This window comes from Odocoileus virginianus, chromosome 1, assembly GCF_023699985.2.
Source record: "Odocoileus virginianus isolate 20LAN1187 ecotype Illinois chromosome 1, Ovbor_1.2, whole genome shotgun sequence".
NCBI lineage: Eukaryota > Metazoa > Chordata > Mammalia > Artiodactyla > Cervidae > Odocoileus > Odocoileus virginianus.
This window is the reverse complement of record NC_069674.1, coordinates 2,762,400-2,831,754: the sequence shown is the minus strand read 5'-3', so window position 1 is coordinate 2,831,754 and position 69,355 is coordinate 2,762,400. Positions and strand designations below refer to the sequence as shown.

At 48.6% G+C, this 69,355-nt stretch overlaps 1 protein-coding gene across 2 annotated transcripts; it reads left to right on the top strand.

The window, feature by feature from the left end:
* Window positions 1–11,911: 11,911 nt before the first annotated feature.
* Window positions 11,912–38,488, top strand: HTR5A (5-hydroxytryptamine receptor 5A). Of its 2 annotated transcripts, none has more exons than XM_070450201.1 (2): window positions 11,912–13,400; window positions 37,179–38,488. In XM_070450201.1, exons 1-2 carry the CDS (start codon window positions 12,657–12,659, stop codon window positions 37,317–37,319), a joined length of 885 nt encoding a protein of 294 aa, XP_070306302.1. In that variant the 5' UTR covers window positions 11,912–12,656; the 3' UTR covers window positions 37,320–38,488. The 2 variants fall into 2 exon arrangements, with proteins under 2 accessions (XP_070306302.1, XP_020756402.2); XM_020900743.2 differs by lacking the exon at window positions 37,179–38,488 and adding an exon at window positions 25,426–32,740.
* Window positions 38,489–69,355: the final 30,867 nt, after the last annotated feature.

Genomic DNA, 69,355 nt, shown 5'->3' with positions numbered 1-69,355 from the left:
CTCCCAGGACTCAGGACTCACAGAGCCACAGTGAACGGCTCCCGGTCTTGGATCCCTCAGCCAGCATCAATGGGGTGGAGATACTGGACATTCCCTGTCTTACCCCGACACTGAGATGTTCAACTGAAATAGTATGTGAGCACCAATGTAAGCCACTATGGAATTAAAATTTTTTTCTAGTAGCTACATTTTTTAGAAAAGTACAAAGAAAGAAGTAAAATTAAATTAATATATCCAAAATACTATTTAACTTCTAATCAGCATAAAAAATCAATAATGGGATATTTTGCATTCATTTCTCACTGTAAGTCTGAAATCTGGTGTGAATTTTATACTTGGTAGCACATCCTAATTAGGGCTAGCCACACTTCAAGTGTTCAACAGCCAGAAATAAAGAGGAAGAATACATCACTTTTTCTACCTATGTCAACTATACTTCAAGGCATTCAATAAATAAATCGTTTATAAAAAATTTTTATACAAAAATTCCAGCTACTAATTGAAGAAATGACAGAATATCACCACATGGCAACCTAAGGTGAGATAAATGGAAAAAACTGATAAGTGAAAAGCTGAAGGGGACCATTAAAATGGATTGATCTGCTTGACGTCACCTTAACCCTGATTAATCTTATCACAGTTTATTATATGTCTCTTATAACACAATCCAGAAAGTACTCTCACCAAAAAACCCACAAATACATGTAGGCTAAACAATATGCTACTATACAACCAATGAATCACTGATGATATCAACAAATAAATTAGAAAAATATTTGGAGATAAACGAAGATAAAAACACATTGATCCAAAATCTATGAGACACAGCAAAAACAGTCCCAAGAGGGAAGTTTATAGCAATACAAGCCTACCTCTGGAAACGAAAAGAATCTCACACAAACAACCTAAACTTACACCTAAAGGAAGTAGAAAAAGAACAAGCAAAACCCCAAATTATTAATAGTAAAAGGAAACAAATAATAAAGATCAGAGCAGAAATAAAGAGAGGCTTAAAAAAAAACAGAAGAGATCAATGAAACTAAGAGCTGCTTTTTCAAAAGTATATAAAAAAATTGATAAACTCTGAGCCAGCCTCATCAAGAAAAAAAGAGACTGATCAAATAGGATTTATCCCAGGAATGCAAGGATGGTTCAATATCAACAAATCAATGGATGTGATATACCACATTAACAAATCTAAGAGTAAAGAGCTTACACTCATCTCAGTAGATGCAGAGAAGGGTTGTGACAAAATTTAACATCCATTTATGAGAAATTCTCAACAAAGTGGGTACAGAGGAAATATACCTCAACATAATAAAGGTGATATACAACCAGTCCACAGCTAACATCATTTTCAACAGTGAAAAGATGAAAGCTTAGATGTTAGATGTTAGAAAGCTTAGATGTTCCTCTAAGATTAGGAACAAGTGAATGCCCACTCTTTCCACTTTTATTCAACATAGTATTGGCAGTCTTAGTTACAGCAATCAGACAGGAAAAAGAAGTAAAAGGAGCTCAAACTGGAAAGAAAGAAGTAAAACTGTCACTATTTGTAGATGACATGATGCATAAAAAACCCTCAGTATGCCACCAAAAAAACTATTGGAGCTCATCAATGAATTCAGTAAAGTTCAGAATACAAAATCAATATGCAGAAATCTGTTGCATTTTTATACATGACAATGAACTATCAGAAAGAGAAATTAAGAAAAACAACTCCATTTATAATTGCATCGAAAAGAACAAAATACCTAGGAATAAATCTAACTAAGAATGTAAAAGGCCTGCACTCAGTAAAATAGCAGACAGTGATGAAAGAAACTGAAGATGACACAGAGGAAAAGATACAGCTAGTACATGGATGGGAAGAATTAATATTGTTAAAATGAGCATACCACCTAAGACAATCTACAGACTCTATACAATCTCTATCAAAAGATCAGTGAGAGTTTTCAAAGAACTAGAACAAATAATCCTAAAGTCTGTAAGGAAGCACAAAAGATGCTGAATAGCCAAAACAACCTTAAGAAAGAAGAAAAATGCTGGAGGTATCATGTTCTCTGATTTCAAATCTACAGTAATTGAAACAGTATGGTACTAACTCAAAAACAGAATCATAGGCCAATGAAACAGAATAGAGGCCCCAAAATGAACCTACGTTTATGTGGGCAATTAACCTGTGACAAAAGAAGCAAGAATATAGGAGGAAAAGACAGTCTCTTCAATAAACGGTGGTGGGAAAACCGGACAGCAACGTGCAAAAGAACCAAACTGGACTACTTCTCACACCATGAACAAAAACAAATTCAAAATGGATTAAAGACTGAAACATAAGACTCATAAAACTTCTAGAAGAAAGCATAGGCCATATGTTCTTTTTTTAATTTATTTGGCTGTGCAGGGTCTTAGTTGCGACACACAAGATTTTTGGTCTTCACTGTGGCATGCACATTGTTTAGCTGCAGCATGTGGGATCTAGTTCCCTGGCCAGGAACTGAACCCGGGCTGCCTGCATTGGGAGTGCAGAGTCTTAGTCACTGGACCACAAAGGAAGTCCCAGGCAGTATGCCCTTTGACATTGATCTTAGTAAATGTTTCGGGTATGTCTCATCAGGCAAGGGAAACAAGAGCAAAAATAACAAATTGTTCTACATCAAACTGAAAAGCTTCTGTACACTGAAGGAAACTATGGACAAAACAAAAAGGCTGCCTGCTGAATGGGAGAAGGTATTTGTAAATAAATGTCCAGTTCAGGTTAATACACAAAGAATATACTTGTATATATCATACTCATACAACTCAACACCAAAAAATAAACAACACGGTTTAAAAAACTGGGCAGAGGGCCTGAACACACAGTTTTCAAAGACAAACAGACTGCCAAACAAGCACGTGGAAAGGTAAACATCACGCACCATCAGAGAGAGGCAATTCAAAACCACAGCACGACAGTGCCTCACACAAGCCAGAATAGGTGTCATCAGAAAGCCAGCAAATAACAAGTGTTACTGAGGATGTGGAGAAAAGCAGACCCTCATGCTGATGGGAAGGTGAATTAGTGCAGCCACTGTGGGAAACAGTGTGGAGGAGCCTTAAAAAGGTAACAGTGGAACTACCATATGGTCCAGCAACTCCACTCCTCGGTATTTATTTGAAGAAAATGAAAATACTAATTCAAAAAGATATATGCACTCCAACGTTCATTGCAGCATTCTTTACAATAGCCAGGATGTGGACGTACCCATTGATAGACAAATGGATAAGGAAGATGTGCTGTATAAATATACATATTTACATGGTGATAGATGGTAGCTTGACTTACTGTGGTGGTCACTCTGAAATGTATGAAAGCCCTGAGTCTCTGTGTTATACACCAGGAACTAACATAGTGTTGTAGGCCAGTAATACTTCAATAACAAGCTCATAGAAAAAGAGATTAGGGAATTCCCTAGCAGTTCAATGGTTAGAACTAGACACCTTCAATGCTGTGGGCCTGGGGTTCAATACCTGGTTGGGGAACTAAGATCTCACACACCTCATGGTGCAGCAAAGAGAAAAAAAAGAAAGAAGGAAAGAAAAAGAGATCATATTTGCGGTTATGAGAGGTGGGCGTAGGGGGAAGGGAACTGGACGAAAGAGGTCAAAAAGTATAAACTTCCATTACAAAGTATGAACATACTAGGAATGTAATGTACAACGTGATAAATGCAACTAGCTCTGCTGTGTGTTATGTATCAAAGTCCTTAAGGTTGTAAATCCTAAGAGTTCTCATCACCAGGAAAGAAGTTTTTTCTTTTTCTTCTCTTTGGTACCTATATGAGATGATGGATGCTCGCTAAACTTATTGAGGACACAATTCCATGACATACGTTAAGTCAAATCATTATGCCATACATTTTAAACCTGTTAACTACATGTCAGTGAAACTGGAGGGAAAAAGAGTAGTTAAGTTTGATCAGTGGACTAGTAGTCAGGATGTCCCAAGGGAGCTTGCTAGAAATGCTAATGTTTAGGTCCACCCCCAGACCTACTCCATCAGAAACTGCATTTTTTAAACTGTGCTTATGTACTTGTGGCTGTGCTGGGTCTCCGTTGCTGCATGGGCTTTTCTCTAGTTGTGGTGTGTGGGCTTCTGCTTGTGGAGGCTTTTCCCGTTGGCGAGCTCAGGCTCCAGGGTGTGTGGGCTTCTGCTTGTGGAGGCTTTTCCCGCTGGCGAGCTCAGGCTCCAGGGTGTGTGGGCTTCTGCTTGTGGAGGCTTTTCCCATTGGCGAGCTCAGGCTCCAGGGTGTGTGGGCTTCTGCTTGTGGAGGCTTTTCCCATTGGCGAGCTCAGGCTCCAGGGTGTGTGGGCTTCGGTAGGTGCAGCTCGAGGGCCCGTTGGCTGTGGCACCCAGGCTCCAGAGCACAGGCTCCATGGTTCTGGCCCAGCACACGTGCCTAGCTGCTCTGCGGCACGTGGGATCTTCTGGATCAGCCACTGAACCCGCATCTCCTGCGTTGGCAGGCGGATTCTTTATCACCGAGCCACCAAGGAAGGCCAGAAATTGTGCTTTCGAAAGATCCCTAGGTGATTTGCCTAAACTTTAAATTTTGAGATGCACCGATGTACAGAACAAATGATCAAGCCTTTTCAATAAATGTGTCGTTTTTAAAAAGGTGATACGTTTAAAGAGATATAAGTTTAAAAGATTTCAGACATGTACACCAAATATAAAGTGTGGACTCTGTTTGGATCCTGATTCCAACAACTTTAAAAAGTTTCCAAATTTGAACACCACCTGGAGATTTGATACTAAGGAACTGGTATTAATCTTTTTATGTGTGATAATGCATGTGATTATATTGTTTAACATGGTCTTTGTCGTAGAGATAGATGCTCATGTAATTACAGATGTAATAATATGATGAGGTTTGCTTCAAAACAACTAGGGAGAGAACGCACCCTGGGTAGAGCAGGACAGGCCGTGAGCTGTGCGCTGAAGTAGATGAGGGTAAGTGGGAGGTTGTCATTCTAAGTGCTTCAGTCCATTTTATGTATGCTTGAAATTTTCCATGATAGAATACGTTTTCAGAAGTACACTGTTAAAGGAAGCACAGACATCCTTGAGAAGTTCTGTGACAGAGAAGATGAAGGGAAAATGGCATATTGAATTAAACTCCCCTGCTTCAAACTGAAAAATCGGGATCCCAGAATGGAAACACTTGTCAGAGACGTGATTGACAACATTTGTCTAACAGACCTTGAGGACAGAAAGCTCATCAAAGCTTCCTGACCCACGGGATCCCATGCGGTGGTACCCAAGCGTGGGGTCCCTAGAAATAACCACAAGGGCAACCCAGTAAGGGGCTACTTTCATCAGACAAAAGTCCGGGTCTGGTAGGCAGAGATCCGGCTCCAGCTGCCGTGGTGATGCTGCAGACTCCCCGACCCAGTTCCCAGACCTAGGTATGATCACAGACCAGCGCCTGCTGACCGAGGAGCAGGCTGGGCCCCTTTGGGGAATCTCTGCAGCGTGGCCATGCATGTATTCTATAAACTATCTTCAGGCTTTTTCAGAGGGACCTGTGACTTTACAGAAAGTGCTGGTCCTGGCTGGGTCTAGCTCTGATCTCAGCTGTGGACAGGTGGACAAAGCCTGCACACAAGGACGCTGACGGCACGGTCCTTTGGGCTCCCACTCTCCTGTCTGGGGGCGCTTCTCTTTTTTTTCCAAACTTTAAACTTTTTATTTTGTATTGGGGTGTAGCTGATGAACAGTGTTGTTCTGGTAGCTTTTAGGCGAAACATTGAATGGACTCAGCCACACACACACAGGTCTCCATGCTCCCTCAAACCCCCTCCCATCCAGGCTGCCACTCTTGGATGGAGCTCCGAGTGCTGGACAATACTGTCCTGGGGCTTTTTTACTGCTGGGGTACTAAGCTGTCCTGCACACAAAAGCCGGCCCAGAAGGAGGGAGGTGGTGAAGCGGACGGCCCTGGGGGGATTCCAAAAACGCACTGAGAAATCCTGAGAAGTCCGTGGAGGAATGTTTGACTCCTGTCCTAAGGTGAGCCCAGCTTTGAGGGCACGCCTCATCTCCAGGCGAGTGGAAGCTGGATGTCTGGGGTGTCAGCTCTGTAAGGAGCTCTGCGCCACTCTCCCTCCCTCCCATCCCCCTCCCTGCCCCTCCACTCCTGCCCTCTGAGGTCGACTCCCCCCAGATCACTTCTACCCAGGTCTCCATCTCAGCTTTTATGGGGAGCAACTCGGATAAGAAACCATATCCTCGTTGATGTGAATCTCTCGGGCATCTGCGTTCCATTGTGGTCCCCCAGCCAGAGGGTTACAGAGGCCAGATGAGAGAATCTCAGCCCCAGTGAATGGGGGGGTGGGGTGTCTAGTGAGTATGCAGACAGTTCCTGAGTGCTCAGTCAGAACAGAGAAAGCTACAGGCTGCAGAATAAGCACATCAACTCCCTGACCCAGGAAGTAAAACCAGGATGAGAAGCAAGGGAGAAGCCAAGGTCTGTGCAACTGCCCCCCGCCCACGTCAGGGAGGGAGGTGCGGGCAATTCAGAGACAGGCTTGAGAAGGGCCAGTCTGCGAGCTCTGGGCTTCAGGGATTCTCAAGAAGCCATGTCCTTTTCTTCTCTTTTTTTGGCCTTGTTCTTCATCACCTGTGACCTTAGTTCCCTGCCCAGGGATCGAAGCCACACCCCTTGCATTGGGAGTGCAGAGTCTTAACCACTGGACCACCAGGGAAGTCCCCCGACATCCTTTTATGTGCAAAGGAGGCATAGATTTCCCCCAGCAGTGCACTCAGCCGTTCTTCAAAACGCCAGACGGCTCCAGTAACTGAAAACAGACTCGACCTCACCAAATGCCATGGTCACTGCTGCTTGCCCTACTGCCAAGTGGAGAAAATGCCAGCTTCCTGAAATATGCCTGGTCAACCAGGGAAGCAGGAAACCGCCTGTTACAGGCCCGGAGACAGGATGCCACCTGTTCCTCCCGCTTCCTGAGTGGCACTGTTTTCTTTCACTTTCATTCAGACACTTGAGGGAAGAAACAGGGGGCTGGGGGTGGCAAACTAGGAATATCTGTGGTCTCTGCACCTGTTCCAGGAGTAAAATAGACTTGCTCATTTACAGGAGATGAAGTTACTCACCCCATTAGAGACCTCCCCAGGTGGCAATTTAACTTTACCAACATAATGGTAATTTGAGCATTCATCCTCAGTCCCCACAGAACATAAGAAATTTCAAGGCTGAAACACGTAAGAATTGTCCCCTTCTTCTAGCATACACTAGTTCAAAAGCCTCATCACCGTCACTAGTTCATTAGTTTCAGGCTAGTAAGTAACTTCAGCCGGCAGAATAAACAATAGTAAGTACCAAGATTTTTCTTCTCCAGAGAACTGGCTCTCCGGGGCTTCTGTTTGCACTGGCCAAGCCCTGCAGTAGTGGTTAACAGCGTTGTTGCTGTTCACTCACTCAGTCATGTCCGACTCTTTGCGACTCCATGGACTGCAGCACGCCAGGCCTCCCTGTCCATCACCAACTCCTGGAGCTTACTCAAACTCATGTCCATCGAGTCAGTGATGCCATCCAACCATCTCATCCTCTGTTGTCCCCGTCTCCTCCTGCCCTCAATCTTTCCCAGCATTGGGGTCTTTTCCAATGAGTCAGCTCTTTGCATCATGTGGCCAAAGTATTGGAGTTTCAGCTTCAACATCAGTCCTTCCAATGAACATTCAGGACTGATCTCCTTTAGGATGGACTGGTTGGATCTCCTTGCAGTCCAAGGGACTCTCAAGAGTCTTCTCCAACACCACAGTTCAAAAGCATCAATTCTTCAGTGCTCAGCCTTCTTTATGGTCCAACTCTCACATCCATACATGACCACTGGAAAAACCATGGCTTTGACTAGACGGGCCTTTGTTAGTAATGTCTCTGCTTCCGTAGGACACCTGCCAGTGAGCCCTGTAGAGTTCCCCTCTTCCTGTGAGAACATAACAGTGAGGAAGGCCTGTGCCGACTGCTGTGGTTTCACACGGCCACTCTGCGCATGCACTGGGCAGGTCTCTTCCCCTACACCACCCCCCCCATCCATCCAACCCTCGATGAAATGCCAACACCATGAGAAAAGCCAGCGATATCTTTCTCTTATTGTGAAAACAGTTTGGACATTCCAGACCTACTGAAAGGGATTGGGAGCCACACTTTGAAACCCACCGATCTAGATGACCCAGGGCCCTTTGGGGCAGCGAGAAGGAAAGCTCACCTCGTTCTGGTGCAGGAATCTCATCCTGGTTGCCGTTGGCTGTTCCAAGGGAGTCGAAGCCACTCTGATTCTCCAGAGTGATAGGGATGGAGCCAGATCAGTGGCTGCCCACCAGGTACTGAAGGCTGTGCTCACCCACGCCAGCCGAGACGCGATCCAGCAGTCCTGCACAGCCAGCTCGGGTCTGATCCCTGTTCCCCGCCAGGGCCCCACTGGGGCTGCCGGGACCAAGGACTGAGGCACACGTGGACTCCCCTCAGCTGTGTGCCGCTGTTTCTGCTGTCTGCTCTCTTGGCTGCAAGGTCAGAGGAGAAGTTTTGGAGACTTTCTCTTGGCCTTCCTTATTACAACAGCTTCTACCCGCCCAGGTCAAGGAAGCAGTGGCGGGGGGCTGGGGGGGCGGAGTCTGCCCACTGCCATTAAGTGTATTCTAATCATGCACTTGGGAACTGGAGAAATAACCATTGAGGGAATTCCTAATAGAAATTTCTGAGGTATGATCACAGGGGGGTATCATTCAATGTCTGGTATATAATACAGACTTGCTGGAAGAAGGATTATCTGTTAATGAATTGTTGATTTCACAAAATTGTGGTGGTTAGGGTGAGCAGGTAAAAATCTTACCAACCAGATCCTTGCAAGTGGAGCAGAATTAGGTTCTATTCTGCATTTCCAATTTTTTCTTACGTTCAAACTTTCAATTAAGAATCAGCTCCTACTTGAATGAAACAGATGCATACTTTCCCACTAAGAAAATAGGAAAATGTAAAATGAGCAGTCTTCTATATGCTTCTTTGGCTTAATCACAAACTGTAAGTAACTTCAATAGACAACTGAGCCTGCAATCTAATTATTGCTAGAATGGCCACAAATTACATTTTATAAAGACATGTTTTGGTAGCTGTCCTACAATTAGTTAATGTGTCTATAAAACCACCACACAGCCTATCACTCTAGTTAGTTACCTGGTTGCATCTTCTCAGCAAGTAGCTTTTGTTGACGGTGTATTCATTTGCCAGAGGGCCGTATCAAAACAGCACACAGCAACTTAAGAAACAGAAATTTACTTTATGGTTTACAGTTCTGCAGGCTAGAAGCTCAAAAGCAAGGTGTCATTGGGTGTGGCTTCTCCTGAGGCCTCTCCCTGGGCTTTAGATGGCCACCTCTTTGCTGGGTCTTTGCTCTCTTTCCTTGGTGCACCAACATCCCTGGTGTTGGGGGGTGTCCAGTTTCCTCTTCCTATAAGAATACAGGTCAGATTCAATGAGGGCCCACTCTAATAGCCTCACTCTAACTTAATCTTATCTCTCAAGACCCTATTTCCAAATATAGTCACATTCTGAGGTACTAGAGGTCAGAACTTCAAAATGAGGGTTTAGGAGAGAGGGGATATAGACTACAGGCGGTAAACAGAAAATCCTATTTCTCAAAACTGGCATTTCTGAAGTGCTTTATGGCAGATGAGAACTTTACACCTGTTTGCATTTTTTCAAGCTAAACCTGTGGCCATGCTTTAAGATTAAAAAGCTGAAATGTTCTGATCTTTCCTTTGTGTCTATGTAAGAAAATAAAACAGGACTTCTCAACAGAAATTGGCTCTTCTGGAAATATTCCATTGGATCTCCTCTTTCTTAGAGCATTCTCATCAATTCTCAAGTTTATGATGCTCCCATTTGCACAAAATATCCTCAGTTATTCCTGGCTTGGCCCCTTATTGGACAGCTGCTCAATTAACAATCGGTACAGACAGGTGCCAGACAGTGCTTGGGGTGGGATATCATTTCAAGCCCATGATGTCTTCCAAGGTCTTCCCAGGTAGCACTAACGCTAAAGAACCTGCCTGTAAACACAGGAGATATGGGTCATGAAGATCCCCTGGAGGAGGGCATGGCAACCCACCCAGGCATTTCTTACCTCGAGACTCGCATGGACAGAGGAGACTGCCGGGCTACAGTCCATAGGTCACAAAGAGTCAGACGGGACTACAGTGACTGAGCACACACATTGTCTTCCATACCTGTTCTGGCAGATGTCATTGTCCAGGCCTTCCTTACCGTCAGCACGGCTCAGCCATTCCACCCAGCCATGCGCCCCTGAAACAGAAGGCAGAACTGCTCAGAGCACTCCCCCCCACCCCAAAGAAGGAGACTGTCCACATTTCATTCTAATTAGCTCTGTGACTCCAAAAACGTGACATTCTCTAAACAACCACGTCTGCCCTTTGGCTAGAGCCACATGGATTAGCATGCACAAGGCAGCCACCATCAGCTGTTTTTAGGAGATATTTGGGAAAGCAGCTCTGCAAATAACCTTTATTTAATGAACAATGTTCTCATCAACATTCCCTAGCTGTGTCCTCTCCTCTGAGCTCAGGGGTAGGGGGGCTTCTCCCTTCTCAGAGCAGTCTCCTGGGGCTTGTTTCACTCCCTTAGAAGTAGAATCTGGTATGTGTGTGGTCAGTCACTTCAGTCATGTCTGACTCTCTGAGACCTTCTGTCCATGGAATTCTTCAGGCGAGAATCCTGGAGTGGGTTTCCATTTCCTCCTCCAGGGCATCTTCCCCACCCAGGGATCAAACCTGCATCTCTTATGTCTCCTGCATTAGCAGGCATGTTCCTTACCAGTAATGCCACTTGGGAAGCCCATGTTTTTCTCATTTTCATATAGCTAAAAAGTTTCCAACCAAATTTGTGGACAACCACTTGTGAATGAATAGGATTCAATGACACCCATTGTATGCACTTTTAAAAAAGAAAGCTATAACCATCTTACTTTTCTATCATCTCACTTTCCTGATTTTAAGTTATTTTATCTTGCTATATCATGTGCCTATCTGTGAGTGCTTTAAATCATGACTTCCAGGTAGGAACTTTGATATTTTCTCAGTTACTGTGGCTTTGTGTGTGTGGCTATGTGAGTGTGTGGGGGGAAAGAGTTAAATATGCCCTCCTCCTTTTTGTGAGTGAGATGGAGCTTTTATAACAACTTTTATCCTTTTTTTTCCCTTCACAAGAAGCAAATGTGGTAGAGCTCACTGGAGACCGTGCAACTTCTCTATGACTTGGAGAAAATGGTCTAAACCTTCTAGCTCCACTACCTCAGCACCTCTAGGACAGCAGGCAACTGCTATCCTGCCCTTCTTCCTTAAAGGAGGACAGCCCTCTAAGGAAGCAGGTGTGTAAGAAGCCTGCAATCAGGTACTGAAATCTTTCAGAGCAGAAAAGCCAGTGAAATCATATTAGACCCTTAACTTGGAAAGTGAAGTCGCTCAGTTGTGTCTGACTCTTCGCGAGGCCAAGGACTGCAGCCCGCTAGGCTCCCCCATCCATGGAATTTTCCAGACAAGAGTACTGGAGCGGGTTGCCATTTCCTTCTCCAGGGGATCTTCCCGACCCAGGGATTGAACCCGGATCTCCTACATTGCAAGCGGATGCTTTACCATCTGAACCACCAGGGAAGCGTTTTACTCGGAAGCTTAACTTGGAAGACAGGTATTAAACGTAAGACCCGTGGAAAGTGAAGAACCCTCTCAAGATATCGAGACCACCCCTAGAAAGGCCATAGGTGTGGAGTGCTTAGGGGAATGTTTCAAGGAAAGTTCTTTGGTAAATTCGTTCCACGAGGGGCGCTCATTTCGGGGAGAAGCGGCAGCACCATGGACAGCAGCAAGCTCCGCGCGCGCGGGCCGGGGCGGAGACAGCCGGCAGCACCCGGGACAGCGCCAGCGCGGCGCGCTCGGGGCCGAGAGGCGGCCTCATCAGCTGATGCTTTACGTAGGCTGGCTCCCCAGTTTGATAAGGCGGGTCCGGGTGGGCACGCCAGCACTCGCTCTGCGGGGCCGCGGCCCAACACGGGGCGGGAAGGGGCCGGCGCCGAGCAGAAGGCAGGTCCCTGTTGGGCTTCGCTCAGCGCGGAGTTGCGGCTGCAGCCCGCGGCCGCTGCGGGGAGAGAGGGGCGGGCGGGGAGGCCACGCGGCGAGAACAACTGCGCTGACGCACCCAGCCCTCTCGGCGGCAACACGCCCCGGGGCCGCGCAGCTTGTCTCCGACACTTGGGGGACGCTCGACTCTAGGCAAACAGACTGCTATATCTCCGCCGAGGCGAAGCGCCTGACCGTGCGACCCTTAGGCGGGCCCTGGCTGAGAGACGCAGCCCCCTGCCTCTGAGGACTTCAGATCTGCCGCCGGCTTGCAGCCCAGCGCCCGCCCCTCCGCCACACCGTCTCCCACGGATGCAGGAGATCGGCCCGTTTCGTAGGCGCTCCCCAGAAACCCTGCGGCTGGCCAGAGGGGACAAGCCTCCGGACTGGCTTCCGGCACGGTGGCCACCGTGCGTCCTCCTGGGCGCCCCTTTCCTACACACCACGGAGCCGGCCTCCTGACCCAGAGATGGACCCGCCCGCGAACCTCACCTCCTTCACCCTCTCCACCCCCGCCCCTGGGGAGACCAACCGCAGCAGCTTCGACGCAGCAGACCCGCGCCCCAGCCTGCCCTTGCTCTCCGTCTTCGGTGTGCTTGTCCTGACCTTGCTGGGCTTCCTGGTGGCGGCCACGTTCGCCTGGAACCTGCTGGTGCTGGCGACCATCCTCCGCGTCCGCACGTTCCACCGCGTTCCACACAACCTGGTGGCGTCCATGGCCATCTCGGATGTCCTGGTAGCGGCTCTGGTCATGCCGCTCAGCCTGGTGCACGAGCTGTCCGGGCGCCGCTGGCAGCTGGGCCGGCGGCTGTGCCAGCTGTGGATCGCGTGCGACGTGCTGTGCTGCACGGCCAGCATCTGGAACGTGACGGCCATCGCGCTGGACCGCTACTGGTCCATCACCCGTCACCTGGAATACACGCTCCGCGCCCGCAGGCGCGTCTCCAACGTCATGATCGCGCTCACCTGGGCGCTCTCGGCCGTCATCTCCTTGGCCCCGCTGCTCTTCGGCTGGGGGGAGACCTACTCGGAGGGCAGCGAGGAGTGCCAGGTGAGCCGCGAGCCCTCCTACGCCGTCTTCTCCACCGTGGGCGCCTTCTACCTGCCGCTGGGCGTGGTGCTCTTCGTGTACTGGAAAGTCTACAAGGCCGCCAAGTTCCGCGTGGGCCCCCGGAAGACCAACAGCGTCTCACCCGTAGTGGAAAGCGTGCAGGTGGGTGTTGAAGGGAGCCTTAAGAAACCATTTGGCTTGCACTTGCGCAGGCCTCTTCTCCGGCACACCTTCTCCCACGTTTGTGGGAAGTGGAAATTTTTAGTATTTTGGGGCGAGGGAGGGGAGGAAGGGAAGAGGGTCAAGTGGGAGAGAGAAAGCATCAGCCACTCTGCTCTGACTTGCTCTACTCACAGAGCATGCCATGGCTCATGCATTATTAATTTCCTCATATGTATGAGGGTCTGAACTATAGAATTCTACAGGGTTCCACTAGGTTTGAAAATTCTGTGGATCTATAACCGCCTTTAGAACGTCTGACGAAGCTGGTATCCAGGGCCGCACCAGATAAACGTGCAGACTCCTGGGCTTAAGAGGGGGTGTTTGAGGGGTGGGAAGGGGGGTAGTGATCTGACTTGGCAGGAAGACTTGGCAGGAATATACCAGGCAAAGCACATTAGTATTTCAACCCCATCTATTTTTTCCTTTGCAAATTATAGCAATTAATTTTGCAAAAATGTGGTATCTCGTGGATTACTGTCATTCTCGGCGTCCTCCTCTCCCGATGCAAGATCAGAGATGGTGCTTACATGCCCGTCTCAGAGCCTGCATCTGCTCCCGCGGGCCGTGGTGCTGCTTTCTGGGGCTACCCCTGCCCCAACCCCACCCCCAGTCAGACCGCACGTGCAGCTGAGGACCTTTGGCTTGCCTCCTGGCACAGGGGGAAAGCTGCAGGAGGAAATTAAATCCTAAGGCAGACGACACCCCAGCTCCGTGCAAGGAGCATTTAAGGTCCAGCAACAGCTTCAGCACCTGGAGGGCTCAGTCCCCATCTTCTCTCCACCCGCACTCTCTTGCTTTTCGTTTGCTGTTCGTAATCTGACCCTATGATGCAAGATTCAGGAACCTCGAGAGTTCAGCCCCTCCCACTCATTGCCAAGGGTGACCCCTTGAACCCAATTCACATGTGTGAGTTAGATCAGAAATCCACGCAGCACCCACGTCCGTTACCAGCTCTGGGACAAGAAGGTCAATTCAGTGAGCACACTGAGCGAGTACTATGGGCTGGCCGCTGGGGTGAGAGGATGATAAAGACATCACCTTTGCCTGTGAAGAGTCCGACGCAGGGAGAGGTGTGTGTTGTGAGCACTGGGATATGATTGTCTTTTTCGAGAGTCAGCAGCTAATTCCAAGCATAACCAGTCAATCAAGCTTAGAGGAACCAGAGGTGAAGGCAGGGGAGAAGGGGAAGGACATCGTTCTAGAAGAAAGAAGGCAAAGGGGGTGAGAGGCCCTCTGCCCTTTTATCTATAACAACAGTCTCACCCAAATGACCCTCCCCAGCCCCAGGAAACGTTCAGAACGCCTGGCTATCTGATAACGTTTCTGATTAGCCACACGTGGGACAGGGTGCTATTGCACCCAGCGTGTAGGGACTGGGACTGGGATGTTGCTAAGTGCTGTATGGCACACGGGACAGCCTGAACAACAGAGAATTTGTGACAAATTCATGTCAACAGTGATGAATTTGGAAAACCCTGACCCGTGAGATTTCTAAACTGGACAAGGAGTATGGACAAGTAGGAATGCCTCCAAACTGCCCGGAGTGTCCATGTGTGTGCACCCCCACAGTTCCAGGTCAGCAACAAGGGGGCTGGCAGATGGCCCACCACAGCCCTCCTTACACGGATCCTCTTTTGCCAGGGTGCTCACCCAGGTAAACACAACTTGTGATCAACACCAAGCATCTTTAAAAGGGAAAGGCAACTGTCCTTGCGTCCTGGAGGGCTTGGTACAGAAGGAAAAGGGCTTTCACTGCTCAGGTCTGGAGACAGCAGAAGCAAAGCAGTGCTTCATGTTCTTTCTCTGCCAGGTAACTTTCAAAAATGGGTCCCGTGGCTTTGCAAGGTCTCTAAGCGATCCAGGGCTCCACCTAAAATGTGGAGCTGGCCTTGTTCTCATGTTACTGGAGAGGGTGGATTAAACGCCGGGCTTCCTGATTTCTTGGTGGTAGCAGGTGCCAAAGTTTCTAAATACAGTTCTACCGCCAATAAGCCCTGTTGCCTAGGGAAACACAACACTTCTTTCCTGCTTCTTTACCTTCTGAGTTTTACTCAGATACGCACTGAAAACCTAACCTCTGTCAGGCACGGAGTTGAGAGCAGGAAACACATGAGAGAGAGGCCTTGCCTTTGACACAATCTGATGAAACCGCGACTGAAGATCTGATGTGAAGACAAAGCTGGGTTTACCACCTGTAAGGGCCTGGGGGACTTTCCAGGTTCTGAGCAGGTTGACATCAGCTAGATGAGCAGCCCTGCTGGTCGGGTGTTACTGGAGTGAATCCAGGCCTGGCTGCCGAACTTCCAGAAGTGAGGGGCTGACACGGCAGGGGGGCTTGTAAAGCCGAGCCCACCGAGACAAAGTATCCTTGACTGACAGTGCATTGAAGGCTGGTTCTGGGCTGCAGAACACGCGGACTCGCCCTCAGTTTGAGGAACATGTGGTTCTCATCCCCCGGCTCTTGGTCCTCACTCCAGAGAGACCATCAGGACTGCCCAGATCCTCAGCTCTGATGCTGGTTCTCGAAGTTTCATCCGTGGAGAGCTGATGTTCAGAGTGCATCGATCAACGTGCTCAGTCACTTGTCAGGACAGCACTGGGCAGAAGCAGTCAAAGCTCTGGGTAACAGACACTAAACCACGATGAACCAACTAGTTGAAAAACTCTGGGTGGTTTCAGTTAGCAATGGGGATTTACTGCGTGTGGTAACATAAGGTTTAAAGGCTTAATGTAAAAAGAAACTTCTGAAGATGTGTTGACTAGTTTAATTGATGCGAGTAATGTCTCCGAGGCATGGAGGCAAAGCCTTGATCACTGAATTGAGGGGTGGGCTTCAACAGGCAGTAGTTCTTAGACAGGTGTCATGTGTTTGGATTAACCCACCTGGAGCATGGCCCAGCACGTTCGCGTTGGGACAAAACGGCAAATTCATGACAAACTAGAGAGAATCCGTCTGAACTCTCATGCATTCTGCTCTAACCAATCTGTCTGTAGTGTCTTTTGCCCACAAGAACTCTAGGATCACTGCTGTTTCTCCAGTGATGTCTTGAATCACACACAGTGTAGATACTCTCACAAACAGATCGGTATAATCTGATAATGTTGAAGGACAGCAGTACGTTTTATCTGGAAGCAGATGCTACTTACTAAATGTGTAGTCGTGTTACCTAAATGAAAGGATTCTCATAATGATCCTGAAATACCAGCTACAAGTTGGCACACAGGATCATTCAGGATTCTCACTGAATTCTCCCACTAACTTAGGTTTTTTCCCTCGAGCCTTTTCAACAGCCACACCATAAACAAGAAAGCTGAACTGCTGTGCACACACAATTAAAGGCAACTCCCCCTACAAGTTTGGAAGGACAGGAAGCTACTGGGTGATAATATCTCCCTTGGGGGGGCTTCACTGGGCAGATTTTAGATGGTTGTCTTTTTGGTTTTTAGCCAAACGGGATATTGCTGCTTTCAAGGTTACTTCTGCTGTCTACATTTACTGCGGGCCTTGTCTCGGCACCCAAATCTTTGAAAACAGAGGTGCTTCTTGATGTTTTATCTAGAGAGCCATATCTTGTATTGATTATCTGCTTTCTTTTTTAGATTTATTTTTAACTGAGGATAATTGTTCTACAGTCTAGGGTTGGTTTCTACCACGCATCAACATGCATCAGCCGTGGGTTTACACACACCCCTCCATTCTGAGCCTCTCTCCCACCTGCCACTCCCTCCGACCCTTTATCATCTACTTTCTAAGGGTGTCGGGAAATGTCTAGCCCCATACTGGGTATTTTCTAGATTGGCAATTTCACATTTGAATTTATTTTTTTCTTATTAAGTTCTCTAATTCAGGTTTGAGCCCATTTAGAACAAGACTATACGTCAGCTGTTGGGTTTATATCAGAATGCTACTTTAAAATTTTCTATACAGCTTATAATTTTGAAAGCTCATTCAATCTTCTCTTAAAAAATGGCTTCTGAAATTGCTTTAGTTTACATTTTAAATTTTCATAGCCAGGCTATATAGCTCTTCTCTCTTCTATCCCTGGTTTTAAATATTTTTCCTCACCTAAGGGAAATTTTAATTAATTTCACTGGGTGCTGCTGATCTGCGGTCTAGGACAATAAGGGTTTTGTTTGGTACTCTTTAAAAGTCCTGAATTCTGTAACGGCTGTTGCCCTTCTCCCTGAGGTCCAGGGGCTTCACTGGTGGCTCAGGTGGTAAAGAGCCCACCAGCAATGTGCAAGACCTGGGCTCCATCCCTGGGTTGGGAAGACCCCTTGGAAAAGAGAACGGCTACCCACTCCAGTACTCTTGCCTGGAGAATTCCATGGACAGAGGGGCCTGGCGGGCCACAGTCCATGGGATCACAGAGTCACACACCACTGAGTGGCTTTCTTGACCTGCATACAGATTTCTCAGGAGGCAGGTAAAGTGGTCTGGTATTTCCATCTCTTGAAGAATTGTCCATGGTTTATTTTGGTGATGGACAGGGAGGTCTAGCATGCTGCAGTCCATGGGGTTGCAAAGAGTCAGATATGACTGAGCGACTGAACTGAACTGAACTGAATTTTGATCCACACAGTCAAAGGCTTTGGCATAGTCAATTAAGCAGAAGTAGATGTTTTCCTGGAATTCTCTTGCTTTTTCTATGATCCAATGGATGTCAGCAATTTGATCTCTGGTTCCTCTGCCTTTTCTAAATCCAGCTTGTACATCTGGAAGTTCTAGGTTCACATACTGTTGAAGCCTCACTTGGAGAATTTTGAGCATTACTTTGCTAGCATGTGAAATGAGTGCAATTGTGTGGTAGTTTGAATATTCTTTGGCACTGCCTTTCTTTGCGATTGGAATGAAAACTGACCTTTTCCAGTCCTGTGGCCACTGCTGAGTTTTCCAAGTTTGCTGGCATATTGAGTGCAGCACTTTCACAGCATCATCTTTTAGGATTTGAAATAGCTCAGCTGGAATTCCACCACCTCCACTAGCTTTGTTCGTAGTGATGCTTCCTAAGGCCCACTTGACTTTGCACTCCAGGATGTCTGGCTCTAGGTTAGTGATCACACCATCGTGGTTATCTGGGTCGTGAAGATCTTTTTTGTACTGCTCTTCTGTGTATTCTTGTCACCTTTTCTTAATCTCTTCTGCTTCTGTTAGGTCCATACTGTTTCTGACTTTTATTGTGCCCATCTTTGCATGAAATATTCCCTTGGTATCTCTAATTTTCTTGAAGAGATCTCTAGTCTTTCCCATTCCACTGTTTTTCTCTATTTCTTTGCACTGATCACTTAGGAGGGCTTTCTTATCTCTTCTTGCTTTTCTTTGAAACTCTGTATTCAGATGGATGTATATATCTTTCCTTTTCTCCTTTGCCTTTAGCGTCTCTTCTTAGTTATTTGTGAGGCCTCCTCAGACAACCATTTTGCTTTTTTGCATTTCTTCTTCTTAGGGATGGTTTTGATCACCGCCTCCTGTACAGAGTCAGACACAACTGAGCAACTGAACTGACTGGTCATGGGCTTCTCAAGGCAAGAATACCAAAGTGGTTTGCTGTTCCCTTCTCCAGTGGACCACATTTTGTCAGAACTCTCCACCATGACCCCTTTGTCTTGTGTGGCCCTACACAGTATGGCTCATAGTTTCATGAGTTAGACAAGGCTGTTATCCATGTGATCAGTTTTGTTAGTTCTCTGATTATGGTTTTCATTCTGTCTGCCCTCTGATGGAGAAGGATAAGAGGCTTATGGAAGCTTCCTGGTGGGAGGGACTGGCCGTGGGGGAAATCTGGGTCTTGCTTTGATGGGTGGGGCCATGCTCAGCAAATCTTTAACCCTTTTCTGTTTTTGGGCGGGGCTGTGTTCCCTCCCTGTAGTTTGGCCTGAGGCCAAACTATGGTAGGGGTAATGGCATCTCCCTCAAAAGGACTGAAGCCAGGACTGTTGTCTTCAGTGCCCCTGACCCTGCGGCAGGCCACTGTCAACCCATGCCTGCACCAGGGACTCCCAAACGCGCACTGGTAAGTCTAGCGCAGGCTCTTGTGGGGTTACAGCTCCTTTCCCCTGGGTTCTGGTGCACACAAGGTTTCGTCTGTGCCCTCCAAGTGCCTGTTCCTGTGGAAGTTCTCTAGCAAATCCCACTGGACTTCACAGTCAAATTCCCTGGGTTCTCCGTTCCTTTGCCGGATTCCCAGGTTGGGAAATCTGTTGTGGGCCCTAGAACTTTTGCAACAGTGCAAGAACTTCTTTGGTATAATTGTTCTCCAGTTTGTGGGTCGTCCGCTCCGTGGTGGGACTAACGGTGACCTCCTCCAAGAGGCCTTATGCCACACACTGTGCCTCCTAGGTCTGCTGCAGCCGGAGCCCCTGTCCCCGCGGCAGGCCGCTGCTGACCCAGCCTCTGCAGGAGACCCTCAGACACTCAGAGGCAGGCCTGGCTCGGTCTCTGTGGGGCCCCTGGGTCCTGGGGCACACAAGGTTTTGTGTGCGTCCAAGCATCTCTGGTGGGTATGGGGTTGGATTGTAAATGCAATTTCACCCCTCCTACCCATCTTGTTGGGGCTTCTCCTTTGCCCTTGGATATGGGGTATCTTTTTTTGGTGGGATCCAATAGTCTCCTGTCAAGGGGAGGTTTTTGAAAAGTTACAAAATCTTTGAGACCAACTCAGAGTTAGACTTTAAGTCCTTAGCAGAACAACTAAAAAAGCTGACTCTCAACAGCTTAGTGTTTGTCTTATTTTTCTAAAGCTGATCTTAAATATGTTAATTTATTGATTTTGACTTTCAGAGATTATTAAGTGAAAAACTTTTTTCATACTTATCAAGAAAAGAGTGAGAGTTAGTATTATAGTGCAATTTAAAATAGAAGTTCACAAAGAAGAAGGCTGAGACTCTAAGACAAAGCATGACTCACAAGAAAAAGGCCACTAGGGTTGGCCAACAGTCTGGGCTTGTGAATGGTTTCTCAGATCCTTGACCAGAGTCCAAGAAGGGGCCATATGATCACCAACCCAATCATCAGTGAGCTGGAATGCCAACTAGACAAGGTGACATTTATTTCATAAACTGACAAGATAGGGGATGCCCTCACTTAAGGTTTGTGAAAAACTCGAAGCAAAGTTTGATCAATTGCTTTTTCGCAAATTGGTCAATAAGTCTAACAGTCTGCAAATTATTAGTCTTCAGGTCTGGCTTGGAAAAGATTAGAAGTTTATAAAGCCAGTGCCTTATAGCACAATCCTTTTTCATAGTCAACGGAAGAAAAAAAAAGGTATTCCAGGACAAAAAACAAACCAAAAACATCGATGAAAATAAGACCTTGGGTGTTTAGACAAACAACAGTCAAAAGAAAGAAAACAGCAATAAGTAGGTTACGGCGTAACATTTTTGCTATATGGTATACCTCCAGCAAGAGACCTAACAGCTTTATAAGAAGATGTAAGTCGACTTCCAAATGGTGCGCCTTTCTAACAAGGGTCCAGTTATTTGATATGAAGACCTAAGCTGAATGATGTATGCGTGTATTTAGTTACTTGGTCATGTCTCTTTGTGACCCGTGGACTGTAGCCCGCCAGGCTATGGGATTCTCCAGGCAAGAATACTGAAGTGGGTTGCCATTCCCTTCTCCACGGGATCTTCCTGACCCAAGAATCGAACCCACATCACCTGTGTCTCCTGCATCACAGGCAGATTCTTTACACTCTCAGCCATCAGGGAAACACATTCAAAGACACGCTTGGTTGCAAATCCTCAGATGACAAAACACAGAGAGTGAGAAGAGCCCAGTGGAGCGGGCTGGCACTCAGCTCATTGAGACTGATGGGCGTCTGCAGATCCAAAGGCAGCTGGGGTCTGGGGCTCCGTGAATGCACCTGTAGTCCAACTATCCTGTTGAGGGTCCTCAAAATGATTTCCATGGGCCCTCTAGAACTTGCTGAGGATGATACAACCACCACATAGCACCTGAAATAGAAATACTGCTTGCTACAGTGAGAGAAAGCTACACCTGTCTGGCACCATCTCCCCAAGAAGAGCAGGATGCCTGTCATCGATGGGGACAGCGTTGAACTCGGGGACAGGAGGGTGTGGAGAGGAGCAGACATTCCCCCCACCAGGGGCAACTCTGTGAGACCACTGTTGGCTCACTGCTGCTCAGGGATGCATGCGTTGGGGTACACCTTGCCCTAACTGCCTGACGTTCAGAAATGAGGGCTGACCCCAACTGGCTGGTCTGCAGGTGCATATTCACAGGGCTGGACTGTCCTGGATTCACTGGAGGGGTTTAAACAAGCAGCAAGGCTCTGTGTTACCACAACTACAGGACAGATGGTCTTTTCCTTAGCTTGTGGAAATGTTCTTATTCTACCCCTTGTAAAGCCCTCCCTAAATGGGTAGAATCATTCCTAGATTAAACATCCTGACTCACTGGTACATCCTGCATGTGACAATGGTCTGGTCTCACCCACAATCACCTGAAGCCGCACTTCCCAGGTGAGAGCCTTCATCCCTTAATTTCAATACCCACTATTGATTATAATCTATTGATTATCTGTGATATTAATAGGGAGGTGAAGCAGAATAGTTTGAGGAAATAAAAGAACATGCTAGATTTATGATTAACTAGTGAACAGTTATTTAACTAGGCTTCCCAGGTGGCTCAGTGGTAAAGAATCTGCCTGCAATGCAGGAGATGTGGGTTTGATCCCTGGGTCAGAAAGATCCCCTGGAGAAGGAAACGACAACCTACTCTATTATCTGAGCCTGGGAAACCCCGTGGACAGAGGAGCCTGGTGGACTACAGTCCATGGGGTTGCAATAGAGTTGGACACAACTTAGCGACTAAACAAGAAGTTCAGTTCAGTTCAGCCGCTCAGTCGTGTCCGACTCTTTGTGACCCTGTGGACTGCAGCACGCCAGGCCTCCCTGCCCATCACCAACTCCCGGAGTTTACTCAAACTCATGTCCATCGAGTTGGTGATGCCATCCAACCATCTCATCCTCGATCATCCCCTTCTCCTCCTGCCTTCAATCTTTCCCAGTATTGGGGTCTTTTCCAATGAGTCAGTTCTTCGCATCAGGTGGCCAAAGTATTGGAGTTTCAGCCTCAGCATCAGTCCTTCCAGTGAATATTCAGGACTGATTTCCTTTAGGATGGACTCATTTAGATAGCAGCAAGTTATCTAAGACATAACCATCTTCATTTTTTTAAGTCTCACTTTTTTTGTCCTGGGGTATGGTCGGTGAGTGATGTTGTGATGATTCAGGTGAGCAGTGAGGGACTCAGTCACACGTGCACACATGTGTCCATTCTCCCCCAGACTCTCCCCGCCCACACCCACATCCAGGCTGCCACACAACACTGCGCAGAGTCCCGTGTGCTATACAGCAGGTCACTGTGGAACACAGAACCGTCTTGGAAGGATGGAAAGTCTAACTCAGAGGCACAGGTTCCCCAAATAATTCATTTGTCTGGAGATACAAGGACAACTGTTCACTTAGAAAATTTTTTCCGTGGGAGTCTTAATTTGTGAGGCTTCTGCTTTAGAAATGATACAACACTACAAAGATAAATGGGAAAAGTGAAGCTTGGCTTGAATGCTTTCACTTATTTTTATCCCATTACCTCTCTTTTTGTGAATCTACTAACAACCATGCTGAGTAACTGACAGAGTAATCAAGAGAGTCTATACAGCAGACGTGATTTAGTACTTTATTGCGATCGTTGACAAGCAGAGCTAAGGAGTCCTTTAGTCAGAAAGCCACAGGGTAAGCAACCAAGTCAACCATCTGCTAACATTGGGAGCTGAAACTCCCCAACAACAAAGCCCCTCCTCCAGCGGAGACATTCTAAACCAAGGACACTCTCACCAGGTGAGCTGGAGTTGAATGACTCCCAAAATGATCAACATCTCTCATCAAAGTCGTAGAGTGTGCTATTCTGAGAAACCAGGAGTTCTCTAATCTATAGAAGTTCCCAACTCAAAGAAAACCATAAAAACAATGTATTTAGGGGAAAAAAAGTTTAACTTGAATTCAAATTAGAATTCTAAGAGGTGGGAGAAGACCCCATGGAATATGAATTGTTAAAAGTGAATTGAAATCCCCTGCTGGAAAGGGGCCTCAGGAATGTGCTCCCCACCTGCTGTGCTAAGAACTCAGGGAAAGGGACCTTGGACAGACCACATGTGGGTTTCACTGACAAGAGAAATCCTCCTGAAGATAAGCTTAGGAATAAAACCTGGGAAACCTTTAAGAGACAGCTACACATCAGTTCTCACACAGTGGGGAATTCTCACAACTACAGTGAGCACACGCTGTGTGTGGAAACAGGCCAAATTCAGAAGAATCTCGGTTCAGTATATGGGAAGAATCTAGGGTTTCGTAGTTGTTGTTCAGTTGCTCAGTCGTGTCTCTTTGCGACCCCATGGACCGCAGCACGCCAGGCTTCCCTGTCCTTCACCATCTCCCAGAGTTTGCTCAACTCATGTCCATCGAGTCGGTGATGCCGTCCAACCATCTCACCCTCTGTCGTCCCCTTCTCCTCCTGCCCTCAGTCTCTCCCAGCACCAGCGTCTTTTCTAACAAGTTGGCTCTTCACATCAGGTGGCCAAAGCAGTCAGGATTTCCTACTACAACTGCCAAACACCTGCGCAAGCAGGCCCATGTGTAGGGCACTTAATATTTCTCTACGAGGACCATGACCTAAAGGGACGGGTTTCCATAGAACTGTCTATAACACTTGGGCTTCCTTCCCTAATGCTCCACTCTATAGAAATACTCATATCCTATACCTGAATGTATGGCACACACCTGGATAACAAACAGCCCTGTGATCCCTCATCTCTCAGATGAACAGGGGTACAGGACTGGGTCTGAATGTCCCAGCAGAGTCTCAGTCATTAGCAGAGAAAGTGGCCCCTCTGAATGGAAGCCATGTAATTTTTCCCATTATGCAGTAGAAAACTCCTGGAGATAAAAAGCGCAGCACTGGGGGTGTATCTAACCCCTCACGGAGGCAGTCTCACTGTGGGGTTCACAGCATCTCACAACTGGAATCTGAGTGTCTGAAGGGCTAGGACGGTCTTCTGGAGTTGACCTAAAGTGGTACTGATCACCACCAGGCAGGCAGGCAGTGAGTGGGGATGGGTGGGGGTGGGTGGGGTGGAGAGGTTCCCTAGAGGGGCCTAGAGTGGTAAGTTATGAATAGCTCCTCTTGACTTCACTTTGTAGATGCAGCCATGAACTGGTTACATGGCTTAGAGACAGACCTTGGGACCTAGCCCACTGCCTAGAAGGTTGTGCAGTACTGGGGCGTGAGCGGGTACCTCTCCTGGTCAAGTGTCCTGGGATCACAGAGAGCTGGAGTTGCGAGTTTGATGCCAGGGTAGTCTCTCCACTAGTGAGTCATGGATCGACCCAGGAACTGCCCCACGTTGTGATGGGGTCAGCTAATTTGCTCATTTAGCACATCAGCCCATTGTCATTTCCTCCTGTTTCAGGGGCCTTGTCATCAGACACGCCTTAGTCCAGTTCCCCAAAGATCTGGAGGAAAAAAAAAATTAAAAAGCTGGAATGAAGGCAAGAGCCTCTTTTCCTAGGAATTCCGCCTCCTTAGAGAAGGGTCCTGAAGCTGGAGAAACAGCCTTCCAGGGGACTTGGGAGAGCCCAGGTGGAGGGAATCTGAGTTTAGCATCTCTTGTTTTCCATAAAAGTCAGGGTGGGGGTAAACCAGAAGGAGATCCACAAGATGTAAGATGCCAGAATGTGAGCAAACACCCAGGTCTGTCGGCCCCCACCGCAGGGGCGGGGCGGGGTGGGAGGGGACACACAGGGTCCCTGCACCGGACAATTAAGAACTTTCTCTGGAAGCGCACGTGCGGGAAACCGGCCCACCTGTGTCTTGGGTCAGCCCGCCCAGGCCCGCGGGCGTGAGGAGGGGCGGCTCCTCCTGATGCCTGTTTGCCTTCTGCAGGTGAAGGGCGCGGCCCAGCGGCCTGAGATGGTCCCCGCCGCGCGGCGCGCCACGGTCGCCTTCCAGGCCGGCGGGGACGCGTGGCCCGAGCAGAAGGAGCAGCGCGCCGCCCTCATGGTGGGCATCCTCATCGGGGTGTTCGCACTCTGCTGGATCCCGTTCTTCACCGCCGAGCTGCTCAGCCCGCTGTGCGCCTGCGACGTCCCCGCCGCCTGGAAGAGCGTCTTCCTGTGGCTGGGCTACTCCAACTCCTTCTTCAACCCCCTCATCTACACGGCCTTCAACAAGAACTACAACAGCGCCTTCAAAAACCTCTTCTCCAGGCACCGCTGAGCGCGAGGCTGGCAAGGCCGGGGGCACTCGCCCATCTCCCCATCCCCACCCGGCGACAGGCCTTCGAGGGCCCCAGGGAGGCCCCCAGAGCCGACTGGCTCACTGCCGCACTCCCGGCGGGAAGGCGTCTCCCCGGGGGGCTCCGGGACCTCCTTGTATCCGTGTATCGGCTCGTCCTCACTCCCTGGGGAACAGCCACGGACTCGGCCCACCAAGTGCACTTTCCTCTCCAAAGTCGACTGCAGCATGGTTTAGCGTCCTCATCCCAGAAGAGTCAAGCCAGCCAGAGGGGAGGGAGGAGACAGATCAGTCCGGGCAGGATGAGGACAGACAGGAAAGGATGAGTAAGGAGCCACACCGGGACTTCTAGGGGGGAGGAAACCATAACTTCAAGCTTCCTGGAATAGTCCCCACTTCCAGGGCTCCACTCCATGGTTCCAGAAAGTTCACCCTAGTACTTACTATGTCCCAATATTTGCCCTGGAAACATTCTCTCTGAACATAATCAAAGTACACAGCCACATCTGCAAGACCAGTCAATATGGCCCCACACTCATGCACACCGAACCTACGGAGGAGGCAAGTGTTCCCACTGGCCAGTTGATTCTAAAATGCATCCCAAGAGCTTGGAACCGGAACTAAAAGTCAAATCAAATACCACCTTCCGTTTTGAAACAACTGTCCACAGCACTGAGATATCTGCTAGCTCCATAGAATCTGTCAAACTTGCTTATTTGCCATGGGTTCCATTTGTATAGAATTTATTCAAATGTTGCCAAACAAAGATTTCTAGCCTCAGATCATGAGATTAGAATAACACAACTGTCACAAAGTTGTTGACTTCTTAAGTACAGTTTCATCACTAAGGGCTATGAAGGCTCATTCATCAAACAGGGCACTTTCAGGTGATGGCTGATTGATCCGTTAGTTGCTGCTGTTCACTGGTATGTAAATACCCGCTGTGAGACCGATACTGGCAACAATGAAAGCAGAAGAGTGGTAACACTTTAATGAACACTTCAATGTAACTGGTGAGGCAAGACAATTAAGTGATGATATGGTGTTTATGTGATCATACAAAACTTTAAAAAGGTCTTGGACAATAAAACTGCCTGTGGTTTGCTATGTCCCTGAGTCTCTGAATGCATGCATTTAAATATTATGTATTATGTCTTTGAATTATTATAATACAGATATATTGTTATATGTATTATTTTGTACATACTAAATTATATTAATTAACATATCAAAAATAGGAAATCTATGTCCATTTGTTTTAATGCTTGTTCCTTGGAAGGAAAGCTATGATCAACCTAGACAGCATATTAAAAAGCAGACAATACTTTGCCAACAAAGGGATGTATAGTCCAAGCTATGGTTTTTCCAGTAGTCATGTATGGATGTGAGAGTTGGACCATAAAGAAAGCTGAGTGCTTAAGAATTGATGCTTTTGATCTGTGGTGTTGGGGAAGACTCTTGAGAGCCCCTTGGACTACAAGGAGATCCAACCAGTCAATCCTAAGGAAATCAGTCCTGAACATTCACTGGAAGGATTGATGCTGAAGCTGAAACTCCAATACTTTGAATAACTGGCTCATTGGAAAAGACCCTGATGCTGGGAAAGATTGAAGGCGAAAGGAGAAGGGGACAACAGAGGATGAGATGGTTGGATGGCATCACTGACTCAGTGGACACGAGTTTGAGTAAGCTCTGGGAGTTGATGATGGACAGGGAGGCTTGGCATGCTGCAGTCCATGGGGTCGCAGAGAGTCGGACACGACTGAGCAACTGGACTGAAGTCCACTTGTGACCTTGGTTTGAAGTTTGGTCTTGCATTCACTCCAAAGATGGCTCTGATGCCTCAGTCAGCACCAAGTCCCACGGCAGCAGTAGACAGGAGGACTCGATGCGTGGCGCAGACTGAATTTATTTAGAAATCAGGAGGGCACTTCCTGTAGGGGAGAACTGGGTGTCACATCTCCCACCGCGTGGTGATGATATCCACATCACCACCCTGTGCACACCCCGCCCCCAGCGATCAGGGCCACTCTGCAGGGACCCTGCCTGGGACGCCAGGCCTGAGGTCCCTGGTGGGGGAGGAGAAGCAAGGGGTGTCGAGACGTCAGTCTTGTGGGATGGGCGGAGAGCATCTGGAGCCCGGCCTCGGGAGATACATGAGCCTTGACGCTCAGGGAGGCTCAGGCTGGGAACGGGAGCCGAGCGGTGCCTATTTACATACGTGGAAAGGAAAAGCCATTTAAAAGAAGACCCTCTACAGTTGTACCCTATGGTCGGAAAGGAGCAAGTGATGATTATAATTAAGTTCTGTCTGACCACAGGGCTCCATCCCAGCTTTTCCTTAAAGCCCAGGCTGGGTGAGATGTGGAGGGGAGGATGGAGGTGGGGGGGGAGGCTCCCATCCCAGGGCAGGTGGCTTTTATTTCTCAGATGACTCTGTGATGCTGCGGAGCAGAGATGCTCAAGTGACCAGCTTTCAAGCTGATTTAGCAACAGGACCCTTTCATCAAGTGCATGCACTCTCTGGGAGACCCCTACCAGAAGATGCTACGTGGCTCAGGCAGTTTTGTTCTTTCTCCCTTCGCTGGATGGCAAGGAGCTGCACGCAGGCTGGTTCAGTTACTGCCTCACTAACACTGCATTTGCTCCCTGGTCTGTGTGGCTGAAATCCCAATGGAGACTTCGCTGAGGTGACGGAGTTCTAAAAGTCACATATTTCCTCTCTCCAGATATACAATAAAGTAGGTTTCGGATATGAACACCTTGGGAAGAGAAGAACTAGCCTGAACTAGTATCTTCTCCCTGGTGAAAACCAACTACTTAAATAATACACATATTTCATTCACCACTTCCTAGCTATGCTTCTGTGCTTTAATTGAAGTGTTAAGTTACCAAAAAAAAAAACCAAACCACTATTTCCCTCCTTAGTCCCTGGAGCATTCTGAGGCAGCTTATAAGAAAACTAGACAATAAAATAATTGTTCTAATAAAACCTTTAAGCTCTTCAGAAGACTTAGCAGAATGCCAGCGGAGAGAAATTGGTTTTCTGGAAGTATAAAGAGTTCACCGTCAATTACTTCTCTCCGCACATTCCACCCCCAGCCCACCAAGCACAAAGAGAGCAAAGTTAGAGCATAAAGCAAACCCTATACGCAGCCCGAACCCCTCTGACCTTGTTATTTTGTGGGTGCTGCCCTTTACATTGCTAACAACATGGACATGTTGGCACCCAGAGTGAGCCCGCACTGGTGTGAATGCCTCTGAGACATTCATTTTGGTCTTAATCAACTCTAATTCTATATTCCTTGTGACGACGGACGCCAATCTCCAGCCCTGGTGTAGCTAAACGAGCTGACCTCCTCCTCCTCAGAAGCCGCCAGAGCCAGAGCTCTCCTGTGTTCTGAGGCTCCTCCTGCAGCTCCATGGGCGATGATCAATAGACAGTAAGTCATGTTTATGCCCAAAGCACTGGCCCTTAGATAACTGTCTCCAAAAATGGAAGGTGCCCTTGCTAGCTGAAACCCTAATGAGAGAATTCAGTTTACAGATCTACGGTTTGAACAAACAGCTTACCAACGGCCCTATTCACAGAGATTGCAGAAATAATGGGACTCAGCCACACAGAATCTTCGCTTTAGAAATGATGGGTTTGTTGTTTTCAACTAGTCACATCTGCACATGGGTCTTTGAAACAAGGTAAAATGACTTTTCAAAAAGTGAAGGAAAAAAACAATCTCTGATATTTCAACAACAAACTGAAAACCAGTTTCTCTAGTGGTCACTGGAGCCGGTTCCAAGGAAAGACAAAATCAAACTTCACCCAACTAAACTTTTCCCTCTATTTCATCTATTATCTATAACTTCTAGTCTATGAAAATTTTGTTTTCAAAATTTTCTCCTAAGGGGCAAACCCATTATAGACTGAATGTCTCCCAAATGCACATAAATTCAAACACTGAAGCCCTGACCCCAGTGTGATGGTCCTGGGAGAGTGGAGGTGATTAGGTTTAGATGAGGTCAAGAGGATGGGGCCCCATAATGGGATTAGTGCCCTCATCAGAAGGCCTACACCATTAGTGCCCACACCAGAGAGCTTGCTCTCTCTCTGTCTCTCCATGCACACAAAGAAGAGACCATGTGAACACAGGGGGAAGGTGACCGTCTGCAGGCCAGGAAGACAGCTCTTACCAGACACCCGGTTGGCTGGAACCTTGACCTTGGACTTCGGCTCCCCCCAGCCTCCAGGCCTGTGAGAAAACACACTTCTGCTGTATGAGCCACTCAGTCTATGGCATTTGCTCTGATGGTCTCAGCTAATTCAACCAGTGTCACTTGCTCAAAATGAAAATTCAGGAGGAACTGGTACACTTTTTAAACAATATATTCACGTGCCTTGCTCTCATTCATTTCTAGGCAAACAGACTTCTCCCTGGTCATGACAGGCATCCAATCCACCAGGATTGAAAGTCACAGCTGTTACAGAAGGACTGGGTAGATCCACCCAGCTTTGTATAGGCATTCTGCTGAGAGGACGACAGCAGCCTTGAAAACTCTGAGAGGAACAGATTTTCTAGGTATTAGAATTAGGTTTGTGTAGAGAGTTTATGTCAGTCAGGGTTCTCCAGAGAAATGAAATCCGCAGAAGGGTGTACACATGTGTAGGGACAGAGAGAGGAAGGGGGAGGAAGAGGGAGAGGAAGGGGGAGAAGGGTGTTTAAGGAGTTGCTCGGCGACTGTGGAGGCTGGGAAGTCTAGAATCTGGAATCTACAGCATCAGCTGGCAGGCTGGAGACCCAGGAAACAGCCGATGTTGCAGCTGGGATCCAAGGGCCTTCTGACCTCAGGGCATCTCAGTCTTTCCCTCCTAAGCCCTTACATTGACTGCATGAAGTCTACCTATATTATGGAGGGTAATCTGCTTTATGCCAAGTCTACTGATTCAAATGTTAGTCTCATCTTAAAAATACCTTCACAATAGCCAGGACATGAAAACAGACTAAATGTCCATCAATGGATAAATCGATAAAGAAGATGTGGCACATACATATAATGGACTATTACATGGCCATAAAAAAAGAATGCAATAATGCCATTTGGAGTGACACAGGTGGGCCCAGATTGTCATCCTGAGGGAAGTAAGTCAGACAGAGAAAGACAAATATCATATGATAGTGCATATATGTAGAACCTGAAAAAATAGTAGAAATGAACTTATGTACAAGACAGAAATAGAGTCACAGATGTAGAAAACAAACTTACGGCTGAAAGCAGGGGAGGAAGAAGGGATAAGCTGGGAGACTGGGGTTGACATGTGCACACTGCTGTACATAAAGCAGATAATAACCAGCTTGTAACACAGGGGACTCTATTCCATGCTCTGTAATAATCTATATGGGGAAAGAATCTGAAAAAGAGCGGTATGCGTATATGTATAATTGATTCTGTTCACTGTATAGCAGAAACTAATACAACATTGCACATCAACTATACTCAAATAGAAATCAATTTTAAAAGAACCTTCAGAAACACCTAGAATAATATTTAGCCAAATATCAGAGAACAGATGGTGTATAAAATTCATGAGCCCAGAGGCTAACTCTCCTGTCTACAGCTGCTAAGCTATGAGACTTGGTGCCCACAGAGAAGAGATGCATTATTATGGATTCTCTTCCATAACAATGTTAGTGACATATCAGTGCTGGAACAATAATAAGCTCTCAAACGTTTTTTGAATGAAAGTAGGAAGTGTAAACCCTGCCTTTCCCACTGGAGGTATTATGAAGAGTGGACTTGGACGTAATGCAGTGAGGTGAAGCACCACAGCCCTCATTTCTCAGCCCTTTCTGAGATGCTTTAGAAAGATTCAGCTAACATGTGGGAGACTGAGGAAGCAGTGTCCTTGGTATCTTTGCACTGGAGCATCAGGTATGAGCTCAGCCTTAGGTCCAACATGGAGCCAAAGGGATAGAGACTTGGTGCCCACAGAGAAGAGATACATATTATGAATTCTCTTCCACAACGATACTAGTGATGAGTGACAGAGTTGTGGCTGGATGGGTGGGACAGCCTGTTGTGCTGTTTTGAGACAACACACAGGTGTCCAGAAAGATGATGAACTGATAGAGGCCACAGGTGGGGGTTGTAAACTAAGAGGTAAATGGCTGAGATGGGGGTTAGCACCAGGTTTCAGCACATAATCTCGAGAGGAAAGATGGGACCATCTCAAGTCAGAGGTCAATGGTCCAGGAAGAAAGCCTGACTAGCTATTTCAGAACCAAGACAACTGTGGATCCAGAGGCTACATCCTAGACTGTGAGCGCATCCCTCACCAGGAATGCCTTCTTTCAGGGGAGTAGGGGGTGAGAGGAACACGTGCTGAGACCATGGGCATGTCTCTCAAGAGGCTGAGTCGCCCAAACAAGTACTCAATATACTGCGGAGACACGTAAGTTTAAGTGGACCACACACTGCAAAACGTGCAAAGGACTAGACGGCTCCCCGATCCGTGCGGCATCTTGCTCCTCCCTACTCCTCTAAGTCCAAACCGTCCCAACGATGCTTCCAAACAGAGACTCCAAGCTTGCTGTCCATGATCCTGAGCTTCTGCACACCTTCTGAAAGATGGTACAGCGAATAATCTCAGAACAACACTGGACTTAAAACAGAGCCGTCCTCATTCTAAATCAGGTGCTGGTAAACTTTCTCTGTAAAGAGCCAGAAAGGACGTGTTTCAGGCTCTGCAGATCATGGTTAATAACTATCAGCTCTGCCACTGCGGCACCAGAGCAGTCATACACAACACGGAGGTCAGGAAGAGTGGCCGTGTCCTAACAAAGCTCTACTTACAGACATTGAGCTCTGGAGTTCATATAGTTTTCATGTGTCATTAAGTTATTATTTTCATATTTTTCCAACCATGCTAAAAAAAAAAAAAGAAGTTAACCAGTGTATTACACAAGTTCAGTTCAGTTCAGTCGCTCAGTCGTGTCCAACTCTTTGTGACCCCATGAATCGCAGCACGCCAGGCCTCCCTGTCCATCACCAACTCCTGGAGTTTACTCAAACTCATGCCCGTCGAGTCAGTGATGCCATCCAGCCATCTCATCCTCTGTTGTCCCTTCTCCTCCTGCCCCCAATCCCTCCCAACATCAGGGCCTTTTCCAATGAGTCAACTCTTCGCATCAGGTGGCCAAAGTGTTGGAGTTTCAGTTTCAGCATCAGTCCTTCCAATGAACACCCAGGACTGATCTTTAGGATGGACTGGTTGGATCTCCTTGCAGTCCAAGGGACTCTCAAGAGTCTTCTCCAACACCACAGTTCAAAAGCATCAATTTTTCGGCGCTCAGCTTTCTTCACAGTCCAACTCTCACATCCATACATGACCACTGGAAAAACTATAGCCTTGACCAGACGGACCTTTATTGGCAAAGTAATGTCTCTGCTTTTTAATATGCTATCTAGGTTGGTCATAACTTTCCTTCCAAGGAGTAAGCGTCTTTTAATTTCATGGCTGCAGTCACCATCTGCAGTGATTTTGGAGCCCAAAAAAATAAAGTCTGTCACTGTTTCCACTGTCTCCCCATCTATTTCCCATGACACACAGGTGGCAAATTTGTCCCACAGATTAACTTTCTAAACTATTAATCTTTAAAGTCTTTAAATGTCTTGCTTCCTGAAGAACAGTCATCTCAACTGTTTCATTGTAATCTTTTAATAAAAGCTTGCATTTTGCCCTTAACTTTCATGAAAAGTTACACTACTCTTCCTTCCTATGTATGCTGCTGTTGGAAGTCTGATGCCAAATTAATTTTCTTTATTCTCCTTTTGGCCAGGAGGCCTACGGTTCTTTTCATCTTCATTTACTAGGTTATATTTCAGTTTTCCCAGCTATACAGCAGGAGGACTTTTCAATGTGTATATTCAGTTCATTTTTTTTTTTCAGAAAAACTTCCTTGAATTAAATTCTAAATAATGTCTTCCATTGTTTTATTTTTCTGAGGAACTCAACTTATTTGTATGTTGGATGCTCTTTGCTAGTATTCTGTACCATGAACTCTCTGATCATTTTTTCTCCTTGGCATTTCTTGTTTCTCCGTTATGTTCCTTATTGTGCTTTTGGTTATATATCACTTCCATTGTTTATTTCTGTAATTTAGTATTCACTTTTGAATTAACTTTGCCTTTTTCTTCTGTAGCTTTTCTGTGTTTGATCAGTGCTCACTTCATGCCTTAATATTTTTTGTTGAGTTTTGAATTTTTGACTCATGGTGACCTTATCTTCTCATTTAATTATATATAATTACATTATATATAATGACATTAGATTGTCATGGTTTTGCATTAGCTAAGTGTCTTATACCAGAGAAACATCTGAATAGAAAACTGAGCTGAGAGTATAAGGAAGTAGCTCAAAAAAGGTACATATCACCAATACTATGTTATATACTAAAAATAGTAAAACATATTGTTAAATACTATTCAATATGCTAAACGTCTCCATCCATGGAATTCTTCAGGCAAGAATACCGGAATGGGTAGCCATGCCCTCCTCCAGGGGATCTTCCTGACCCAGGGATCGAACCCAGATCTCTTGCATTGAAGGCAGACTCTTTACCATCTGAGCCACCAGACAAACTCCAATAAAAGAATCAGAAAGTTGAAAAAATTGTAACATCTTGGCATAAACGAGCCATGCTCAGTGCTGGGATGGTTATGAGCACCCTCATTCCCAGTTGGTGAGGGTGGAAAAATCACCTCAGTATTTTTGAAGGTCCATTTGGTTTTCTTTAACAAATGCTTGAATATTCTATTTAACAAATGCTTGCACATGTGAATATTCTACTTGCTCTTTCCACCGCCGCATTGGAGACGAGTCCCCAGGAAGCTATGAAAAGCTTTCTACTCAGAAAAGAAGACGTTTCTGAGAAGGCGGTGCTTCTGCTTGAGTACCTGCTCTTACGTCCAGCTGAGAGTCTGACCCAGCAGTACTGACACCCTCAGAAGCTATTTCTTGGTTTCCCTGTTCATTTGTCTGCAGTACTGCTGGAAGGTGAAAATGAATTTTTCCTAGGAAGAGGGGATCTTTTCTTTGGTTGAGTCTTTGGGAAAAAATGGAAGGGGTGGGCAAGACTTGCTCAGACGCCTATTTTATGAGCAAGCCTCTAAAATGTCAAAATAAGTCGGGGTTTGTCTCCATCAGGAGTCCCATGTCTGAAGGCACACAGCCAGCATACTCTAGAAGCAGTGGTATGATCTAATTTTTAAGAGAATTATATTGGTGAATTGGAGCTGTGAGTCCTCTCTCACATCCTCACGTCCTCTGCCTGCCTCTTGTCTGCAGAAAAGATTTAGTCGAGAAATAAACTTAAGCAGAGAAATGGGAAAATACAGAAACAAAGGAAAATCAGCCTAACAAGACCAACTAATAGTCATTAAACAGTCAAGGACCTTTAGTTCCTCCTCAAGGCGATACATAATATTCTGAGCTGTATCTTGTGAGCTATCTTGCAGATACTGAAACCCCTCCAAGTGGAAGAAGCTAACTACATGATGACCAGACTATAGCCATGACATAAGCTGCCACAGTCCTGAGAAATGGACTCAAAGAATGGGAACAAACCAACCCTAAGCTGAAGATTAACTGTACTTGAAACAATCAAGATGACACTGATCAAACCACTATGATCAATTTCAAGATGACTATCAGAGCTGCCTGTGCTGTTTCCATATGCAGCCCCATCCCTCCACTTGTGCACCCCTAAAACTCCCCTTTAAAGTTTTTGCCCTTGGTACTCCACTTTCCAATGCAGGGGACATAGGTTTGATCCCTGGTCCTGGAACTAAGATCCCACATGCCACAGGGCTACTGAGTCTGTGCGTGCTGGAGCCCGAGTGCAAGAACTAGAGAGAAGCCCAAAGATCCGGGTGCTGCAACTAAGACTTGACACAGCCAAATAAGTAAATAAATAAATCTATACACACACACACACACACACACATTTTAAACAGCTTTTGCCCACTGATTGTAAGTGGGGAGCTGGTCTTTGGACACAAGTCTGCCTTCTCCCCCAGTTGCCAGCCTCTGAAATAAAGCAGCCTTTCCTTTCTACCAGCAGTTGCCTCTCAAGGCTTCTGAGTGACAAGCAGCTGGACCTGAGTTCAGTAACACTGGAGGGAAGCAGTGTCTTCAGAAGACCTCGGTGAGCCCAGGCTGGAGTGGGCCGCAGGAGGTCAGCATCCGCCGGGGGACAGCGGGTGGACCCGGGGCAGCAGCAGCAGGAAGCAGCAGGGCAGGCTGGCTGGTGCAGTTCACGCCGAGGCCTTTCCTGGCCTGTGTGACCCTGTTCTGTCCACGTCTGTTACTGAGAGCTCTGACACTCTTTGTAACAAGTCGTGGAGAAGACAATCTGGAAAGCCACCAGCACCAGAAAAACGTATTACAACATCAAAATCCAGTGTTTGTGGGTCAGGATCCAAAGCGCTCTCATCCTCAATTCAGAAAAGTCCCATCACAGAGGCTGAGCCCCCCAGAGTGACCATGTGACTCATTTCCCGACCACTTCGTTGAGCAGGACACCAAACCCACAGGGAGTTAGCCTGGGCATGGTTTTCCTGTGGCCCCTTCTTACTGCTTCTGCGTCTCACAGCGGGGGGAAACTGTAAAATTTAGGTAAAGTGATCAAGACACTATCACCTGCGAGTCCACATTCACTGGAGTGAAGCGGGACAAGGTTACGTCTGTGGACACAGACGTTTCCCCAAAGTCCTCACAAGACATGGCAACATTTTAACAGCAGGAAGAAGGAGGAGCAACATGACCATCAGCAGGGAATCTGACAAAACCTCACAGAAAAATATATACAATGGAAGGCCATGGAGCTGCTATACTGTGTCTGTATAAATTACAGGAAGTGAGGACAATATATTTCTACTGAATGATATTTGTAAGAACCAACAGTATATTAACACTACTTTTGTTTTTAAGTACACATTTATATATGTAAGGTTGTACATCCTAGAAAGTAACAGAGCAAGGCATAAAGGATATTTTCCTCCACGTGTTAGGATTACCGGTGACTTTTTATCTTAACTTTTAAAATACCTTCTAACACTCTGGCAGTGATTATAATTCACAATAAAAAACCAAAGGTGTAATTTTGAGAGTTTTTCAGCTAGAGACAGAGCTCACTTCTAGGAGAGAGAATGCTTCCTTAGTATTCAAAATAGAGTAATTTAGCAACAGAATTTGGCCCCATAGTAGCAAAATAAGCCAAATGCTCCTCTTAGAAGTCTGGCTGGAAAAGCACAGCTTTTTTCCTGATGATTGCCCCCCGTGATTTATTAAAGTAATAAAGGCTTGTTGTAGAAAATTCCAACAAAGTGTGTTTTATTATCTGTCACAGGGTGATCCAAGCAAGGCGTGTGGCTCCCCATCTGTCTGCTTCAGGCGCTGGGACTTCCAGCGAGGGGAGGAGCGAGCCTTTCTGTTCCTGCTCCTCGCCTGGGCAGCCTTGCTGATGGGTAGACAGTGCTGTGTGGGATGAATTATTCATGGAAGAAGCTGTGCGACCATAAATATTCAAGGGGATACGTCTGGTTTCTCTGATGCCCTGTGTAGGGCAGAAACAGTACATTTGTGCGGAGTGAAACGACTTGTCAACCCAACGCTTCCTGCCCGGGCCCAAGATCTACAGGAGAAAACCAGCTTCTGACACTTCACATGAAGTCCAGCCGAGACACGTGGGCATGTGTGTCCATGTGCAGGCTTTCAGCCGGATAAGATGCTGCTAACAGACACCTTCAGCCGTGTTCCCCTTAGCAGCACTGTTCCTGGCATTTGGGATGGGAAGGGGAACCACCCCACAGCATTTTTCCTCATTGAAATATGGCCTCTAAGACACCAGTTGCAGCCTCAGAAGTAGAAAAAGAAGAAAAGTATCCCCAAGCGGTTTGCAGTTAGGGGAGAGCATCTGGGTGCTGCGTGGGGGACAGGGGTCCCAGGAGGACAGACAGGATGACTTCCTCCTAGTCTTCCACCTCGAGAAGAGAATGAAAACCGTCCCAACATCAAGGTGCCCAGTCTCCAGGCACACCTACTCTTTCACACGCATCCGCAGGAGGGAGGGGGGTTCCCAGGTCTGAAAGAGGGCACGCTTGGGGAGGTAAGCCATGCCCCTCACTGCACCTGCTTCAGGAAAGCCTTCTGCTGCCCACCTCCCAGTAACACTTGGCAGTACTGTGCGCCGGCCATACGACCCTCCACCATAATCCTTGTGGATGGGGATAGGTAGGTAGGTTTATGTGCTCGGTCGTGTCCAACTCTTGCACCCCCTGGACTGGAGCCCGCCAGCCTCCTCTGTCCATGGGATTCTCCAGGCAAGAAGACTGGAGTGGGTTGCCATTTCCTTTTCCAAGGGATCTTTCTGACCCAGGTATCGAACCTGGGTCTCCTGCATTGCAAACAGATTCTTAACTGACTGCGCCACCAGGGAAACCCAAGAAGCCCTTTTCAAGGTGTTTCATAAAACCCTAATTCCAAGGAATGTCAATAGCTACTATGTGAACATATGTGCTCGGTATCTACAGCCAAATAAGTTTTAAGAAATACTAAGTAAAATGGTATTTTTCAGTTTCTGGAAAAGACCTACAGAAGCCTGCACTCTGAATCTCTTAAGATTCCATCAGGGAATTCTGCCATAGGGAATTTGCGGGGTGCCTGGAGACAGGTTTCTATTGTTAAAAATGGGGGCTGGTGGGGGGAAGGGGTGCTCTCCTGACATCTAGTGGGTATAGTCCAGGGATGCTGGTAACATGTGCAGGACTGCCCCCCGCCCTTCCCAACAAGGAATTATTAACTGCTTTCCTGTGGCAGCCAGGCCCACTGCAAGAAGCCCAAACATGTTCTAAGACACAAGGTTAGAGTAGGACTGGAGGCTGTTATTTAAGCTGCCATATTCACTTTCTGGCAAGAAGACCCTCCAGGGCCCACTGCTTGTCACGGGGCTGCGAGCCAACAAAGGCTTTTACATTTGTAAATGTTGACATTTTACAGGATTCTGTAAGTACCAACCCAATACCCTCAGTTTTGCTTCTTTATCCATGAAGGCTTTAATATTTACTATCTGGCCCTTTAGCAAAAGTTTGCCAACCTTACTCTGCAGGGCTGTTTCAGAGATTATTACACAAAAGTGTCACAAGCTGGTTACAGGCTGACAGGGCAATTAAACTGTAACCTTGGGGTTATCTCATCTACCAGAGGGAAAGCAAAGTTAGGACAGACTCCTTCACCTGAACACAGACAGTGGTCACGTGGGCTGCAGGCGTTCAGCACATGGACAAGGTTCCCGGGCGCGTGCCCACTAGACTGTAAAAAGGCGATCATCTGCGAGCTGTTTTAACGCCAGTGCTTGGAACAGTGTCTGTCCAGCATTCAACAGACGCTCAACACTCGTTAACTGAATGGCAGCCGGACTTCGATTCCCCTCAGCAACACCCTGCAGGACTTTATCGTGTAAGGAAGCATGTGTAGAAATAAAACAAAGACATACAGCACTTAAGGTCAACCCACAAACTTGAGCTTGCTCAAATTATCACTTTTATTACAGTTCAAACCCTCTTTCCTCTAGGTGGGTGGCTCCCTTCAACTGCCAAGCTACAGTGCGACTCTAGAATCTCAGCCAGGCCATAAGAAGGGGAAGGAGCCTGCCGGGGTGGCCGCAGCCAGGGTCCCCGTGGTGATCAGTGAGGCAACACGCCCTGGGGGTGCAGCAGCCCTTCCCCTCAAGTGACACGCCTGGAACACGGAAAGCCACATTTCTTCCCATCTAGATCTGCAGGTCTCAGCCACAGCTGCAAGTTCTTATAGCCTGGAGAACTTAAAAAAAAAAAAACAAAAACTGATGCCTGATCCTGTTCTTCTGAGTTAAACTGGTCTTGAGAGTGAACCTGTTTTTGAGGTGAAATTCACATAACACAAAATTAGCTAAAGCAAACAACTCAGCAACACCCGGTGTAAGAATCACCCTCATATAATTTCAAAGCATTTTCTTCTCCCCAGAATAAACCCTGTGCCCACGAAGTGATGAACTGCCATTTTCCCTCCCCAGAGCAACCAACCTGCTTTCTGCTTCTATGGATTTACTTGTTCTGCACATTCCTTATAAGTGGAATTATACAATATAAGACTTCGACTCTTTTGCCTAGCTTCTTTCACTTTTGGCATAAGGTTTTTGAGGTTCATCCCCGTTGGACCATGTATCCATACTTCATTCTTCATATGGTTGAATACTATTCCAACATCTGTGGACACAATTTGTTCATCCATTTGTCTGCTAACAGCCATTGGGGTTGTTTCCATCTTTTGGCCACGGTGAATAGTGTTGCTTTGAACATCCAGTAATAAGTATTTGTTGGAGTCCCCATTTCCAGTTCTTTGGGGTATACACATGGCAGTGGAACTGCTGAATCATACGGTAATCTTGTTTAACTTTCTGAGAAACAGCTACACCGTTTCTGTGAGGATGGACTAGTTTACAGGCTCGGCGGCCACGTGTAAGAGTTCCTGTTTCTCCATATTCTTACCAGTACTTGCTTTCTGCTTTGTTTCTTGTTATTTTATTCTCGCCAACCCAGCAGATGCAAAGTGGTACCTCACACCCCACTGTGGTTTTGACTGATGCTTCTCTAGTGACTTGGGGCGTGGAGCATCCTTTCAGGTGCTTATTGGCCATCCGCATATCTTCTTTGGAGAAACGTCTGTTCAACTCCTTTGCCAACTTCAAATAAGGTGGTCTTTTTATTTTGAGATGTAAGAGTTGTTTATAAATTCGATACACTTGACCCTTTCCAGACATATGATCTTACTCTTACAAATATTTCCTCCCAATCTGCTGGTTGTCTTTTCACTTCCTTGGTAATGTTCTTTGCTACACAAGTTTTTAATGTGAATGAAGTCCAATTTATCTATTTTTGCTTCCATCATTTGTTCTTCTGTGTCATATCTAAGAATTTGTCGAGAAATTTGTCATAAAGATATAACCCAGTTTTTTCTGATTTTCATAATTTTAGCTTATATTTAAGTTTCTGACCCATTTTTAGTTGAGTTTTTTTATATCACATGAGGTACCATTGAGCTTATTTTTGCACATAGACATGCCGTTGTCCCAATAGCTTGTATACTCATTCTTATAAAGCTCCTCCAGGAGGTTCTTACATGCATCACTGACCACTAACAGGTCTGCTGCGTGTCCCCACTCGTGAGGTTTAGCAGGAACCTGACAGGTAAACTCCTTCCATTTCTACCCCATACACTTGTAGTCTCCCCCAGCCCCATCATGGAAAAATTTTTCTAGTCTTCGGGTGGGAGAGTTTCCTGATAAAGTTCTGGCAAAGACAACCTGTTCACGCCCAATGCCTGTGGAATCAGGCCTCTGGAAACAAGCATGTAAGACTCAGGGGTGATGTCCGCTTTCAGCACACACACATTTTTCCCTTGAGGCAATGAGCATGGGTTTGGCTGGGGCTCCTGCAGGTTCTGAGGCTGTCATTCACTGAACAACTTCTTCATTAGACCCGAGGGCATGGCTACTGACCTGGGCCACCGTCTGGCATCACTTACTACGGTCTCTGGTCACAGTATGTGAGTTGTGCCATCCAGATGGGTTTCCTCCAATTCCCTACAGACAAGTTCGCTGCACAGGCTCCAAGTCCCCAGCCTGAATTTGCGAAGAACTGATTCATAAGACAATGGCATGACATTAACATTTTACAGTTCCAAAATACATTCCAGTTCCCCTGCACGCTCTCATTTCAGAATTATGAGACAGGCATGGCAGGCGCTGGCTCCACCCTGCAGAAAGGAAACGGGGTGGTGAGCATGGGAGACCTGGGCTGGGCTTCTGCTCTGTGACAGCGGAGCAGCCGAGGAAGCTGGGAAATAGCTCTGGAGCCAGAGGAGCCACTGACCTAAGCAGCGGCTAGATGTGGAGGAAGGTAAGCACCTGGACATCAGGCTGAGAATGGGAGCACGCCTCCACACCCAGGAAGCTGCGCCATGCAAAACCAGTGCGGGGGAGGGGACAGGTGGGCAGCACCTGGTACCTCAGGTTATCTTTGACTGTGACCTGTTCATGGAGTGATCACCTTATTTCCGCATGCACACAGAGACTCAGTCTAGAAGGCTCTGCTTGTTTGTAGCTGTGAGATTCCATACTGACCGCCTTGTCCTCTAATCACGCACGACCTGATTCCCAACCCGAGTATCACCCTGTCCAGTCTGCTGGTAACAGTAGACTCTGCAGTAACCAGAGCTCTGGATTCATGGTACAAATTCTTAATCCAGTGCCACGTTTAGTGAGGGACTGTCAACGCTATTTATAATTATGCAGTACTCAGCCTGCCTTCTCTCTGGGCTCAGTCTGTGAAACCAGTCTATTTTTGCTTTCTCCTAAAGAATAAAGGGCCTCTCTCACCACTGGAAGGGAAATTGACAGTATCAGTTACTCCTGTGGCCATGCAGGTCTCAGTGACATTTCTGGAAGCTGCTGCTCAGTCCTGAGGGAGCAATTAAAACTCCAGAGGGGCATCCTCCTGATACTGGCAAAACTGATACAGGCCGGCTCCCTTTCTATTAAGAAAAGGCACCATCCTCCATCACAGTGAGGACCAGGACACACATGCCCCGGGACCTGCTCCGGTGACTCACTTCAACAGACGTCACTGACAATTCTCCAACTTCATGAGTGTGCACTCTGCGGAAACGCTACCGACTCCGGGGCAAGGCTGCTTTCTGCTGAAGCTCTGTGGGGACTGCTTTAAGTCTCCTCGTCCCCCTGCCTGACCCTGCTTCCCTCGCTCCCCCACACCCAAGGGCACATCCCAGGGACTGCCCTGCACCCTCGCTTCCACCGCAGAGTCTGTCCCCAGAGAACTTCAGCTGCAGCACAAAGGACTCCTCCTGTCTTCTGCTGTCCTCTACTGAGTCTCAGGCCTTTCTCTGAACCAACCTGTGCTCCATCACAGCACAGGGGAAAGCCCCCAGGCCAGCTATTCAGGACTAACCAACATCAGTCTCCAAAGGCAGGCTCCGGAGCAAACGCCTCTTCCCACCTTTCAGGACAGTTCTGAACCTGGGCCCCTGTTCTCAGGGTTCAGAGGAGAGATGTTTTATCTGGGTCCAACGACGATGTGAGGCTGAATATTAGCCCTGCCAGGAAAACATGGGAGAGAAGCGTGGTTCCCGTTTTGGCATCTGTGCGGTCTGCACACATCTGCCCAGGTTCCAGGAGCCCAGGCTTGGGCAGACAGCAGCACCTGCTGGGGCTTTGTTTGCTTTTTGTGTGATGGCTGATGCAAACTCCCCAAGCACAATTCAGGAGCCACCTGTTTCTCTGCATCACTGTTTTTTTTTTTTTCCATTTTCTGCCCTTTCCTCTGTTCAGGAGCATCTGCTCCCTGAAAATACCATCTAGCTGGCTTCTATGGAGCCCACTGATGCATCTGGCATTGTAGCAACATCTGAACATTGGAGATACAGATATAAACACATTTCTTAATTAAACCTTTGTCCTGAAGTGAGTTTTGTGGGCCTCAAGAGGGAGGGGTAATGCCTCTTAAACAATTCTTATGACAATCTACTTGTACAGAAAGAGAGGTGAGACAAGACATGAATGGTGATTTACACATGAGAAGTGGACAGGGATACATCTCAACATAATCAAGCTGACTTTGTAAATGAACACATACCTAGGGTTTCACACTCTTAGCAGGTATAAATATCCTTTACATATACACAATGGAAATGGTCAGTTTATACTGACATGTACCTTTCCCCTCTTTTTCTTAATATATTGTGGCATTCTTTCCACATCAGCGTATGAGGAATTCCATCGTGTATGTATGTGAGCACATGCACGCATGCGCGCACGGGGGTGGGGGAGGGGCTCTGTGCTACACGTCATTCATTCTACTGGTGGGTATTTATACAACAGTGCAAGTCGCTCAGTCCTGTCCGACTCTTTGTGACCCCACGGACGATACAGTCCTTGGAATTCTCCAGACCAGAACGCTGGAGTGGGTTGCCATTCCCTTCTCCAGAGGATTTTCCCAACCCAGGGATCGAACCCAGGTCTCCCACATTGCAGGCAGATTCTTTACAGCCTGTGCCACCAGGGAAGCCCATTTATACAGTAAGTCATCTACAATTCCTACAAGAATTATTTGGTCAAGGAGTATGAGTAGTTTTAATAAGCATTACTAGCTTGACCTCCACAGCTGTATCTACTTACAGACTGCAGGTGGGCACATCTTTCCCTACTTCAGCCAATGTATCAAACATTCGAATCTGTGCCAATATCAGAGTGTAAAAAATGGAACTGGAAAATAGTTCTGTTTGCATTTGCTGTCTTAAGTTGAGAATATTTTCCAATTTTATGAGTCTTCTTCATTTCCTCATTCTCTCACGTTCCTGTTGAGACATGAGTCTTTATAGCAACTTGTGGACAGTCTTCATACACTACAAAAATCAACCCCTTTTCTGGGATGTTATTAGCCAAGTGTTCTTCCCACTTGATCTTTTGACTGTATACAGAGACACAAATTTCTGTATGACGAAAGCACCATAAGCAGTCAGATTAGTTTCATGGCTTCTGGGTTTTACGTTCTTAGGACTTGCAGCTTCAGACCAGGAAAGAACTCTCCCATTGATTCTCGTGGTACCTAACGGTTCTATTATTTTTGCCTCCAGGTTTCTAACCCATTTGGAATTTATCCTGGGGTCAATTGTTTGACAGCTGTTGATCCATTTTCCCACTGTGGTTGTTTTAAATTCTTTGACCGCCCCCCCTCCCTTCAAAGGGTGAGGCAATTTTTTTCACCTTGAGTGAAGGTCAGACTTAGAGAGACTCACTTTTAAGTACGAGAACACGGCAGAAGTGAAGGTCTATGGCCTCTGAGACCAGGTCATGGAGGAGACCGCAGCTTCTACATGTTCTCTCTTGGGTCGCTGCTCTGGGGACACCAGCTGCCACACTGCAGGGACACTCAAGCAGCCCCATGGAGAAGTCACACGAGGAGGAACTGACGCCTCGGTTGATGGCCAGCAATCAACACACACACATGTGGACAAGCACCATGGGAACAGATGCCCCAGCCCCAGCCTTCAGCTGAAGCCCCAGCCGAGAGCTGCTCGGAGCCACAGAGGAGACACTAAGCCAGAACCACTCAGCTGAGTCACCGGCGAATGCTTGACCCGCAGAAACCACGCGAGATACTTACTGCCCGTGTGCTGTGGTGCTTTAAGACACAAACTTCGGGGATGAGCTGCTCTGCGGCAGCAGAGAGCTAACACATATAACACACCATTTATTGAACAATCTACTCTCCCCACTAATTTGAGATGGCACTTTTTCTATACTAAGTTTCTATATGAATGTGGGTCTAGTCTGGATTTTCCCTTATGTTCTAGTGATCTATTTCATTGGTCTAATTTAACCATACAAGGCTTTAAGTTTGGTATAGGACAATTCTTGCCAACCATATTTCATTAATCTCAAAATTATGATTATTGTAATTACTTTAACTTTACATATTAAGTTAGGGAGAAATTACATCTGACGACACTGTGTAATCCAGTTTCCCCAGGGAACATTCTGAGATGAAGATCTGAATGCGGAAAAAAAATTTAGGGTGTGTTCCTGGGATCAGCATCTTTGAGAGAGGGACAGACTCCTCTCAGATTAAGAGACAGAACAGACTGGACAAAGGGAGCTGACCTGCGGCGGAGACCTCAGCCATCCCACAGCGAGCTCCGAAGCTGGGATGGCCCTTCAGAGACACGCTCGAACGAGGCAAGCGGGGCTCAGCCCTTGTCCCCGAGATCAGCCGCTCACGGGCGAGGGGCGCCGTCTTCAGGGAGAGTGTCCCTCTCAGGCGAGGCCAAGGGCAGCTTCTGAGGACAGCACTCCCAGCAGCTCTGGAAGCGCGTGCCTTAGTCCTGACGGTAAGATCTGGGCTGGATGCACAGACGCTGGGTCTTTCCACCCAGGACCATGGCACAACTTTCAGTTTGCTGAAGTGTCTTTTGTATCCCTCAGGAGAATTTAAAAACACCCCTTGTGTGGATTTTGTCAATTCTTTAAGCTCATTTCTCATTAAGTTTTGTTCTGTCAATGTAAACAGGATCATTTCTTCCAATCATTTATCATCTTTCAAATGTAAAAGCTATTGATTGTTGCATTATAATTTTGTACCCTGATGCTTTACTAACTTCTCTTACTGTTTGGTTTTAGTTTTGGATTCTTGTCTTGGATTTTTCAGTTATATAACCTACAAATAATAACCAATTTTACACTGGTTCTGGGGTTGAGGTGGGCCCATTTTGTCAGGTTAAAGAAACATCCTTGATGACTTCTTAGAAAATATATCCAGAACTGTGCTTTACTGCTTTTTCAGCCTTACCCTAAATCTTCTCAAAGATACCCATAATTGATTTTTTTTTTTAACTCAGGACTTCTTCTGATTAACTGCACCAGTGATCATCTCAAAACAATACAATGCAGGAGATGAAGGTGGCCTGACAACTAGGTTCTCATCCTGGTCCTGGCACTGTGGTACAGTGTCTTTCTGGTGAAGGGAAGTAGACATGGCCTCAGCCATCTCTGCAGAGGCAGGCGGATAACTCCTGGTTCAGAGACAGGTCCCAACTGTGTGAAAAGGGTGCAGATGCTGGAGATGTCCACCAACCCAGCCAACCATCATTGATCCCATCTTCAATCCCTGATTAGTGAGAAAGGCCAGAATATACTTTCAAGGTCTGAAGTGCTTCCACCAGGAAGCAAAAGATGATCACTAACACTATAGAAGTTCCAAGGCTGCAGCTTGCACAGACCTGCTGTGACCACATGGTATTTGAACAGCACCTACTGATGAACATGAACGGTGTTTTTTATCCACAGAGTTTAGCCAATGTCTCCCTTAGGACAGACATAAGCAGAAGTCTGTTATCAAGTGGTATCTACCCAGAAAGTCAGTTTGTTCAGTGTGCTCTCTGGAGAAGAGCCCTAGGTCAGCAGCGTGTTCACTCACTGGTTTGAGCTATGAGGGAATTCCGCTGGGTCAGAAGCGTCTTCACTCACCGGTTTGCACTGATGCAGAAATTCCCTATGACACTGGGTGCTTCCACTTTGGGGCTATTGGGAATGGTGCCTCCACGAACATGAATGTACAAGTGTCTCGTTGATATCCTGGTTTTGAATCTTTCGGATGAATGCCCAGAAGTGGAATTGCTGCATCATATGGCAGTGCATTTTTAACTTCTTGTGGAATCTCCATACTGTTTTTCATAGTAGTGGCGCAATTTTACATTCCCACCAACTGTGTCTAAGGGTTTCAATTTCTCCACATCCTTGCTGACACTTGTCTTTTACTTTTTTGATCACAAGTATCTTGACAGGTACGAGGTAGTATCTCATTATGGCTTTGATTTGGACTTCTCTAACGCCTAGTGACATCCTGCCCTTTTCCATATTACCAGCTGGCCTTCTTCATGTCTTCTTTGGAGAAATGTCTACTCAAGTCTTCTCCTTTTTAAAATGAGGCTGTCAGTTTCTCTAGTGTTGAGCTGTAGGAGTTCGTTTCATGATTTGGAAAGTGACCCCTTTAACAGACATATGATGCGCAGATATCTTCTCCCACTCAGCAGGCTGTATTTTCACTGTTGACTGTTTCCTTTGCCCTTTGGTGGAAGACAGTCTTCAGGGTCCCTAGTTCTCTTTAAAAGCAACTACAATATTCACCCCCTTCCTGCCTGCTTGTAGGTGTGGGGAGAAGCGAGATGAGCTGTCACCCGCAACACACAAGGTCAGGGGCTCCTGATCACAATCACACACGAGGTCAGGGGCTCCCGATCACAATCACACACGAGGTCGGGGCTCCCGATCACAATCACACATGAGGTCGGGGGCACCCGATCACAATCACACACGAGGTCGGGGGCTCCCGATCACAATCGCAGCCTTCTACGACGACGCAAATGCTGCAGGGCGATTTTGCTTCTGTGAACGCTCAAGTCCAGGTGGCAGGCAGCACCTTTTTTAGAACTGACATTCTCACATGTCTAACTCAACAGAACTGCTATCACTGCTAAATTTTTAGAGGTAACTGTTAAGTTAGCACTGGACTCATGCACACAGATGAGATTTAACGCAGCATGTTTGCACTGGGAACCGTGAGGGCTCCCAGCAGGGCATTCTGTCTCATCTGTGTTGTGCCCTGTCTGAGTGGAGTGACTGTAATTTACTGTCCAAACCAAGACACTTTTAAGACAAAGGAAGCAAGAACCATGCTGGAACAGCATCTGAAAACAAGGGTGGTGAAGCCTCGGTCTTCAGAGTGAACTCCAGTGTATCTTACAGAATTGTGTGAGGAATTAATCTTCACCGGGAAAGTGAAAACCAAAGACTGTCATCAACGGCCTCCTCCTTCCCTGTGCTACCCAAGAACGGTGTGCTGGGTGGGTGTCTACTGGACCCCAGGTCGGGTGCCGGTGGCAGAAGAGAGGCACTGCTCCTGCTGGTGACCTTTGTGTGGGGCAAGGATGAGAAGGCAGCTCTGTCCACAGAAAGCACAACAAGATGCTAGCCAGCAGGTGCTGGGCGTGCCTGCCCTAGAGGAAGAGGCTTGGGGCACCCCAAGGCCTGGGATCAGGGTCCATGAAAGTTGCATGCCCAGGCCTGGAGCATGGCCCAGTGCCTGATCCAGGGCAGCTCTTTCTGCTGGGGGAGTGAGACAAGTCCCCACTTTGGGGAGGGGGGCCCCCACATGACCCAGAACAAGCTCTTGGGCCTGCTCTCAGAGGACTCTTCATTTCAGAACAAGTTTACAGTCAGAAATGCAAGAGAGAAGGTGAAGGGGAGCAAAGAGAAACAGACGGAAGTGGTGGGGAGGTGTTCCAGAACTGGTCAGGATTCAGTCGGGGTTCCTGTTGCCCCTTCAGCAATAAACAGTGGATCCCTAGGAGTTCCCAAGAGGTCTAGTGGTTAGGACTCTGGCTTTCACAGATGTGGCCTGGGTTTGTGGCCTGGGTTTGAGGCCTGGTTGGGGAACAAAAATTCTGCAAGCCTCACAGCAAATCCAACAAAATAAAACAGTGAAACCCGGCACATCAGGCAGGAAGACACTTATGGGAGGGGCCTACAGAGGGTGCAAAATTGAGAGCAATTCTAGAGAACCAGGTGGGGAGGAGGAAAGACCCCCAGGCACAGCAGGTAGATAGGTTTCCCAAGCCTCCACGCTGCAAGGTACACGTCAATAACTGCGTTTTGGTCACTCTGTTCTCACGTGCTCCCGCTGCAGACTGCACAAGGCTCCTGTTGGCCTAATTGGGCCACGTGCCCGCCACTGGTTAAAATGATTTTGACAGTAGCCCTGCCTGATCGAAGCCAAGGAGAGAAGAAACAAAGGAACGCCTCATTTCAACGGCAAAGTCCTGCTAATTGTCAAAAAAAGAGAAAAGGTCCTAGCAATCCGTGCTTTAGGAGCTCCGCCTCAATGGGTGGAAGGAACCCGGCCTCCCTCTAGCAAGTGCAGGGGAAGCTGCAGCGGACAGAGACGCGGGTGAGCGCCAGAGGAAGCTGAGGGACCTGCGGATGGTGGGCACCAGGGCAGGGAGGGCTGCCCTGAGCACGGAATCCGTCCTGGGCTCCCGTGGAGCAGCGGCTCCGGATTCCTCTCCCACTTCCACCCTCTCCTCAGGGCTACCCCTCCTCCTGCTTCCCTGAGGTTCACGGGCCGGGCCGTTCCTCCTCCTGCCACGCCACGGCCAGGCCAGCAAGCGAGCGTCCCACCACACACACACACACACACACACACACACACACACACACGTGCCAGCACGCGAGCGTCCCCACCACAAACACGCACCAGCACGCGAGCATCCCCACCACACACACACACACACCAGCACGCGAGCGTCCCCACCACGCACACACACACACACACACACACACGTGCCAGCACGCGAGCATCCCCACCACACACACACACACACACACACGTGCCAGCACGCGAGCATCCCCACCACACACACACACACACACACACACACGTGCCAGCACGCGAGCATCCCCACCACACACACACACCAGCACGCGAGCGTCCCCACCACACACACACACACACACACACACACGTGCCAGCACGCGAGCATCCCACCACACACACACACACAGACACACACACACACACACACACGTGCCAGCACGCGAGCATCCCCACCACACACACACACACACACACACATGCCAGCACGCGAGCATCCCCACCACACACACACACACCAGCACGCAAGCGTCCCCACCACACACACACACACAGACACACACACACACACGTGCCAGCACGCGAGCATCCCCACCACACACACACACACCAGCACGCGAGCGTCCCCACCACACACACACACACCAGCACGCGAGCGTCCCCACCACACACACACACACACACACACACACCAGCACGCGAGCATCCCCACCACACACACACACACACACCAGCACGCGAGCGTCCCCACCACACACACACACACGAGCACGTGAGCATCCCCACCACACACACGCACACACACACACACACACACATGCCAGCATGCGAGCGTCCCCACCCCCCCACACACACACACGTGCCAGCACGTGAGCGTCCCCACCACACACACACACACACCAGCACGTGAGCGTCCCCACCACACACACACACACACACACACACACGCCAGCGCGCGAGCATCCCCACCACACACACACACACCAGCACGCGAGCATCCCCACCACACACACACACACACACACACACACACACACACGTGCCAGCACGCGAGCATCCCCACCACACACACACACACCAGCACGCGAGCGTCCCCACCACACACACACACACACACACACACACACGTGCCAGCATGCGAGCATCCCCACCACACACACACACACACCAGCACGTGAACATCCCACCTCCCCACACACACACAGGTAAAAGGCTTGGCCCACGTAGTGTCCATCCTTGTACGGAGGTCTGTCTCAGCTAAGGCAGTAAGGCCCTGCATGCCCCGAGGAGGGAGGGATAGACGGGGGGAACTGAGGGGAGGCTTTACTGCAGGGACCGGGAACCTCCTGCCCCCTGCTCAGCCTCCGGAAAGCTCTTATATGCGATTGCCGTTCAGCCCTTAAGTCTGCTCAGTTCTGCTAATCAGTTAGTGCAGGACGGAAGGGCACACACGGTCAGGCCGAGGCCGGAGCACAGAGTGTCTGCGGAGGAGCACACGGCACCTAAAGTCACCAGTGACGCAAGGCCATGGCGATGCTGTGCTGGCCACAGGGACAGCCGGTGGGGGAGACTGAACACGCCTGCAAGGGTGTTCAGGCTGCTACGGAGCGGCTGATGCTGTAGGAACCCCCGACGCCGGGACTCCTTGCAGGGTTTCCCACTCTCTGTCCACTGGGACTGCGCTGGACTGCAGAGCAAGCCCCTCTCGTCTCCTTTCTTGCAGTTCCCCAGTCTTCATGGGTCTTTCACACTCGTCTAGCTATCTTGGCACAGTCCACGTCCTGTTAATCAGCTCAGATGGGGATGATGATCAAGCGAGGAACTCGGTGTGATGGGATGACCGCAGCCTTGCAGACGGCCTCTCTGCCGCCGTGGGGAGCAGCTCGTCCTCCCAGCACCGCCTCTCTTGGGGTGCTCTGTGGACTCGTTCCCACCTACCCTAGTCCATCCTCCGCCCTCTGCTCCCCACACCACGCAGACACCGGGAGGCTGACTGTACCCAACAGCGGGTGAGTGGATGGTAATCCGGCTGCTGCCCCTGTGCATCGCTGAGGGCTGCTGTCAGCGGGCAGCAGTGTCGGCACCTGGGCGGGGCGGGGCTGGGCGGGGCCGGCCTCGGTCCTGGGGGTTTCGGACACCACTCCATCCCCTTGGAGGCCTGCAGGTGGAACTGCTTCCTGCTGTCGCCCATCCTGGGGGAATTTCACCCTCCCCTTTGGCTCTCGTTTTTGTGGAGCGCATGAGTTACGTTTTCTTCTGTGCTGTTGCTCTAGCTGGGACCTCAGGGACACGGGCATCACTGCTTTTCTACCCAAGATGGTCCTGGGAGAACACAATCACGGTGCCTTCCACCCACATGACTCAGGCTGGTACTGCCAACCCCCCCATTGTGTAACTGGCTCCAGGTGGCAAGCGACCCCACCAGGGCCAGCGGAGCCTTGCCTGCAGTCTGGGCGTGCTCCCCATAGGAAGAGGGACTGTCTCCTGGTGGGAGTCCACTGGCTCTGCCGGTGGTCAGCTTCCCCACCCTGTGGAGCACGTCCGCCTGAGAACGAAGCTGTGACTAGGAGGGCCCAGAGACGACGAGACGCATCTGCGACATCGTGTCAGCGAGTGTCCCCGCATCTGCTGGACGCCAGCCCCACCGTCACTGCCACCTGGAGCCAGGCTCGCAGCTCTCCTGGTCCAGGCCTCGCCGTCCGCTGGGATTTCTCCCTCCTGATTCAGCGGCTGCAGCACAGTCCTGCGAGGATTCGTCCTCCCTGGCCCCAAGTCTTTGTGACCCGGCTCTCCAGGGTGTGTGTTTCGGGGAGGGAAATAGACGTGAAAGGATCAACATTGTCTTCCTAAAGCAGGAGGAGGCCAGCAGGGCTCTTGCTCCTCCCAGGGCAGCTACTGTGGGTTGTTTTTTTTTTTTTGCCATGTTCAGACCAGAAGAATTTTCACCAGGATGCTAAACAGCTCCTAGCCGGGGAGCTGTCTCACCTCTCTCCCCTCCCCTCCCGCTGATCCAGACTGAGCTGGACGTGTCCATCCTCACCTGCCTTCCCCAAATCAGAAGTGACTGCGCCGCTGCCGTGATGTTCATTGTCTTGGGCAGTGACAGATGATGTTGCAGTTTCAGAGAAAATTAAGTCATCAACTCCCAGGCAGCCCTGACATCATCAAAACATGTCCAGGCTGGAGAGCCACGGGCCCTCGACTGACTGTTGGAAATAATGGGCCAAAGGCAGGCAATTATGTGTTGACATCGGGCTCGGCCGCCGTGAAGGGGTGCGGAGTTGTAATTCCTGCCCGTGGGTCATATCAAGATTTGGAACCAGAGCCCAATTTGAAATAACAGAAACTCAAAAGAATTGATTAGACGGGGTGTCATTTGGGGTGCCTCTCTCTGAACTGCCCACAAATCCCTGCAGGTTATAATCTAATGCACAATAATTACACCCATTTGCAGGCGGCCGCGGGGTGGACGGCGGGCAGGTGACGGACGCTTGCAGCCCCGTCTGGACTCCCCCTCCCGCCCGTGAGACCTCTCCTTCCCCTGTGCTTTCAGCTCTGGGGCACCGCGCGCGGCAGCCGCTGGCACAGGTAGAGGCCCTCCGTAATTAAGGCAGGTGATTATAAGCAGAGGTGCCCACTGGACTCCCCTAGAGGCATGTCACGGAGGAGACAGGAGAGGTCTGGCTCCTGGGCGTCGGCCCCAGAATCCCGGGCAGGCCCAGGTGAAACAGACAAGGCTGAGGGCAGAGCCGGCCCTTGGGGCCCAGCAGGGCTTGGGCTGGCTTCAGCCCAGAAGGAGGGAGGGCAGAGGTCAGGAAGAGCCAGCCTGGCTTGCCAGAGCCGCGGCAGACCTTAACCTGAACCCCTTTCGGGGGTCGGGGGGAGGCGCAGGGATTGTGCACATTTCCCTCGTGTGCGCGCACGCACATGCTCAGTCCTGTCTCTCTGCAAACCCAAGGCCTGTAGCCCACCAGGCTCCTCTATCCATTAGGAGTCTCCAGGCAAGGATACTGGAGTGGGTAGCCATGCCCTCCTCCAGGAGATCGTCCCAACCCAGGGACTGAACCCAGGTCTCCTGCATTGGCAGGTAGGTTCTTTCCCACTACGCCACCTTCAGCAGAAAGATTTTGTGAAACTCACCCACACTGTGTTGCATGTCAGGACTTCACCCATTTGCATTCCTGTGTGGGAGTCCATTGCAGGGATGTACCATCATTTATTTACCCATGTAATGCCTGTAATGTCTGCTGCTGTTACAGACATTTGTTTATTTCTGCTTGGGCTTATGGGAGATGCTGCTGCTGTGACATTTTTATTTGTGTCTTTTGGTGCGTAAGAATGAGCTTCCCTGTTGGGTATATACCTGGGAGTGAAACTTCTGGGAGAGAGGATATGTGTGTATATCCTGCCAGACAATTTTCTGAAGTGATTGTACCAGTTCACGCCCACTAATGTGCGTGCATGCATGCTAAGTCGCTTCAGTCATGTACGACTCTTTTGCGACCCCATGGACTGTAGCCCTCCTCTGTCTATGGGATTCTCCAGGCAAGAACACTGGAGTGGGTTGCCATGCATGCATATTCTAAAGTCTTCATGTTGGTGCTAATGCTTGTCCTGTCTTTTTTCATTTTGTCATCCTTTTGGGTGGGAATTTAATTGTTGTGGTTTTCATTTGTTCTTCTTTGATGACTAACAAAGTTGAGCACTTTTTCATGTATGTTGGCCATTCACCCTCTTTTGTAAAGTTCCTATTTTTCTAATATTTATTGGTTTGGCTGTCATTTCCTTCTTGATTTATGAATTGCTAAAAAATATATTTTCAGTATCAGTTCTTTTCGCATTACATATATCTCCCTCACTTTGCGGCTTGCCTTTTTATTCTCTCTTAATAGTATCTTTTTATGACTATTATGGAAGTTTCTAGTTTTAAGATAGTTCAATTTGTCATCTTTCTTCTTTATGATCAGTACTTTGTGGGTCTTGTTTAAGAAAAATGTGCCTGTTTCAAAAGCCTGAAGGTATCCTCCTAGGTTTTCTTCTGAAAACCTTATTTTTTTTTCATATTTTGATCCACTCCTGGAATTGATTTCTCCAAGTGAGTCTTTGTAACATAGGTATCAAGATGCATTTTGCTTTGTATTTGGACATTTATCAATATTTAACTAGCATCATTTATTGAAAAGACTATCCTTTTGGTTAGCATCACTGACTCAATGGAGATGAATCTGAGCAAACTCCAGGAGATAGTGGAGAAGAGAGGAGACTGGCATGCTGCCATCGATGGGATCACAAAGAGCCGGACACGACTTAACTACAGAACCACAGCAACAATCCTTTCACCACTGTGTAGTGGGCTCTCTGGCTCACAGAGGTGACCACATATACACGTGCCCATGGCAGACACTTCACCCAGCAAGAGGGGGGGGCTCTGTCCCTGTTTCCCTCCCCTTGACTCCGAGCAGGCCTCGTGACCCATCCTGACCAGGGAATATGGTGGGCCCAGCTGTGCCAGTTGTGGGTTCAGCCCCGAGACACCTGGCACATCTACCCTCATGCCAGGGGAGGCCAGCTGCTGTGTAGAGTCTGACTGCTGAGACCACCATGCTGGAAGAGCGCTCAGGCGAGCCACTCGGAGACCACTGCGGGGGAATGGATGCCCATGGCCAAGGTCAAGAGCTCAGGCCTGGACAGATGGCCACAGTCGGCTGTTCCAGCCAGTCCCATGGAGTCTGGGTCACTCCAGCTGAACCCCAGTCATTGTGGGGCTCTGGCTGAGATTCCTGACCAGTGAGCGCTGGGGACATCTGCCGCATGGTGACGGGCCTCTGAAATCGCTCTGTGTCCTGGCCTGTGGGCCTAGCTGCCATCCCGTGTCAGCACCACAGCATCTTAGCTACTGCTGTTCCACATCAGGTCCTGGAGTCTGGTCACACAGGTCCTCCAGCGTTCTTCTTCAAGACTGCCTTCGCCGTTTCTGGTCTTCCACATTTCACAATATGTTTTAGAATTAGTTTGTCAATGTTAAGAAACCCATTGCTAGGGTTTTATTGACACTTCATTGAATTTCATTCCAGATTGGGAGCTATTTGTAATACTGAGTCTTCCATTCTATGAACATGGAGTATGTCTCTAGTCATTAGGTCTTATTTCATTTCAGTAATGGACAGTTTTCGGAGCAGATAGTTAGATTTATTCACAGGTATTTGAAGTTTCAGATGCATGTGTGTGTGTGTTTTACATTTATTCATTACTTTTTGCTAGTATATAAAAACACAATAAATTTTTATACATTAGCCTTGTATTTAGTGACCTTGAAAAGTTTGCTTATGATTCTAATAGACTATAGATTCTTTTGAATCCTCTGAATATAAAATCATGTTATTTGTAAATAATAATATTGTATTTCTTGTATTCCATTTGTATGCTTTTTGTTACCCCTTCTTGCCTTATTGCAGTGGCAAGAACCTCTAGCACAATGTTAATAGGAATGGTTATGGTGAGCGGTGAATATCTTTACCTAGTCTCTGATTTCTGAGGGAAAGCTCTCATACTTTTTCATAAGTATTTTGTAAGTATTCTTTATCAGATTAAGGACATTCTCTTTTTTTTCTAATTATAAGAGGTTTTATTTTTAATCATGAAAGGATATTGAACTGGACATTTTGCCATGTTCAAACAGCTTTTGATTAGGGTAAGGTTATACAAGAGAGATATAAGCCAGTAATTATCATTAAAAGTGGGTGTTAGGGACCAACAGGAAAGTTGGGGATCAGGAAAGCCCAACAGGCTGGGACTAACAGGATGTCCCACGATTCAAACAGCTGTGTTTCACTTATTCATCCATTCAAAAAGTGTCTACTGGCTGCTAGTCACTAGGATGGGTCTCCCTGGTGGCTCAGTGGTAAAGAATCCACCTGCCAATGCAGGAGACACAGGAGACACGGGTTCGATCCCTGGGTCGGGAAGACCCCATGGAGGAGGGCATGGTAACCCACTCTGGTATTCTTGCCTGGAGAATCCCATGGACAGAGGAGCCTGGTGGACTATAGTCTGTGGGGTCACAAAAGAGTCAGACATGAGTTAGCAACTCAACAACAACAAAACAAGTAGCTGGGATACGTTAGTACGTGGTAAGGAATTGACACTTTCCAGAAAAGAGGTCACTGGATTCCCTGCTGGCTCAGTCTGGTCATTGCCCTTGGCTCCTGGGATGTAGTCTCAGAGCCCTGAGAATGTCCTGCCTGCTAGGAGCGCCTGCTTGCCTGGGACCTTGGTCACACTGGACAGTCTGACAACGTCCTTTAGAACGGGGGTTTGGCCAAGTAGTGGTAGTAGATACCCACAGAGACTGGCGACTGAAACTAGCCATGAGGTCAATAAAGTACTCCACGAGGCTCAGTCAGGAAAGAATCCATCTGCCAGTGCAGGAGACCTGGATTCGACCCCTGGATCAGGAGGATCTCCTGGAGAAGGGAATGGAAACCCACTCCAGTCTTCTTGCCTGGAAACTTCCGTGGACAGAGGGGACCTTGCCAGGGTACAGTCCATGGGGTCATAGGAGCCGGACATGACTTACTGACTACAGCACCACCGTGTGATGGAGCCCCGTGAAAGCTCTGAAGGCTGCGCGTGGCTGGCTTCCTTTGTGCCCGTGTTCCATGAGCCCTGTTGCCTGCTGATGCTGTGAGGGTCGCCCTGTCCCGGGCACCCGGAGGACGGCGGATGCTCTGCGTTTGGGCCTCTCCCAGACTTCTCCTTGGTTGATTTTATCTGCAGCTTCTCCCCGTAACACATGCTAACTGTGGGTGTAACAGCTTTTATGAGTTCTCTGAGTCCTTCTAGTGAGTTATTACATTTGTGGGTGATTTGGGGAGCCTCAAAATTTATGACTGATGTCAGAAGTGAGGTGTCTTCCGTGGATTGTTCTCTCTAACTGATCAGTTGGCTAACTCTTCACCAACAGCGACAGTATGAGAGTTTCTGCCCTCAGCAGCAGGCGATCTGGTGGGGACGCGTATCGATCAGGGTCACACTCCCCAAACTGTGTCCAGACGCGGGCCAACGAAATAAGATTCGAAGGTCTAGTAAATTGCCACATCCCTCATCTTCCACTTGGAGAATCACACCAATGGTTTCAAACCAAATCCTCTGAAAAATAGGTATTAGAGAAGTTGGTTGATATTTGTAGCTAGCTTTCCCAAATGTGTCTTTCTCTAACTGTTCTTTCTTTATCTTTCTCAATCTGATACCTGGTAATTTACTGGGAACAATGTGCTTTGGAAAATGCTGTCCCAGGAGATGCTGACAGGTAGTGTGTGCTGGGAGCTTCCCAGGTGGCTCAGTGGTAAAGCATCTGCCTGCAAATGTGGGAGACCCAGTTCCATCCCTGGGTTGGGAAGACCCCTGGAGGAGGGTATAGCAACCCACGCCAGTATTCTTGCCTGGAGACTCCCATGGACAGAGGAGCCTGGCGGGCTGCAGTCCATGGGGCCGCACAGAGTCAGACACGACTGAAGCGAGCAAGCAGCAGCTGGAGCAATGTGTATCGGAGCGCTTCCCATGTGTGCGTGCCTTGCAGACGTGACCTCATTCAATCTTTACTACAGCCCTGAAAGCAAGTTGCATCCCTGTTTGACAAATAAGGAAATCAAGCTGCAGCAAGAATAAGTAATTCCTACAGAACCACAGTTTGAAAGGTGGGGCTCAGGTCAGCCTGACCCTGGAGCCCTCTCCTCCACCCAGAAGGGCGGCCGTCTCTCCAGGTGTCCTCGGGGTGGGGAGGAGGGGGAGTTTGTAGGTAGAGGGTCCATGGCTTTATGCAGACATCCTGAATCTTCCTTCCCAAGAATCTTGTAGGATGGAACGCTGCAGCCATCAGGGTGTGAGGTGCTCTTCCGCAAACGGACATTTTAGGATTGGGGGCAGTACTTTTCCCACTGATAGGATGCTTCCTTTTCAGGGACACTTCTAAAGAGGAGCCATAACTTTTTCTCCCTTACTTCTGGCCAAAATGGCCAGCCTGTGTGTCGTTCAGGGCCGAGCGGTGTGGACCCAGCCCCGGGCGTGGGAGGATGCGGAGGTCAGGGTTTGGGGTGGACAGTCCCCAAAGACAGTCCTTGTCAGCAAGGGCTCGGGGGAGCTTGGAGAGCAGGGCAGGGGCGTTTGCACGGGCGGATGCAGGGCGAGAAGCCTCGCGGGGGATTTTCCATGTGTCTGCCTCACACACAGCTTTCAGTGATTCACTCCATTGTCCCCAGTGGCGTCCACTCCAAGGGAGGAAGCCTGAGCCCTGCAGCACCTGTGACTGCCATGCCACACGCACCTTAAGCTCTTTTCTCCTCTCAGCCTCCTTCTGTAGAAAAAACTGCTGTTGCTAATGTTTCACAGGTAAAGACCCAGCCTTGGAGGGGACAAACGGCTTGCTCAAGGTCACCCAGACGGTGAGGGGACGTCCGGGCTTGGAAGCAGGCTGCCTCCGGTCTGCTGATGAACGAGCCGGAGGCCCCGGGGCCCCAGGAGGGTCACGTCATTCTCTGGAATCCCTGGAGTCAGGTTCTATTTTTCCTTTTTCCATCTGTTGGCTCCAGCAGCTTTGGCCATATGGTGACGTCAACTCCTGGGCAGGTTCATTTTCTTCTCAGGAAGGGGTGCTAAGATGCCGGGTGTTGCAAACCGCAGAGGCAAAGGGGACGGAGACACCTGGGGGGATGCCGCGTGGACACAGAAGCTGAGGAGGGGCACGCTGGGGATCTAGGTGGACACGTGGTATGCCAAAAAGCAGTGACATCCATGGACTTCCCTTGTGGTCCAGGGGTTAAGACTCTGCGCGTCCACTGCATGGGCAAGGGTTCACTCCTGCATGCCATGGCATGACCAAAAAAAAAAAAAAAACCCCTGTCAATTCAGAGATGTCTAGGATGGGGTGATGAAGCAGGACTCTGACCAAACTAAGGACCCAGGCTCACGAATCTTTATCCAAAGCTCTTTTCACTAGCCACTGGTGCGATCTGCAGGACCAGGACTCAGAGAACCTGTGTAGAGTGAGAACCCCTTGCCTGCAAAGGAGCAGCACACTTGTCAGCCACACTCTTAATTTAGTAGGAAACCTGGACCCTTCTAGCTGCCCAGCGCTGGCAGCCCCAGGGGTGCCATCAGCCCGGGCACATTTTTCATACCTTTGAATCCACCTTCCAGGACTCTGGAGCTGGGAATCCAAAGGTCTGGGATGTCCTTACATGGAAAATTGCCATTTTTAATGATTTGTTTGAAACTTATGAAATGGCCATTTTGTAGGTCAGCTTGGTCGCATATGAGAAAGTTCACTTGGGTCCAGTGAATAATGAGAGCGTGAATGGTGGAAGGACGTCTGTGACGTGCGAGGGGACTGGTGGAGCGTGGACGGGCAGGGTCTGGACGGGCAGCTGCCCTCCGCGGACTCAGGGGCTGCTGGGGTGGGCGCGCCCAGGTACAGAGGTGCGGAGGGTGAAGGCGGGCGTCAGAGCAGCAGAGCGGGTGCTGGGGCTTTGGAGAGCAGGCCCCGGCCACGGAGTACCGGGGGCCTGGCTGAGCGTGGGGGAGGAGCCAGGAAGCAGAGGTGGGTCAGAGCATGCGCGGTCCTTGCTCTCAGGGATGGGGCTCTGGCGGTTCTTAGATGGGCATGAGGCGGGTGCAGTTAGCACTCCCGTGTTACTGAGGCCCGCAGCGTTTACGGATGTTTAAGGCACTTGTGTATGTGGACAAGTGCGTGTGTGTGCGTGCTAAGTCGCTTCAGTCGCTTCCGACTCTTTGCGATCCTATGGGCTGTAAGCCGCCAGGCTCCTCTGTCCTTGGGATTCTCCAGGCAAGAATACTGGGATGGATTGCCATTTCCTTCTCCAGGGGATCTTCCCAACCTAGGGATCGAACCCACATCTCTTACATCTCCTGTATTGGCCTGTGGATTCTTTACCACGCGCGCCACCTGGGAAGTCCTCATACAAGCATGTATGCTAAGTCCCTTCAGTCGTGTCTGACTCTTTGCGACCCCATGGACTGTAGCTCCTCTGTCCATGGGGTTTTCCAGGCAAGAATACTGGAGTCGGTTGCCATGCCCTCCTCCAGGGGATCTTCCCAACCCAGGGATCGAACCCGTATCTCTCACGTCTCCTGCACTGGTGGTTGGGTTCTTTACCACTAGTGCCGCCTGGGAAGCCCTCATACAAGCATAAGCTACTGTTATTTTAAAACTGCTGTCAGCAAGTCATTTCTACCTTTCCACATTCTGTTTCCTTCACATTCTGACTCTTTCAACAAGACTCGCCCCCTGAGGGCGCCCTGGCGCTGATCCTTCCTTGACTCAAACTGTAAACATTGAGGCAAACAGAGAACTTTCTATTGTCTGCTTCAGCCTCTCTCTCAGGTTGCTGAAGGCACTGGCTTGTTCTCTCCTCCTCATTTCCCACCACAGTCAGGGCAGGACTGAGCTCCTTGCTAAGTGCAGTGTTAAACTAGGACATCACTGGCGCTGAGAGCATGAGGCCAAGCTTGACCCAGAGGAATGAGCCAGATTCAGGTCAGAGTGGGGTCCACCCAGACCTCTGGGGTCCTGAGTAAATACAGGAGGGAGCTAGGAGCATCCCAGCACGGAGGAAGTGATGCTGGAGGTCTCCTTAGAAGAGTGGACTCCTGCATGTGATGAGGCGCTGGTCCCCACTGCGTGAATCTGGGAGAGCCTCTGTGTCTCTGCTGGGTGGAGACGGGGTAGGGGAGGCTCGGACTGGAAAAGAGACATCACCGTCACCGGCGGCCGCCTCCAGGCAGCCAGCACATCCCCTCCTGAGTGTCTGGTATGTGCTGACCCTTTCAGGAAACTTGGTTCTGAGGGACCTCAGCATTCCGTGGGTATCAGGATCTTTGGGGGGCAAGCGTGTGGCTCACATGATGTTTTTACTTCAAGCTGCAGGTCGGGGAGCAGACAGAATGAGTTGAGGGAAAATGAAGCGTGGGAAGGTGGCAGCCTAAACTTGACTCCGCCCCTGGAAAGGGGTCCTCCAGGGAGCCCTGAACTGACCCCCGGGGGAATCTCAGCTCTGCATCACCTGGCTTCTCAGCAGAGGCTGCCATTCCTCCAAAAGTTCGGTTCTGCAGACTTGTATTTTACAGAACAATGGATCTGGATCTCAAATTCTTCCTTTCTGTAACATACAACATCATGCTGTTATACTTTGAGGATAAATGTTATGTTTATTCAACTGTTTGAAAAGATATGTATGTACATGTGTGTGCGTGGGTGCTAAGTTGCTTTGATCGTGTCCAACTGTCTGCGACCCCATGGACTGTAGCCCGCCAGGCTCCTCCGTGCATGGGATCCCCCAGGCAAGAACACTGGAGTGGGTTGCCGTGTCCAGAGGGTCTTCCCGATCCAGGGATCAGACCCGCACCTGTTGCAACTCCTGCCTTGGCGCGCGCGCGCACACACACACTCAGAACAGCGCCCCCCTCCCCCGACACACACACACACTCAGAACAGCGCCGCCTCTGGCGGGGGCAGATAACTACTGAAAGGGACCAAGGCAGGTCTTGAGCTGTAGTTTTTGTTTCTCGATCCAGGAGGTGGTTATGTAATGTGTGCACTTTGTGAAATTCACGGCGCTGTACATTTATGGCTTATGCGTTCTCTGCATATGGTTATATTTCAACTAAAGTCAGTAAAGAAAAAGGAGAAAGGTGAATTTACTCAGATATTTGCTTACTCACATTTCTTCATTTTTCACAATAAAACTACAAATTAGAAGAGAAAAAAGGAGGCAGTTGATGTGTGAATCCAAAAGAAAACAGAGAAGGGGGGGGAGACAAATCAGCGTTTTTACTGAAAGCAACAAAATCAAGACACAAAAGGAAAGTAGTGACTGCATCCCCAGTCACTATTGTGATGAAATTAAGTTTTTGCAATTAGAGCTGGAAATGTCTTAGTCTCATTATGTTTAGTATATAGGCCGTGAAATCACCCTTCCAGGACACAGGATAAATTGGAATTATTTTTAGTTCTTATAAGGGCTCAAACTTCAAACAAAATGTCAAGTTTAATGATTCCTCCAACCGCTAAGCTAGAAATCAATTTTTAAAACTCATTTATGGTGCCACAGCTAGGTCACCAGTAGACAGTCTGTATTTTCACAAGAAATTGCAGCTACCAGCTATGAGAGCTCTGATTTTCTTTACAAATTGTACTAGTATTTTTCCAGGACAAAAATGATAACTGCATCTATTAGATGGGGGGGAAAAAAACTCTCCTTAGGAATAAATTGAGAAATTACAGTGTAAGTAACTTCATGAATTAAAATTGATTCTCCTGGACAAAAGAAAATTAAAACTGGATCCCTACCAGACTGTACACAAGAAGGTGGACTTAGGTAAAAGAAAAACCCCAATGTGAGAGATGAAACTGTTGGGTAGTTAGAATAGGGAAAAGGAGTCCAGAATGGTGGTGACTAAAAGACCTAGAAGGTAAAAGCCCTCGAAAATAGAACAAAGGAAGGTCCTCGGAAGGAAAGTCCGAGGACCAGAGTGAGAACCTCAGGTAAAACAAACAAAACTCCTGGCTGGCCCAATTTACATAGGACAGGCCCAGGGACAGAGAAACATATAAAAAGAGAAGCCAAAGCTCTCTCCTCTCTCTCTCCTGTGCGATGGGGCGCTCTTGTCTTCGCATCTTTGGATCGACGTGCCCTCATGCCTCGAAGATGGATTTTCTTGGTATTATCTAAATAAAATAGAGCTGTAACACTGATTTATTTAAGAGCTATAACACGGTCCAGTCGAGACCTGAGAGCTATAACACGGTCTGTCCAAGACACGAGAGCTGTGACCCACCGAGGGGGCTTTAATGTCCGTCACTCCAAATTTTTGTTGTGACGAGACAAAGAACTGAGGAGCATACACTGGCCTGACAAAACTGTAATGTTCATGGTAGAAAATTCAGATGAATGTCTCTGTGACCTTGAAAGTAGGGAAGGACTTATTAAATGAAACTTCTAAATAAAAAACTATGAGGCATGATAAAAAGAAATTACACATAAATTAAAAATAAAATACGGGAAAAATAGGAGGAATAGACAGCAGGGATGGAGGAAGATAGCGTAATGTCCAAAACTGACAAACGATTAAAAAGCATTCTTGCACCAACTAGAAAAAGATGAAAACACAAAGATGGGTAGAGTTTTAGGCTAATTTACAGAAAGGAAATCTAAAGAGACATGAAGCAAATAAAGAAACATTCTTGCCACAGCTCATCAGATAAACAAATTAAAACGTCGTGATATCATCTCATACCCATTTGACTGGCACAAGCTGGAGACTTGGAGGTGCCAAGTTTGGACCGGCCCATGGCAACGTAGGGCCCCCTGCAGCCCTGGTGGATTCGGGGCTGGGGGTCACCAGCATCGCTTGGTCAAGCGGGGTCTGCACACCCTGTGAGCCAGCCGTGGCACTCCTGAGTGTACCCACTGGAAAGCGGGGTGCCTGGTCCCACTCATCCCTCTGCAGTGGGATTGTGTACCCACACCCTGTCACCTCGCCACTCCCCGCCAAAGCGGAGGCGTGCATATCCCTCTCCGTCCACCCTGGCTCGTCCGGGTGACGGCTTCGAGGGACAGGATGACAGCAGAGACCGCAAGTGTGCCTGAGTGTTCTGTCTTCACCTCTTGAGCTCCAACGATCCATCATCGGAAGAACCCGCCCTGGGTGGACACTGGTCCAAGGGGAGGACAGAGACATGTGGGGCAGACCTGAGCCCAACCCCAGCCCGGAGGGGTTGTGGGGCCAGTCCAACTGCAGGGCTGTAAGCAGGAAAAATTAAGTTCTTGTCGTTGCAGCACGGTGTTTAAGGACACTGTAGCCCTGGGCAGGGGGTTCACTGTGCCATCACTTGTGCTGACCGGGTGCCGTGGGTGGAGAGGTGTTTCCCAGAATATACATCTGCTGGGAATCTGCAAACAGGACCCTAATCAGAGAAAAGGTCTTGGCAGATGTAATTAGTTAAGGTTCCAGAGATGAGATCATCCTGGTATAGAGGGCGGGGGGTGCCCTGACCGAGGAGAGACGAGGGCACACATGCACGGGAAAGACGGTCTTGTGACCGTGGAGGCGGAACCCTGGGGCAGCGCGTCTCCAGGTCAGCGAGCGCCAAGGCCTGCCGGATCCACCAGAAACCAGGAAGGGGCCTGGACAGACTCCCTGATGCCTCTCCAGCCTTCAGAGGAGCCGGCCCTGCAGACACCTTGACCCTGAACTTCTGGATCCGGGAGTGAGGGAGAATAAGCGCTGTGCTTGAAGTCCCCCAGTTCGTGGTCCTTTGTTAGAGCAACTGCAGGTACACTGTCAGGGGGCTTCAGGGACCACTGGACCCGGGAAGGACCCCCAGACACACACTGGGTGCCACCGCCCTCAGCTGGCATGGACGCTGGATCCTCTCCTTCTCTAGATGCGCTCGACGAGGTTCTCTGTCGCCCCCTGGGGCCCAGCCGCGTGGAGGATGTGGTCCCAGGGTAACATCAGGGTTGGACCAAGGATGGGAGAGGCTAGGAGGGTCAGAGGGTCGCCGTTCCCTGGTCCAGTCCTGGGGGAGGGTGCCAGCCCTCAGACCCGAGGATGGGCCCACATGGAGACGTGCACACAGCCAGGGGTTCAGAGGCCTCGGCCCCAGGGGACCCGTGCCAGCTGTCACCGGGGGGAGCCAGTAAGACGCTGCTAAAGCGCCGTTGTTACACAAGCTGGGCCCCCGTCACACAGGTCAGCGGGGCCCTCGGAGCTGAAGAATGATGATGAAGGTGAGCTAAAAACGCGTGCTCAAGTCCCGGCCTGTAGCAGATCCATTGAAACTGAGTCACAGGGAATTTCCCCAGCTGCACGTATCAGTGAATGGACACTCTGCTAACCCAAGGCTCCTCTCCATAGGTGACGCTGGCTTTCTAGTAGGAATCGCTGGAGAACACACAAAAGTTCTTCTGTTCAGGCTCCTTCTAAGGGAAACCCTGGCTAAATTCTGAGAACAAAACTTATCAGCAGGGGCTGTTTAAATACCACCTGGTCACTGCAGGGCAGTAAACACAGCTTGCGTGGACCTAAAGGAGACGCTCCACCTCTCAGACAAGTTAGGACAAGTTTTCTAGGGGGTTGTAGTCTGTTCAGGCTGCTATCAGGAAGTACCAGAGACTTGGTGGGCTATAAGCAACAAAAATTTCTTTCTCACTCTTCTGAAGTTTGGGACGACCAAGATAAGGTGCTGGCAGATGCCGTGTCTGATGAGAGCTCACTTCCTAGATGGCTGTCTTTGGCTCCAGCTTCACAGGACAGAGAGAGTCCCTTGAGAGGCCCTCAGACTGCAAGGAGATCAAACCACTCAACCCTAAAGAAAATCAACCCTGAATATTCACTGGAAGGACTGAGGCTGAAGCTGAAGCTCCAGTACTTTGGCCACCTGATGAGAAGAGCCGACTCATTGGAAAAGACCCTGATGCTGGGAAAGATTGAGGGCAGGAGGTGAAGGGGACGACAGAGGGTGAGATGGTTGGATGGCACCGACTCGATGGGCACACTCTGGGAGCTGGTGAAGGACAGGGAAGCCCTGCGTGCTGCAGTCCACGGGGCCGCAGAGTCAGACACTTTGAGCGGCTGGACCACAGCAGCAAGAGTAACTCGGGACAGAAGGGGCCCGGGAGCTCTCTGGGGGCTCTTTCACGTGGACGCTCTTCCGCTCAGGGGCTCCACCCCCGTGACCTCTCACCTTCCAAGGGCCCTTCCAAGGGCCTCCCCGTCACACTGGCCATACTTTTCAGCACATGGATTCTGGGGGGGCACAGACTCCCCTTGGCTGGGTGGATATTTCCGTTTTTCTTTTCCTTCCCTTTTTTTTTTATGGGGGGGGGAGAACCGTGTTTTCTTTATCTCCTCTGTCTCCTTTAACCATTTAGTGAGTTATAGATTCTATTTCTTTTCTTTTATTATCTTAATTTTTTAACATGCATGTCATCTCTGCTTCACGTGCTGCTGTGAGAACCCAGCTCCTCCTAGGCTGGGCCCTCCCTTATCTTAATGTCGTGTTTTTTTTTTTTTTTTTTTTTTAACGTCGTGTTTTGTATTTGCTCTTCCAAGGAAGTGGCTGTGTCTTTTCAGCGTTCAAACAGCGGTGGAGGAATATTGACTATGTTCATTAAAGCTACTGCAGGTCGTGGGCTGACTGAGGCCGGTCCAGCCGCAACTGCTGCTAGTATCTTGACAGCTAACAATGGCAGGTAGGCTGGTTGAATATTGCCATGTTACATAGGTACAATTACTTTTTTTTCCAACCCAGACATGGATTCTCTAATTTATCTTTGTGTCTAGATGTCTCATTTGGGAAAACAAGTTTACTGAACTTTTTTTCCCTTCCAGAAATAAAGGTCCTATGAAGGAACTGCCAAATGGCTCTCTAACTATTCAAGTCTGTGCTATGGGCCTATTCACGTCTCTGAAGACCGTTTCATTTGGAAAAATGCTTCTTTCCTTCTGGAAAATGTTTCTTTATTAAAAAAAAAAAAACTGCGTTTATACCACATTGTCCCTGAAATTTATCCTTTGCTCTTCGGAGACGTGTGATTTATTCAATCAGTGATCCCCCAGGAGCCAGGCAGGAGTGGGTACCTGGTGGGAAGGTATGTCAGTAAGTCTTCCCTTCCCTCTTAGAGAGAGGAACCCCAGGATGGGTCAGTATGGAAGTCGGGGACCAAGAAGCAAGTCAGGGGTCATGGATGTGCGGTCCTAATGCAAGACTAGCCTCCCTGGTGAAGGCAGAGGGCCTGACTGTCCAGCATCTGCCAAGGAGGCCGATGTGAAAACAGGATGAGGTCTGACCTCTGCCCCAACACGCTCAAAGCCCCGCCCCCCAGCATGGTGTCAGGCGGGGCTGAGGGAGGCAGGAGCCCCCAGGGAAAGCCTGGGCTCATGGCATCTCCTGACAGTCACCCCTCTTTTCAGCAGCTGCATCTCCTGTCCAAGATTTAGGAAAGAAACTGGCCATCACTGTTTTCTGCAGCACAGAGATGTCCCCTTGGACATCACAGAGTGACTCACTCATCCTGGTGATGTTCTAGACGCTGCGGCCTCATCACTATTTTAGGCTTTCCTGGAGGCTGATGATAACCAAGCCACCCCAAAAGAACACATTCATTCTCGTTTCAGTCATACTTCTAACAAACATGAATTAGAGAATTGCTGTGAAGCTCCAATACTTTGGCTACCTGATGCAAAGAGCCAACTCATTGGAAAAAATCCTGATGCTGGAAAAGATTGAAGGCAGGAGGAGAAGGGGACAACAGAGGATGAGATGGTTGGATGACATCACTGACTCAATAGACATGAGTTTGAGCAAGCACTGCGAGTTGGTGATGGACAGGGAAGCCTGGCGTGCTGCGGTCTGTGGGGCTGCAAAGAGTCGGGTCGCAAAGTCAGATGACTTAGTGACTGAACAACAATTAATTCAAAATTCTCAAAGAAATTTTGTTATCATGAGTCAAAAAAGAAGTTTCCCATTGTCAAGAGAGAATAAGCAGGAAGGCTGAAGAGCTGGTCCAGGTGGTACTTGGTACTTGTGAATCCAGAGATTCAGTCATCCCAGAAAGGGATGCCTGGAGAGATGCTCCAGAGGGGCTGACCAGGTAACATCCTGCAGGATCTAAAGATGCTCTGTGGTTGCCTTCTGTCCAGAGATACGAAATCATGACTAACCAGTGCGTGCCAGTTAACCTAACTCCACAGGCCTATTAAGTCTCAGCACTTCTAGGACTGGTAGATTTCTAATCAGATAGACGAGAATGACAGTCATGTACTCCAGGGGGTGGGATGAGCATTCATGGATGAACAGCAAGGTACCGGATTGTTCTAGCAGGTTTATTAGAAAGAGCTCTGTGTGGTACCGAACATTAAGCAATTAAACAGCATAAGCAACTATTTTCCTGCAGGTCTGGGGTGGTTTCCTCCTTCTCCCTCCTTTGCACCAGGCACTGAGGAGAGGCCTGGGCTTGGAAGGTAAAGAAGGGCCTGTCTCTGCTTTTGGGGATGGGGAGGGGCTCAAAGGCTGGAAACGCTCATTAGGAGGGGGCACACAGTGAGGGCTGAAGTCCAGGTCGGCGGGACAGGGAGGCTCATGAAAACACAAGCAGGTGCAAAGGCATGCACACACACACGGGAAGCAGGAGCAGTTTGGAGGTGTGCTAGAGCAGGGCTCTGCGTGACCTGAGCCCAGGGTTCAGGATGGTGGCTGACAACCCACGTTCTGGAGGGGGCAGCCAGGGTCTGACCTGGACCTGCCGCCTGCTGGGTGTGACCCTGAGCTACACGCTCACTCCCTTGTGCCAGGTGAGTCTCTGCTCACCAGCCTCCGCCTGCCGGGAGGGAGCCCCCACCCTGAGCACGAATGCTTGATGCCACTAGATCTTCAGTTCTCAGAATTCCCAAGTTCTGACTCCAACTGCCCTCGACAACTTTCTGATGATAGTTTGGGCCTGGCTTTAGGGTGGGCTGGTTTTTATAGAGACTTGTTTCTCACTTTAACGTAATACAACCACTGGCATCTGGTTTTATACATCAGTCTCTGATGTTTGGCTAATGCGAGTTGTGTCCTAGGGACACACCACTACCCGTGTTTCTGGACATTCCAGACTCCAGGTCTAACCAGTTTCCTAAGGAGTCAAGGGCTTGCCAGGAGGTCCCCCACTGGTTCCACGCTGTCCTGACTTTGCAGCCCTGCAAC

Excerpts from the sequence above, each read along its gene's own strand:
- HTR5A (XM_020900743.2), top strand. The coding sequence starts at position 12,657 with ATGGACCCGCCCGCGAACCTCACCTCCTTCACCCTCTCCACCCCCGCC. Across the intron at positions 13,401-25,425 it reads CCGTAGTGGAAAGCGTGCAG|GTGAAGGGCGCGGCCCAGCG; the intron begins GTGGGTGTTGAA and ends TGCCTTCTGCAG.